At 46.7% G+C, this 72,089-nt stretch overlaps 1 pseudogene; it reads left to right on the forward strand.

The window, feature by feature from the left end:
• Positions 1-9,197: 9,197 nt before the first annotated feature.
• Positions 9,198-16,999, forward strand: LOC123083843 (uncharacterized; annotated as a pseudogene).
• The last annotated feature ends 55,090 nt before the right edge of the window (positions 17,000-72,089 follow it).

Here is a 72,089-nt window from a genome sequence, read left to right on the forward strand (position 1 = left end):
AAGGACCTACCATATATTTGTTACAAAATTGGACCAAATCAATTTTCTAAAATACTAGGCCATATTTAATGCACAATTGACAAAATGGTTGGGTGTCAAAAGTTTTGATCCACCTCTGGTGAGCAAAACAAATTTCCGCCGATTCAGCAGGAAGTGGGTCAAATTTGAACTGCAGCTGCCTTATAGTTTACTCTTTATTTTTTCCAAAAATCATTTCTATATACATAAGTATATATTTAATCAGAAATACATGGTTTTGTGGCAATACGTCGAGTTTTGGATGGTGGCCGAGGGCCCCAACTCCAGAGCGCGTAAACTCCCATGACCGCCGCGTGGTCATCGCGTGACCGTGGCATTGCCCTGCGTTCTGGACGGATAGGCATGTCTAGTGGGTTGGGAACTCCCCGGGTAGGTGCTAGGAATAAAATGACAACAGAAGAATCTAATGAGGAGACCGAACTATGCTCAAACATGAATTAGCAGCCAAGTGTTTGATTAGCCAATGGGCGTGAGTTTTGGCTGAGGATGATCATCTACTAAGAAGACTGTCTTCACAAATTTTCAGCTCAAATGGAGGAGCCTAGGTGGCATTTTCTTTGCAACGTACCACACTGGACAAAAATATGAATGTTGAAGCTAGATTCAAATGAATGAATGGATTGATCTGAAATTTGGAGGAGGAGGATAATTTGGGCATGTGAAGCCACTTTAAAAACTTCATACCATTTGGATACATAAAAATGGTACTTCCTTCACAGTGCTCTCCATTGAACAGAAAATTAGGAAAAATGCTGAGGGAAATTGGCTAGAATAAATGAGCAAAAAATTGGTGGATGGAAGTTCTATGGGTAGGGTCATCTCGTGGTACATTTGCAGCAATTATAAATTAACATAAAATATAGTTGCTTCACAAACTTAAAATATCACTAGAAATAAAGATTGGATGCTGAACTCACATGTATTGTTAGATGGGGCTCAAATTTTGTGGAGAGCTATGATTTGGGAATATAGAAGATGTGGCAAAAATTCAGGTCATTAGGAAAGGAAGAGTTGGATTGGTGCGGTAAATCGTCGCTCCATAAAGCGACTCGCTTCCCTGTAAAGGCACGGTTACCAAGGTCATGGACTAGAGCCACGTGCGGTAAGTCCGGGTCCACATGGCAGGACTGTTGGTATTTAAAGACTCCATAGAGGGGAACTCGCCTGTCGAGCCGAAGACTCCGGATTCGAAGTCCCACGAAGATGTCTTCGACGTCGAAGACCTGTTCAGGGGCTACTGACGGTGTCCTGGATTGGGGGGTGCTAACCTGGTTGGCCCACGATCCTCAGTTTGGGCTGACGGGCCCTCATTCATAATCAAGATGGACTCCAGGAGCTGTACGCTCGAGGCCTAATCAGGACTACCTCCACCGAAGGCTTGACATGTACTCCAATATCTCTCCTGCTGCCTTGCTCCTAGATACCGACCTTGTAACCCTAGATACCCCCCTGGCGTGTGTATAAGCCAGAGGGTTTAGCCCGTAGAGGGAATATCAATGCAAAATCATTCACCTAGCCCTAGAGTTAGACTACACATTACAATCTCGAGGTAAATCAACTTTGTACTTGATACATCTCCATCAATATAAACAAGAGTAGGACATAGGGTTTTACCTCCATCAAGAGGGCCCGAACCTGGGTAATTATCGTCCCCTTCGTTCCTGTTACCCTCGATCCGAGATCCACAGCTCAGGACCCCCTACTCCGAGGTCTGCCGGTTTTGACACCGACAGTAGGGTTACACGCCATACCGCCCAGAAAAAGTGCACGAGGCAACAAAAGGGTTTGGGCTAAAATCCTATCGCTGAGGCCACTGACGGTAGGGTACTTATCCACGTCAGCAGGCCAGACGGCGCCGTCTACATTGAGCAGATCTCTACCATCGAAGACCATGGTGATAGGCTGTGTTACTCTACCGCCAAGGACCGTGGCGGTAGGGAAAAGGGTCAAATCTCAAAAAATTTACAAAACAGGGCCAGATCGTCATGAACTTAGCCAAAAGGGTCAAAATAGTGATTTCGGTCGCGTGTCGTCAAAGAGCGTAGCCAGCTTCTGGATGCGAACCACCTTGATGTCATTGACTGGCGGCATCCGCACACCTTGATGTTCAGTTTTTTCTTGTAAGGTTTGGCTATGGCCTACTGCATATGTTGTGTGGTGCAGCGCTCACACAACCATCCATGTAATTGACCTTTGGTCATCCAGGCTTTTCTAGCTTGTTATATGAGGTAGAAAATGCTCTATTACCTTTATTTCAAGGGAAAAAGGAGATCAAGACCTGGTGGCGAATGTTCCTGATGACCTGCGTGGAATCCTTCATGCTGATTGTTTTTTTTACCTCAAAAAAGACCTCTTTATTTAATAGATAATAATGTTACATTGTTCACCATGAGAGGTACAATAGAGGGGGAAGGACCATCCAACCAGACCCTACTGGTCTGGAACTTAGCTAACTGGGCTAGTTCATGAGCTACAGAATTCGTTTCCCTATTCGCATGCTCATACTTGACCCTAACAAATTCTGGCTCCATAGAAAAACAATCATGAAGAATCGCTGCAGCAATACCTGTAAGAGGCCTCTCATTCATCATAATTTCTATTAATTCACTATTATCAGAACTCATAACAACTCTATTACAATCCATGGATTCAGCTAAAGAACAAACTATGCTTGAGAGCGAGAGCCTTGGCCGAAAGAACATCTTGAACCATATCCAAACGTGCATTACACGCGGCGATGAACTTCCCTTTTTTATCACGAATGACTGCACCTGTAGTTCCCCTTAACATATCTGGATCGAAAGAAGCATCAACGTTTATCTTAACACAATCACCTGTTGGTGGAGCCCATCTATCCTTTCTCAACCTTGCATGAGAGACTTCAGCAGACCTGAAATTTGAGGATAACACTTTGATTGCCATCGCATATCTTTCTGGGGACTGCACCTGAATATCACGCTAATTTGCCTCCTCTCCCACCATAGATACCAACGGGCCACCGCAGCAAGCTCTGGCAATGGGGCCTGTCCCAAAATCAGTGACTGATGAGGGCACGAGTACAACAATTCCTCTAAAACAGACTGTCCTGGACGATGAACAAGACAAGATCTCTCAATTAATTCATGAATGCCCGGTGCTTCCCATACGTGCTTTGCTCAGCTACACTTGAACAGAAGATCCTTCATGCTGATTGTAATGAGCCACCTGAGTGATTTTTGTTATCACTGTGTTCCTGAAAAAACAAAGGTATGGCGCTGCTCTACATTCTACTCCGCCGATGGGCTAGTGGGCAAACACCCTAGCCTGTGACAGTAGCCTTTGGCAACGTCACGTCGTCACCACGGCCTGGTCAAGCGCACAGCGACTGACCGAGCATGGACTAGGGGATAACGCCAATATCTCTTGTGGTAGGCCTTGTACACGTCTTGGTGGGTGGTGGGTGGTGGTAGCAAAAAGAGTTAGACCGTGAAAAGAGTTTCCAACTTGGATCATTTCATGCTAAACTTGTCATTAAAGGTTAGTTTTGTGTTTTTTGCCTCCATTGCCAGCCACTTTGTGCTATGAATTGAAGTCGCCGTTGTGTCCGACTAGCTCACTGCTGCATGGTCCCGGTGCTGGCCTGCTGGGTTATCCCGCGTTGCCTCCTAGGTGAGAGCATCTCCAACAATTGCGCAATACGCGGCGCGCTAAATAATTTCTATAGTGTTGAAATATACTTTTTTTACGCGCAGCAGGACCTGGCTCCAGCGGCCGTTCTAAAATATGGTCAGCACGCGCCATAAAAATACGGCGCGCGCGAGTAACCGGTACTACGATGAAACACATACAAACAATAAAACAACATATAGATAAAATTCAAATAGCATAGTTCAAGCCGAATATCACAAACTAGTTAATACGATACAAATAAAATAGATAAAAACGATAGTACGATGCAAATAGACTAGAATTTACTCCTCATTGTCGTCGTCCTCCTCGGTCCTCGGTGGTGTAGTCCGACGACATGAACAAGTCATTCCATCAAGGATCATTGTCGTCAAAGGTCGACACCTCTTCTGCGCCTAGAAGTCATTTTCGGCGGTGACATCCTCCTGGAAGCGCCGGCGCTACTCTGCCATGACGTGCTCGTCCGCCTCGGCGAGGAGAAGTCGGCGCTCCCACCTACGATGGATGCGGCGTTCCTCGTCGGTGATCAGCTGCAGCGGAGGCGCGAGGTCCTGCGCCTGCTGGAACGTCCGCACATCCGAGAAGTTCATCCATGAACGTGGCCTCGAGAGGCGCCACGCCGCCGCGTCGTACGCGCGGCCGGCCTTATGGGCGGTCTCGAACGTCCCCAGACTGAGACGCGTATCACGGGAGCGGATCTCCGCATAATACATGCCAGAGGGATGGGCGCGGACGCCGCGGTAGCTAGAGCTGTTCCGGGCGTGCGGTGGCATGCCGGCGGCGGGGGAGAAGGCGCGGCCGCATGGGGAGAAGGGCGTGGTGGCGCCGACGTGGAGCTGGAGGCGGGGAAGAAGGGCGCGGCGGGAAAGAAGGAGACGATGGAGTGGCAGTTGGCGGGCTCGCGCGTGGGTTTTTACAGCATGGATAATTCTTTCTCCCGCGCCGTATTTTTCCGCGCCTGCTGGAGCGCGCCAAACGGACCAGCACGCGCTAAAATCCGCTTTTTCCCCGATCTCGCGGGCCTGTTGTGTTGGAGATGCCCTTAGCTTGATTGGTTTGTCCCGGGGTCCTTGGTGCAAAAGATTCTGGCGGTCATTTTGATTATTGTTTCCAGTTTCCAAACAAAGCTTGGTCATTGTTGTTATACTACTACGCTGCGCGTTCGCTCGCTCGCTCGCTCTCTCTCTCTCTCTCTTCCCACCATCACCGCTTAGGCATCATCAGTAGCTCTCTCTGTGAAAGAATATGCGGTCTCTCTCTCTCCGTTGAGGTACGGGTAACGGGGTATGCAAGCAAGCTGCAAGTGGGGCGTCTGGTCATGTCAAGAGGAGCCAGAGGTGAGAAGCCCGTTGGCTTGGCCGTTGCAGATGGCAAAAGCCTCTGCCCGTCTAGGGAGTCTTGTCGAGAGGTAGCCGGTGGCTTGGCAGGCGAGCATGCCCTCTCTAATCCGGCTGTGGGGAAGGAGATGGGTGCTTGCAGGTTCCAGCTTTGTTTGTTCGACCCTCCGGCCGGGGCCTCGCCTCGGCTCGACCCCAACGGTTTACGGCCCCGACCAGTTCCAGGCGCATTGATGCATGAAATTTGAATGGATCACTGCATGCACGTATTGGTACAAGGGAGACCAGACGAAATTCAACTTGGCGAATTGAATTCAAACTGTTTCGTGAGTCAACGAGTGTAGTCTTTTGCCAAACCGAGGGTACGCGCACGTACTAGTAGAGTACACTCTGCGCCTTATGCCAACTCCACCGCACAACTTCAAACGGACGTCTGGTTTGGCTGGATTTCGTCCGTTTGGGGCGGCAATGGGTTCGCCCATGTCCGCTTGGCGCCGTTGGGTTGTCGATGCGTCCAACACGCGGCCGCACCTCAAATCATGTCCGAGTAGACGTGATTAAAGAAAACAGAAAACTAAATGAAATGCCGAAAAAATTAAATAAACACAAACATAAAAACATAAGACATAAATTAACCATCACGGCCGCAAAACGGCTCAGTTCCAAGGTTCACATAGACATGATTAACATAAAAAACCGCCGCAAAGTGGCTGAAGCATTGTGCATGTGATATTTTTTATAGAAACACCCTCAAGTTTTTTTAAACTTCGTACAAAAGCCCTCCAACACAGGTAATGTTAAATAGTATCCCGCTGGGTCCTGCCCGTCAGTGTGCGTTGTGAATAATTTGGACTAGAAAATAGGTTTGAGGGAGTTCGAACCATCGACTAGCTGTAATAGCGCTAGAGTACTAACCACACCACCGTTGTTGTTTACACGGACTACCAATGTGTAGATCCTTTAGGCTAAATAAAGGTACACATTTAGAATTATATTTTCTTTTCTCAACTTTTTTAAATTTAAATTATTAAAATTTGAACATATTTTCCGCTGATTTGTCTGAAAGGAAATTACGGACATTCATTCTGCACTATAATTTGCTTTTTAGATTTTGTAACTTAAAATTATTAGAATTCAAGCAAATTTTTATTTGACTTGTTTGGAAAATTTACGTACATTCATTCTGGCCTATATTTTTCAATCTAGTTTTCCAATTTAAAATTATTCGAATTCAAACAAAATTCTGTTGATTTGTTCGAAAGAAATTTATATACATGCATTATGGACTATATTATCTTTTGTTTGGGTTTTATTTAAAAGGTTGATGTCAAAAAAATGCACATTCTACCTAATTTTTAAGATTTTAAATTTAAAGTATTCAATTCAACCGCAAAGAATTATTTCTCATTAGACAATTTATTTTAAGTTTTTCTTAAAAGTATTCATTCAAACAAAATTAGTTGATTTGCCCGCAAACATACATTCATTATGCACTATATTTTGTTTTATCTAGATTTTCTAATATATTTTTTTGAATTCTAAGCGCATCTCTAGCAAATCCCTCATATCGCGCCGACCCATAAAATAATCGCCAGTTTACGGTTTTGCGCCAAAAAGTTGTCTGAACAGACACTGTAAACACACTATAAGGGTCCGCATATAAGGGGTCTGCTATAGATACTCTAACGGAAATTGGTTGATTTGTCCGTAAAAAATACATGCATTCATTCCGAAAAATACTCAAATTCAAAAAATTTATCTAGAATATAAGTTGTTTTCTTACATAGAAAAAACAATAGCAAAATACATAAGATAAATTGTGTTTTCTTTTTATGCGTCATTGTGGCCGGATGGTTCGAACGGGGCTTCCACCTTTTCACGAACCCTTTTCTTTGATTTATATTTTAATTAGAACAGTCCTCGTATATAAAGCTAATTGTGCACCTTAGACGTCAAACATCAGTTAGCCGATTGGCGGGCAATATGCATGCGAATTGCAGGTGTGGTCGAATCCCATCCATAGTGATCCATCTTTTTTTCCGTTTTATTTCAGATTTTTCTGTGTAAAAAAATGAAATGCAAGGGTACTTTTTGAAAAAAAAACGCATGCGCATTACCCACTTCCTCGGCCACTGACAGCGGGCCCATGTAATGTTGGCACGCCGCGCATGCATGTAATACGCCCAGCTACGGTAGAAAGCACCGTATTTGCATGCCCACACAAGTTTGATGACTAGAAACATGTATTTTACAAGTTTATGCACCAAACTGACCGTCACGTGCAAGTTCTATGACTGTCCGTGTATTTACCTCAAAAAGAAAATACCACCCTCTCGGTGTGGTACAAAAGAAATGCGCCCCCTGCACTGTTTCAATCTATTATTACTACTACTTGATTAGCAAAATAAATAAATCAAATAATACTACTACTAACAACTTACATACTGCTTCCACTAAAAAGGAAAAAAATGATACTACTATATGGAACTATATATATGAGTTTTTTAGAGCGGAGGTAGATGCCCCGACTTAAACTGAAGCCCTCACAGACAAGTCCATCAAGTACTAAAGATAAACGAAAGCAGAACATAACGAAACAAAGAGCGATGCAAGGTCCATCAGGACCAGTTGACACGACACAGTGTGCAAAGCCATCCTCCTAGATGTGGGCGGCAAGGCGGGTGGTTCCCCAACCGGTGGTGTCCCTCCTTCCTGCGTGTCGTAGCTCATAGCACCTTGTGCGAAGGCTGCCTGCGAGTTGCTCCACCCTTGCTCGCCAGAAGCTTTCATAGCTGCAAAAGGATCACCAATTTGTACATCACATTAGCCGGATGTCGGAAAAAGATATATCCTCGATAAGTGCTTTGTTACGGGTTCTCCAAAGAGACCACGCAAGGGCCGCAAACCCCACCCAAGCAAGCTTACGATCCTGGCCACTCGAGGCTTTGATCAAACGGAACTCATCCAAGAAAGATCTCGGATTCCACGTACAACCCGTAGTCGCCCGAAGCACACTCCACGCGAATCTAGCGACGACGCATCGCAAAATGGTATGATCGCATGTCTCATCCTCGCCACACCATACGCACTTGCCATCACCCGGCACGTTGCGTTTTCTCACTTGATCCCCAATTGAGATCCTATTCCTCGCCACTTGCTAAAGAAATATATTTTTTTAGTTTTTGATGGAATTCTAGCCTTCCATAGCCCACTTAAGTCGCAAGGAGGCGCCGAACGGAAGATCTCTCGGTACAAGGACCCGGTCCAAAAATCCCCGGGTGGCTCAAGCATCCAAGTGACCTCATCTCTGCCAAGGGAGAGGCTAACACCCGCCAGTTGTTGTCGCATCTGGTCCCACTCAAGGGCTTCCCCGGTTTCATGAGGCCCGCGGAATCTGGGTAACCACCGATTATCGAACCATGCCTCGACCACCTTGGCTTCTGGTTTCTCCGCTGTGGTGAACAGAGATGACAAACTATATATGAGTATATCGATCTTATATTATATATCGTTATAAAGTATATTAGGGTCACACCGTCTGATGGGTGGACAATTTTCTTTCTTATAAGTGGGATTTTTTTCTTTTCTTTACGAGATCATTCGCATATTTAATTGATAAAGATCCAAAATATGTTGTTTAAGTTGATATAATAGTTAATTCATCATGCGTATTTATACGATGTTCTTAGGTCCAAAGTCATAAGCTAGATACTACTAATTTTGGTCCAAAATCACCATACTATATAGCAGTTCTTAGGTCGATTGGGTCAATATGATGACATTGCTATAGTCGTTCTAAACCATAACCATAAGCAAAGCACTAGTAGTAGTAGTAGTAGGATTTGTGCATGAGTAGGGAGGGTCATGAGCTACCAAGCCGTGCTATTTATTGCTAGTGCAACCAAGCAAGCTAGTCTAAACTCCAAACTCTCCTCTCTCTCTCTCCTGGGTCCTGGCACTGGCAGCAATGGTAGACGCTGGAAAACTGCACTTTATTTGCAAACTGGCCATAGAGCGAGCGAGGCTGCTCTGCTTACGTACGTATTTTGGGCACCACTCCTACCGCCGGGGCGGCCTCTCCGGTGAGCTACCGGTCCTATCATCCCACAAGGCTACTAGCTAGTACTAGTGCTAACCCTAGCTCGGGACGTACGTATGGGCACGCTGCTGCTGTTGCTGTATGGGCACAAGTCCAAATCACCTGTCATAGACTCCCAGGAATATCTTCAACATTACATTACATTCAAGAAAAGATATAAAGGACTCCTAGTAATTTCTGGATTGGAGTACAAGGCCATGGGCATTGACGGCTTGACGCATCGTCCTACGAGTCCAAATGACAAGTACGCTTCTACCCCTACGCGCGATGCACCCTGTTGAACGTATGCACCCGGCCCACTGCGCACCGCCGCGAAACGTGCCATTGCATCGAGCGCTCCGCTGCGCACCGGCGCATGGACCGGGCGTAGCTCCGTTGCACGACCCCTGTGTCCCTGATTTGCCGCTGCCGGCGCATGTGAAGTTTCCAGCCGCAGCGTCTCCTTCCCCTCTCTCTCTCACTCCCTCCCTCCCTCCCCTTCGTTTCGCATTCACAGGAAGCTGCGTCCGCGTGCCGCCGGCCGTACCCGCCCCCTCCGGCGTCGCCGTGCCGAATCCACTCGTCCGGCTTCGGCGGCGCCATGGGGCCCAAGCCCAAGGCCCGTCGGCTCGCCAGAAATCGCTGGCCACACCGAGGTAACTTTCCCCCAACCTTTCCTTTTTGGATGCGATGCGGCGCCATTAGTGACCGATCCAGACCAAGCTCACCGTGTATCCTCTATGTTCCTAGTGACCCAATGCAGGAGTTTAAGTGCATTCAGCACTACGATCGTGAGCATATGTCTAAGTTGAATGAAAAGCGGCTGCGGACCAAACATTGCGATGTTTGTTTGACGTGTGAGCTTAAGGCTTTGACTGCCCACCGCTCGGGTGGTGAGGAGAAGACGGAGAGGAAGAAGAACAGGTCAGCAAGACGCACTGCTGCCAAGGAGCCTGCAAAACCAAACAGCAGCGCTTCCTGGGTTTGCTTGGAGTGCGGTAGCTTTTTTTGTGGTGGTGCAGGATTCGAGGCAGAGGGCCATGTTAGAGCACATCACAAGGAGCAACCTGAGCATCGGTGGTTTGCCAACACCTATGATAAAGATATACTGTACTGTTGTGAGTGTAACCAGAAGGTTCCACTCAAGGTTTTTAAGTATCGTCCATCACAATCAGCAGAAGCTTCAACTGAGTTAGAGGCAAACACCAACCCACTTGATCCGAAGGATGATGAACGTTTGGACAAGAAGGAGGTGGTGACACCGCAGATGAAACCGGTGGAGGCGGAGGGCAAGGGATCCAGCAGTTCGTCATCTCCTCGCTCGGAGGATGATGATGGTTTGGGCAAGAAGGAGGTGGTGACACCGCAGATGAAACCGGTGGAGACGGAGGACAAGGGATCCAGCAGTCCATCATCTCCTCACTCTGAGGACATAACCAAGGAGCCTGTTTCCATATGCCAGTCAGAGGAGATAGCCAAGGAGGACGTTGCCAAATATAATGTCATCAGGGGGCTGCGGAATCCCGGCAACACCTGTTTTTTCAATGTCATGCTGCAGTGCTTATTGGCCCTTGACCCACTACGCAGCGTAATGATGGGACAAAACGTTTGCAAAGGGCCAATTGCTGCGCTTTTCAAAGAGCTCTTTGTCAACACAAGTCCTTCAACCAATGCAAAAGGCTGCCTTGACCCAACAAAACTGCTTGCATCTATCTGCTCAAAGTGGCCCCAATTCAGTACCGGCAGAATGGAGGATGCCGAAGAACTCATCCAATGTTTTCTTCATGGTTTGGATGAAGAGGAAGATGAAGCACGTCAACCTTCAATGGATGCTTCAAAGAAGGTCACAATTGTTAATTCCATCTTTGCAGGCGAGGAGTGTAGTGCTCTAACCAGCACAGAATGTGTACACAGTTCCAAGGAGAAACATGAAGAGACCCTTATATTCCGACTGGCAATTCCAGATAGGAAGCTCCCTGCTGTAGCTTCGAGGAGCAATAAAGCTGATGCTGAGGCACATGATGGCGATGATCTTGTATCAGTTGAGGATTTCTTCTCCTTATACACCAAGGAAGAGTTGATATTTGATTGGCTCTGTGAGTCTTGTACTGATGCAGCTAACACAAAACTTGTTGTGGAGTCAGGTGGTGACGATAACCAAAATGACCAGAAACAGAAACAGGAAACAACAAAAATTTCAGAGCTGCAAGGAAAAGAATGATTATAACCAAAGCTCCAGATGTAATGGTGATTAGTTTGATCAGGCAAAAAAGGCTCCTAATCCTGCTGGATATGATAAATTGGAAGGACATGTGTGTTTCAAGGAGATTCTTAATATGCAGCCATACATGGGCGAAAGGTAGGTATTGTTTCTTTGACTGACTGAATATGAAATCATTTTTAATAGTCTTGTTCGAATGGATAAGAAATACCTGAATCTGAAAACTTGTTTGACCGACTATTATAGGAAAAAACATTCCTTGACTGACTGAATATAGATCCATGCATCAACCAGAGTAGTAGCGCAGTGTTAGTAACTACTCCAGCTATCTTCAAGCATGAAGCAGTAACTAATTAATAAATACAACTCAAATTTAGAAATAATTGATCAATAAAAAAACCAACCGTCCGTCCAAATTAAACAAAACAGAAACTAGTATAACTGAAGTTAGCTCAGCTTAATTAGGTCCATGAATGAAAAAGCTGGAGCAGCTAGATTAGCTAGGACCCATGACATGAAAATGAACTATAATTGCTGACTTAGTATTCTTTTGTCCCTCATTAGCGACAAACAAAGGCATGCATACTTACTGTTCCTAGCTTTGAAAATTAACCTTTTATTAACTAACTCTACACTCTCAGCTCCCTTCCTAACCAAAGAAGATCTCCAACCACTACCTAGCTATTAATCATCCTTATGTAGTTTCAGACAATTATTCAGACTGAACTGGGTCTGAATATTTTTGAATTTGGCATCTCAGTATTTGTGATTTATGAGCGAGCGACAGTACTGTACAGCTCTACGACTGCTCTGGTCATCACTATTTCCTGTAATTTTCAGGTTTGACGAGAATGACAATAACACCTACCGTCTAGTTGGTGTTGCTCAACACATTGGAGATCGGAAAGGAGGTCATTATATTGTGTATGTAAGAGCTAGCAAGATGAATGGTCAGGAACATCAAAGCAATGACAAGTCTTGGTTTTATGCAAGCGATGAGATGATCAGAGAAGCCAGCTTGCAGGACGTTCTTGATTGCGAGGCCTACATTCTTTTTTATGAAAGGGTGGGGAACTAAGACTTTATAAGTTATTCTGTGTTTGTTGGCATGTTTATTTAAATGTCAATGTTCTGTTTGCAGTGTTCAAATCATGCTGCCCAATCTTCTGCCAATGTCACGAGTGAGGAATCTGGACTTGCCAACCTTCTGCCAATATTGCCCAATCTTGTCGGTGATTTGATTCCTCCACCCATGGATGACTTGGTCCCATGGGATGAGCAGAGGAGCCCCAGCCGGGATAAAAGGAGAGAACAGGGAGCGGACAAGAAAAATGCCACATTGCTACCTATGTTTTGGGAGTTTCTTGATGAGTATGTTTATCTCGCTTTTCTATGTTTTTTTGTCTCATGCTGCTCAATGGGTTTCACCTCTAGCCTACCCCGACTTGTTTGGGACTAAAGTCTTTGTTGTTGTTGTTATTGTTCTGCTCAACGGGTTCTAATCCAGACAACTTCGTTTTGATAGGTTTACTCTATCCGGAGAAACGATGTCATATTACCGTTTTCAATTGTGGGGCATGCTTGTGAGAGGTTCTGGATCAAGGGAACTGCACATCCTCTACTCGCATCTCTTGAGTCGGTCAAAGGACCTTGCAATGGGAGTCTGCAATGGCGGCGAAAGGTATAATTTTGACAAATTTATCTCTTCAATCTTGGAAAAATTGGTTATGTAGCACCCAAATAGGTCACCTTTAGAAAGCTAGCACCAAAATGTCTTGGTACACTTAAATAACACTACAAAGGTTACACATTTTAGTTGTTTAGCACGGTGTCATATTCTCCATCCAAGGCAGTTATTTAGGACCAATGTATCCTTGTTTCAATCATACAGCTAGTACAGAGGCACCACTCTTTCAAGCTTTGGATGTTTCTTGGCTAACTGTGATCCACATTGAGTAATTGTTCTTGTATCCTATCCTGTAGTTTTTTTGCACCAACAGTTGGATCTTTCCTGAAGATATCCTCCCCCCTTCGAAGCTTCCTTTCCTGTTACTTTACCAGTACTAGCACAAGTATGCTCCAATTCTGAAATCACAATTACCTTTTTTTCAAAAGGGGACAAATCACAATCACCTGCATGAAAACCAAGCTATAAGATTGTGTGCTGATATGTGCTGAAAATTTTCCCTTTAAATTAGTAGCCATCACTTTCCCTTCAAATTAGTAGCCACCTTATTTTCCTTATGATTCCTTGATTTTAATATCATAGTACTAATTACTAAATACTGTAAACAGGCTGAGGGTGAAGTTAACAGAAATTGCCCGGAAGTATATGCTGGAACTTGTAACAAGTTTGAAAATAAAGCTGACAGAATGCAACAGGAATTTAATCCAGCAGCTCGAGTTAAAATTTCTTGAAATGCCCAAAAAGTAATGTTCTCAATCCCTTCCCTTTTATATCATTATTTATTTATGCAACTCAGTTCTATTTTAGTGCTTAATTAGAGACTGCTGTATATATTTTTTCAGGCATGAAAAGCTAGAGGATTGTTTTGGCGCTGCTTTGCTTAGAGAAATGAGTGTACATGGTCATGTTGAGAAGCAAATCATGACACCTTTGCCTGATAAATGCGCCTTGGTTCAGGCACTTGTCGAACATGTGATTAGCAAACATAAAGCTGGGTACTCGTGGGAAGGTGATTTTGGCTTAAATGATATGGATGCCTACGATGGCAAGGTGGTCATCACAAAAAGTCCGAAGTTATTTGATATACAGCCTGAAATATCGCCCGAGATGGTCACTGCGATGGAGAAGGATTTTAAAAGTATTGCAACAAAAGTGGTGCAAAAATTCATGCAGTCTCAGATTTACGTTCCTTATTTGTCACCTTTTCATGCTTTCTTGAGTGGCATGGGACTATATGCTACCTGGTGGTCGGACCGACTCAAGACAAAGGATTTGCGAGAACTGATACTCCATTATCCCTTTTTCAAGCCTTCAAGGGCTCGTTTGAATTTGCTGGTAGGCATCTTTGATGCATGGAGATCGTTCGATCAGAATGATACAAGTCCTTTATTTAAGAAGATCTTGAAGGAGTCGAAGGATCTTTATGGTTAGGGAAGATGACTGCGGTTGTTAATCAAATCATTATTGATGTTTTCGAGTACAAAGGCGCTGCATATTATGAAGACGAGCTACAGTACATGATTGAATTATTGAGGCATCTTGCAGTACATGGCACTGAGAAATCCTTTGACTGCCATGTTGATGGCCCCCGCAAGCAACTGGTACAAAATCTCGATGAACTGGAGGTCGGAGGTGCTTATTATCTCGAAGAGTTTGTGATGCTTGCCTTAACTTCTTTGTTAAAGAAATCGGGAATGAAAGACATGTATGTCGTTGCAGCCCACTACTCAATTTTATTTTATTTTCTGTTTAGTTTTATTAACTGCTAGGTATTATATGATCTATAGGTTGGAGTCTGTTTGGGAGTGCTACAAGAATTGCAATTACTCCTATCAGAAGTAAATTAGCAATGATTCGTGGAGGGGAAAGATGTGGCCGAGCTCCTTATGTAGGTACATCCACTTTGAACGTCTATTAATATCCCATTCACATTTTCTCCCATCAGATGCAATGTTTTTAAATAAGATAATGTTTTAATTATTGAGTATACCTTTTCCTCTTCACTTTGATTTGTTTCTTTTTTTTCTCTTGATGCATTGCACCGTTGAAGTGCTTCTCCACACAACAAAAAAAATGCAGACAAAAGGAGAGGATCCCATAAAAAATAGTTACGAGAGAAAATATAGTGTGTGAGAAATTTTTATTTGTGCTGAACTGTAGCCATCACAGCACTGCATAGTGTCAGAATCAACACTCGGCGCCAAGCCTCATTACGACTGTACAACACTGTAGTGAACTTTCTTAGACTAGCATCAATTTGGACGCTCCTGGTCCAGAAAGAACAACTAGGATAGTGAGTGCACCTTCATGGAGTTGGGAGTTAGGGAAACCGAGAATGAAGTGTCGTGTGTGGGATCATCATAGACTCATAGAAACCGAGAACAGCTAGGTGGCTTGTTGCTTGGTGTTCCTGTAATTGAGATTTGAAGCAATCTTGTGTGGTAACAGGGACTTGCACTAACGTTCATAAATGATTTTATTTGAGATTTTTTACGGTACCCTGGTACTCCAATCACCCATATCGGAGTACCAAGCAAATGAAGCTGTCCATGATAAAGGGCAACTAGTCATTTTACCAATACTACTTTGGACTTTCCCATCATCCCGTAGGGGTCGATAGCTGCCCATTGTTCGGTAAAATAAAAAAGAAACTCCCGATCGTTCAGCGGAGCTTTTTCTATCGAGTGGTGGTGGCGCTGCCAGCCCAATCCTTTCCTCAGTTCGCAGTCCCGGTGAGGAAACAAAACACATAGATCCATAGAGGAAACCAGGGGCAGTAGGTTAGCTGCCATTTTTGTGCGAACTGATCACTTGATCTGAGGATTTATGAAGTTGTTGTTTTGATCACACATATACAGATATACAGATGAATTAGAATAATCTGTAGAACGAGTATGGCCGTGGTTAAATGTACAATGGCGACCTTAAGGTAGAAAACTATCATGCTCAAGTAGAATTATTTTTTATTTCCAATATTCACTGATACCTCTTACTTTAAGTTGTACTGATGTTATTACGGAGGGCTTAGATGGTATTTGGTATGCCTGTTTCCATTTATCCTCTTAGTTCTGTTGTTGCGTCCTACAATCTCTAGGAATGTAATTTGCTTAGTTTCCTTCATTCAGTTTTACTAGTTTAGTTTCCCGGAAAGAAAGAGCTTGTCAATTTTGTTGCATAATCAAGAACAAAGGAATTTCTTCTCAAGTCTGGTATTTGTACTGTACAGCTTAATTGTTCCACCAAATGATAGCAAAGCCTTCTTTATGTTCACTGCAAGAAGTAGGCACATCACCATATTATTCAAATGGTGTCTTATCAGAGTTATAACAGTTTTGTGATCTTAAAATCATCTCTTCTTTGTTCCCTTATTCTTATGCAAAATGTATTTGCTCTTTTTTATTCAAAGGCTTTTACTGAAGCTTGTTGATATTTTAGTCAGCCATGGTATTAATTGTCTGCGATATGCTTTATGGATCATTATATCATTCTTCGCAGTTAGGTGATGGACATGTCTCCCCGTCTATTTTGTGAGCAATTCAATGGTGCTACATATCCCTTGCAAATGGCCTCTACATGGAAGAGAGCGGTCAGTGGCTTGCCGACTGCACGAAGACGACGAACCACACCTGATTACAATGGCCTCTACATGGATTAGCTAGTGAAGCTATATATGAACCTGGATTCTGTTTTGCTCTGTTTGGGTCATCAGGGTAGTCAGTGTAATGTTGCTCTTTCATTTGTACGAGTAGGTAACTGCTGTTGTATCTGGGAACCTGATGTACACTGACTTTGCAATGGAGCCATGGAGTTGCAGACTTACTATTTGTCAAAAAGGTTAATTACTGGATTCTGATTTGCAAGTTTATGTTAGTACTGAATTTTGATTTGTAGAGTTAAGTGCCCTTAGCCCTCAGGCACTGCCGGGTGCCTTCCCCTTGCAACCGCGGCAATTTCCCATGTTGAGGTCTTGAAGATAAATATAACATGACAGAACTTTGATGTACATTTTGGTTTGTCTTCCATAGTGGAGCCATGCACAGTTTTTTCTAAAATGTTCATTACTAAATATTGATTTGCAAGGTTGTGATGGTACTAAATTTTGATTTGCAAGGTTATGGTATTACTGATTTTTTATTTGCAAAGTTAAAATCATTTCCAGGTACTTGAAACATGCTGCAACCAAAGCATAACAAGTTTGCATGATTAAAGAGACATGATAGTTTAGTAGATTGAAAGTGCAGTGCACTCAACAACATGAAATAGAATGAAAATACGATAGCACTAGATTCTCAAATCATTCTCCAGAGCTAACATCATCTGATCACACTTGTAATTGCTAGTGGGTACAAACTCTCACTGATCAACAAAATAAGTAAGAACGGCGCATGTCTTCGGACTGAACAAATATCATCATTGCACAACAATAATTTTTATGAATTACACACACACACACAGAACAACAACAGGCTCGGTTTGGTGAAGAAGAACAGCAGGGGAGGAAGACAGAAGGAGCAGCAGGGGCGCTCAGGAAGAAGAAGAGGGAAGCAGCAGGGGGTGGTGAGAGAAGAGAAGCATCAGAGAGCAGATCAGCCGCCCTGGCCTCTTGCACGGGTGGAGCGTGCCACCTCTCTCCCGTTTGGTGTTCAGCCGCGCGTGGGATCAGACGGCCGTCCGGTGGGTCGCACGCTTCGACCCCCTTCCTCTCCTCTGGTTCGCGGGTTCAGCCGCTCGTGGGATCAGACAGCGGTCTGGTGGGTCGCACGCTTGGACCCCCTCCTCTGGTTCGTGGGTTCAGCCGCGCGTGGGATCAGACGCCCACCGCTTGCCGTCTGGTGGGTCACGATAATACTACACACGCGCAAAAGTCACGGGCTCTCACGGACCCTGCTACGTGGCCTTCACTAATTGTCCCTCCCTGATTTTAAGTGGCGGGTCCGCCTCACTTTATCAAATCTAAGCCAATCAGATCCTAAGCATCTCATAAAAGCATGTAAAACCCCCGTGTGTAGCATCTCTCGGTGGGTCGCACCTCTCGATTCTTCGATTGGTCACCAGATGCTAGCGCTCTTGGAAAATATCCTGTGATACGAGTCATTCACGAGGACAAGGAGAGAATCCTGGCAAACCTCCAGTGCCCGCTGACCAACTTTTCGTGCCGATATCTCGGGCTCCAGCTCGCGATCAAGCAGCTCACCAAGGCTGATTGGCAACCCTTGCTCGATCTCGTGAGAAAATTCCTCCCTGCATGCCAGCGTGGCCTAATGCAGCATTCTGGGCGCTTGATTCTTGTGAACTCTGTCATTGCGGCCAGGCCGATCCACCACCTGCTCATCCTCGAAGCCTCGGCTTGGGTACTGGAAGACATTAATAGTTGGATGCGGGTCTTCTTTTGGTCTGGCAAAGATAAAGTCAATGGTGGCCAATGCTTGGTGGCATGGAACTCTATCTGCCGTCCCTTGAAGTTTGGTGGGTTGGGAGTCAAGGATTTGCATCGGCAAGGGCTGGCCCTTAGGGTTCAGTGGGAGTAGCTCCGACGCACAGATCCGAACATGCCATGGCAAGGGCTCTCTCTCCTTGTGGATGATGATGCTAGAGCAATTTTCGACAGCCTGGTGCATATCTCTGTTGGGAGAGGAGATAAAGTACTTTTCTGGAGAGACCGATGGATCCATGGCTTTGCGGTCAAGGACATTGCACCCATGGCTCATGCCCTAATCGACACTCGGACGATCAATCAGAGAACTATGCAGCAGGCCGCTGTGGATGAGAGATGGGTTTTGGACATCCCGGACAACAACTCCTTCCAAGTGCTTCCACAAGTCATGCATCTACGGCTGGCCATCTCCACGGTGCAGCGAGACCTCGATGCGGAGGACGTGTTTTCTTGGCCTTGCACTGCCTCGCAAGCTTATTCGGCGCAGTCCACCTATGCCACTCTTTGCCACGGCTTGGTCTCTTTCCCCCATGCCAAAGCCATTTGGAGGAGTTGGGCTCCACTCAGGTGCAAAATTTTCTCTTGGTTGGCCACGCAAAAGAGAATCTGGACTTCGGATCATCGTACCAGGCATGGCCTTCAGGACGAACCTTCCGCATGCTACACATGTCTCCAGGAGGTGGATAATGTTAATCATATCCTTGCACAACGCGTCTATGCCCGTGAGACCTGGCATCGCTGCTTTGATGTTCTGAACCTGCCTACCGCGGTTACGACACCTCAGGATTGCTTCCTGGAATGGTGGATGATGCAGAGACAAGCCTTCCAAAAGGAGGAGAGGCGTGGGTTTGACACTTTGGTTATTTGTGCCACGTGGTCCATGTGGAAGCAGCAGAACGCCCGTGTCTCCAATCGGAGAGAGCAACAGTTAGATGCGCAGGCCCTGACGAGTAGCATTCTTGATAAATTAAGAAATGGAAACTTGCTAGAGGCGGAGTAGGTGGTTTACAAAGATTGGTGAGAGTGTAGCTTATTCTCCTGTAATGGTGTGGGTGGGCTAATGGTGGTGTCCGCACTACTATCGGCCTCTTGTAATCAAATTTTCTCCCTTCTATAAAAATATGGTACGCAATTTGCGTACTCTCGAAAAAAAACATGATACCGTGCTCAGCATGGTGCGTCAGATCTGCATCGAAGGCATAGGATCAACTCATTTGTTTATATACAGGATATTTTGCGTCTAGCCCCCCAAAAGTTGTGCCTACATGCAAAATCATAGCAGCTGTTCAAAATATTAATCCAGATGAACAACTACCGATTGTTTCCAAATGAACTAGTACGTCATAATTTTCTAAAACACTAATACTCGATGATCACAAGCACAAGCAGTCCCTATTTTTGCGTTACTCACTTTTCTTGAAAGCTGCATACAAGTTCTTTTTCACTCAGATGTGTGTCAGTAGCGTCTTTCTAGGGTGATAGGTAGATTTTTAGTTCATCATTGTGCCCGTGAGACAGAAATGCCCCAAGCTGAAAACAAGATGCGAGTTTGACATGGTGTAATGCAAAGCTGCAACCGGCAATATAGAAAAGTTTAAGGTCTGTTTTTTATATTTGGTAATGGATGTCTGACTATTTAAACCTCTACCTTGGGCACAGATCACAACTTCTTGTATCACGGTATCATATCAATGCCCGTATCAGTGGATATATGCACTCGTGCATGATTTCTTCTGGCACTTTTCAGTTAGCCCCCTCCAGAACTGAACTCTTCTCCAAGTTGATCCATGCTTCAGTGTTGAAAGCACTTTCGACCAAGTTTGGGTGCCTAAACGCACTCTGCAAAATATGAAGAAGTGTTGTAATAATATCATAATAAGAATATTTCTGCAGAAATGAATACTCTACAAGTAAATGTTGTGGTCTCGTGTTTAATTTATGATGCAAAAAGGCTCAAAACACTGATAGCACATTTATCCTGATGTTTTTCTTGTCAGCAACTTTGTTAACAAATGTAATTTGGTTCCCTGTATCGCGTTAATACTCCTTTCTATTAATTTTTGAGAGGCATTGGTGTAGGAGATTAGGATTGCACGATGTATTGCTCTCGTGCATAGGCACGTATATATATGATGTACGGTGGGCCACGGATCTCAACTATACAAGGAACTAGAAGACGGGCCCAATACACAATATGCACATAACACATATACTCAACACCCCCCCTCGCAGTCGAAGCGGCACCCCGGCTGACGCAAAGACTGGACCGGAACTCCTCAAATGACGCCGTAGGCAAGCCCTTGGTCATGATATCGGCAAATTGTTGGGAAGTAGGGACGTGTAAAACACGAATATGGCCAAGGGCCACCTGTTCCCGAACAAAATGAATATCCAACTCAATATGCTTGGTCCGTCGATGATGTACCGGGTTAGCGGAGAGGTAGACCATCGAGACGTTGTCGCAGCAGACCACCGTGGCACGGTCAACAGGACAAGAGAGCTCCTGAAGCAGCTGACGAAGCCACGAACACACGGCGACTGCGTTGACCACCGCACGATACTCAGCCTCAACACTGGAACGAGAGACCGTAGGCTGCCGCTTGGACGACCACGAGATAAGTGAGGGTTCAAGGTAGACGCAATTGCCCGAAGTGGAGCGACGAGTGTCAGGGCAGCTCGCCCAGTCTGCATCGGAGTAGGCGGTGAGGGCGGTGTCGGCAGAGGCGTGAAGCGTGACGCCAAGATCCATAGTGCCACAGATATAGCGGAGAATCCGCTTGACGGCAGCCCAGTGAACATCTCGAGGAGCATGCATATGAAGACACACCTGCTGCACGGCATACTGGATCTCCGGTCGAGTCAGGGTGAGGTACTGGAGAGCACCAACGATAGACCGATAGAAAGCAGCATCCGAAGCAGGAGAACCATCCGTGGAAGAAAGCTTGGCCTTTGTATCAACAGGCGTAGCGGCGGGCTTGCAGTTAAGCATGCCGGCGTGCGCCAGGAGCTCGTGGGCGTACTTCCGCTGATGAAGGAAGAAGCCATCCGGACGGCGCACCACCTCGACACCGAGGGAGTAGTGCAAAGGACCCAAGTCCTTGATGGCGAACTCAGCGCAAAGACGACCGTGAGCTGACTGAGGAGACCAGCCGTACATGCCGCCAGGATGATGTCGTCGACATAGAGCAGCAAGTAGGCCGTATCAGTGCCCTGATGATAGACGAAGAGCGAGGTGTCCGAGCGGGTAGAGCGGAACCCAAGCTGGTGGAGAAACGCCGCGATGCGCTGGTACCAAGCGCGCGGAGCCTGCTTGAGTCCGTACAAGGACTGCGAAAGCAAGCACACGTGGTCGGGAAGCGCCGGGTCAACAAACCCGATGGGCTGCTGGCAGAAGACCTGCTCCTCGAGGTGACCATGGAGGAAGGCATTGGAGACGTCCATCTGGATGCACCGGCCAAGCACGGGAGACCGCGAGGTGGAGAACCGTGCATATCGTGCCGGGCTTGACGACCGGAGTGAAGGTGTCGGTGAAGTCGATGCCAACACGCTGTCGGAAGCCACGAACGACCCAACGCCCTTTGTAGCGATCAAGGGTACCATCAGGACGGAGCTTGTGTTTGAAGACCCACTTCCCGGTAATCACGTTGGCGTGCCGGGGACGGGGAACAAGCTACCACGTCCGGTTGCGTAACAGGGCGTCAAATTCCTCTTGCATCGCAGCCATCCAGAGCGGGTCATGAAGAGCGGCAACGGCGATGGCTCAGAGGTGGACGCCGCATGGACGTAGTCATCTGAGGCATAGCGCGAGCTTGGGCGAAAGACGCCCATACGGGCGCGGGTGACCGGACCGGCCACAGGCGGCGGGGGCGCCGAGGGGCCGCGGGTGCCGAGGGGGCCACAGGCGCCGGGGGGACCGCAGGCGCCGAGGGGACCGCGGGTGCCGGGGGAGGGCGCCAACGTCGGGAGCACCGGGGGTGCCAGCGCCGCGGCTGGAGGAGGCGCCGCATACGGGGGCGCGCCTCAAAGCCAGGGGCGGGCCAACAGAGGCGCGCGAGCGCCCTGGAAGAGGCGTCGAGGAGCCCGCATTACCGGTGGCGGGAGGAACAGCCGGGGGTACCTGGTGAAACGTAAACACATGCTCATCAAAGTAAACGTGCCAGGAAGTGAACACACGGTGGGAGATGAGATCGTAGCACCGATATCCCTTGGAGTTGGAGGGGTAGCCGATGAAGATGCAAGCGACATAACGAGGTGCGAGTTTGTGAGGAGCGGAGTCGGCAATGCTAGGATAGCAAAGGCACCCAAAAATACGCGAGCCATCATAATATGGGGGCGTACCGAAGAGAAGATGGTGAGGTGCGTAGTTCCATCATGGGCGGCAAGGGCGAAGTTTAAGGAGAAGAGAAGCAGTAGAGAGTGCGTCCGGCCAGAAATGAGGCGGCACGTTAGCATGGAACAGGAGCGTGCGAACGGAGTCGTTCAGAGTGCGAAGGACGCGTTCCGCTCGACTGTTCTGCTGGGAAGTATACGGGCATGTGAGACGAAAAACTGTGTCGTGATGCGACAGAAAAGTGCGGAAAGCAAAGTTGTCGAACTCTTTTCCATCGTCAGTCTGAAGAGCAAGGATGGGACGCCCAAATTGCGTGCTGACATAGGAGTAAAAAGCCGTCAAGGTAGAGAGTCCATCCGACTTTCTGCGCAAAGGAAAAGTCCACACATAATGAGTATAGTCATCAAGGATAACCAGATAATATAAATAGGCCGAATTACTTGGAACCGGAGAGGTCCACACATCGCTATGAATCAACTAAAAAGGAAAAGAAGCAACGGTGATGGAGTTATTAAACGGGAGGCGAACATGTTTGCCGAGACGACAAGCATGATAGGTGTGATCCTCTATCTTATGGCAACTGAAACTGAAACTCCTAAGAATATGATGAAGGGTGACGGGGTTGGGATGGCCCAAATGAGTGTGCCAAAGATCGATGCCGGGGAAGAGAGCAACCGGTGCGGTGGTGGAGGTGGACGGCGAATGCACCGGATAGAGCTCGTTGAGGCTGTCACATCAGTGAAGTACCATCCTGGTTCGAGCGTCCTTGACACAAAACCCAAGCTCATCAAATTCAACAGTAACAGGATTTTCACGAGTTAAACGACGAACGGAAACAAGATTCTTAATAATATGAGGTGACACAAGTATGTTAGACAAAGTAGTAGGCATGGAATTGGAAGGGAAAGAAGTGTGCCCGACATGTGTGATAGGGAGTGTGGAACCGTCGCCGACAATGATGCGGCGGTCGGTGGTGACGGGAGTGAAGGAGGCAAGATTACCAGGATGAGCAAACATGTGAGCCGTAGCACCGGTGTCCATGTATCAATCATCACCTCTGGTGTAGTTGTTCGGCGTAGGAGCGACATGTAGTGCGGGAAGGAGCATCGGGTCCCAAGGTGCCGGCGGCAGGGCCGACGAGGTGGACGGAGACGCCATGGGGAGGCCGTAGCCACCGCTCGGCAGCGGTGGTGGGTACTCTCCTGACGGTATGGGAAGCAACCCTGACTGCGACTGCGGTGCCGGATAGGCCGGATGGCCCGCCAGAAAAACTTGTTGATCCGCTGACAGATGCTGCAGATGCTGGGCGCCGTCTAGATGCTGCCCAACAGGTGAGTGTTGGCCTGCTGACGACCTCCACCAGTACTTGGGAGCCCCGGACACGGGCGCGTCGAACGCCCTGCGCAACAGCAAGGGGTCGACCGGCAGAGACGGCGCCAGCGGCAGGGCCACGACGGACTGGCTGGAGAGCGCCAGCGGTGGGGCGACGACGTACGCCAGCGGGGGCAGCGGAGCCGAGCCGTGCGACAAGTCAGGACGGGATGGCGGGGCCGCGCCGTAGGGCACCGGCAGCGGGATGGCAGTTCCTGAAGCAGGGCTATATGCCGTAGGTGTGGCCGGTGGAGTACTGGATCCGGTGCTTGTGGGCTTAGAAGATCCAAAGCTCCCTGATGCATGCACATGCATGTGACGCGATGTCATATTGCCTAAAGCGGCTGATTATGTTGACGATGGAGAAAAGAAGCAGCGACTTGGCGGCAGGATGGGGCGCGCGATGCGGCTAGATGTGTCGCGCGCGCGGACGGCCAACAGCGGCTAGGAGCGAGCGCGTGCGTGACGGCCGGCGCGGGGGCACGCACGCGGGAGGCGAGTGACGCCGGCGGGAAGCAGCTGGCAGGGCCGAGACGATCGGGCGGGAGGCTAGCGGGCGGGCGGCTGGAGGAGCACACGCGCACAGGGAGTCGGACGAGCGGCGGCCAGCGCGTGAGGCGCGCGAACGGTGGCGGCTAGGCGGCGGCGACGGTGGTGGAAGGCTATGGTTAGGGCATCTCCAGCCGTTGGCCTTTCAGGGGGCGTCTAAAAGCGTCACCTGGGGTGAGCCGGCGCAAAAAATGACCCTGGGGCGAGTCGGTCCCCAGCCGTCGACCCTCAGGGCCGGCCCCAGGCGCGTATTTTAAAAAAAAGAACCGTTCAGTGAAGTTATGATAAAAACTAGTTAAATTTCGGCCAAACAAGGCAAATTACGGCGAAATTCGTCCAAACATTACATTAACCTAATCTAAAAAAAAGGGGCTGAAGTCGTCGCCGTCGTCGGCCTTCTCCTCCTTGACGCGGGTGCCCCTGCTGGACCCCTGCCCGGCGTGGCCATGGCGAACAGGCGGCGGCGCGTCGTCGTCGTCGTCGTCGTCGTTGCTGTCGCATAAGACGACGACCCGCCTTCCTCGCGGCCGCGTCGGCGCTCCTCGAAGCGGCGTAGGGCGGCGCGCTGGCGCTCCTTTTCCTTCTTCCGGCGCGCCTTCTCCATCGCAATGGAGTCCTGGCGCGCCCATTCGAGGGTCGCATTGTCGTCGTCGAACTCCGCCTTCACCGGCGCCAGCCCCGGCTCCGCCTTCACCGGCGCCAGCCTCGGCTCCGTCTTTGGCTTGACGAAGCGCGGAGGAGCCGACGAGGAGGAGGGGCGCCGGCCGCCCTCGTTGATGACGATGCCGGCGCTGCGAGTGCGCCGGCCGAGCGGCGTCTCCGCCGCGGGCTCGGCCTTGACGCCGAGCAGCGCCGGAGAGCCGGAGGAGTGTGAAGAAGAGCGTGATGAGGAGGAAGAAGAGGAAGCGCCGAACCTCCATGGCGCCCATGGCCCGACGCGTCGGTGCTGCGCCGGGGCGGCCACCCTCGCCGGGGGTACGCCAATGGCGGGTCGTTGCTGCCCTCGAGGTACGTGAGCACGCCCTCGAGTGTGCGGCCGGGGACGCCCCACCAGAGGTGGCGCCCCTCGCTGTTCTGCCGGCCGCCGGCCACCGGCGCGCCGTTGGTGGACGCCAATCGCTGCTGCTGGCGGCGCTCGAAATACGCCGCCCAAGCCACGTGGTTGTCAGCGGCGTACTGGGGGAGGGAGAGTTGGGCGTCGGTGAGGGACGCGCGCACGATCTCGACCTCCTCGGCGAAGTACTTCGGCTTCGCCACGGCGTCGGGCAACGGGGGAATGGGCACTCCCCCGGCGCTGAGTCTCCAGCCCGTTGGCCCGGCGCGCATGTCCGGCGGCGCCGGGATGTTCGCCTGGAACAGGAGCCAGGACTTCTGTTCGCGGAGCGAACGGCGGCCGAAGCCGTTGGCCGCTGCCTCGTCTCCGGGGAAGCGTTCTGCCATGGCGACGGCGGGGCTGGGCGGGCTCGGGAGAGGTAGAGGGAGGGGCTGGACGGCGGCGCTCGGGAGAGGCAGGGAGAGGGAGGGGGTGGACGGCGGCGAGGGGCGGGGCTGGTGTGGGCACAGGCGAGTGGAGGCCGCCGGCTTTTATAGCCGGGCCGCGCCCGTGTGTACGCGTGCGAGGGAGGGGATGCGTCGGCGCGCCGTCCCGTGACGCGCTGCCCGTGAGGAATCAATGGCAAGGCTGACTGGCGGCAGCCTTGCCATTGATTCCACGCGGGAACCGAGGCCGTTGGGGGAAGACGAGGCGCCGAGTCGCTGACGCGGCTGGCCCGCATCTTTTTCGCGCCAAAACAGCTCGCCCCGGCGCCCCCGGGCGCCCCCCAACGCGCCGGGTTCGGCCTGGGTCCGCCGGCGCTGTTTTCGGCCCAAGCCGGTGAAAATCGGGCTCCTGGGGGCGCGACTGGGCCGTTTTTTCGGCGCCGGCACGAAAAAATCGCCCGGGGAGGCCTTCCTGGGGGCGCGGCTAGAGATGCCCTTAGAACCCGGAAATTGATACAATGTAGGAGATTAGGATTGCACGATGTATTGCTCTCGTGCATAGGCACGTATATATATATGATGTATAAAGATGGTCCACGAATCTTAACTATACAAGGAACTAGAAGACGGACTCAATACACAATATGCACGTAACACATATACTCAACAATTGGTGTGACACGCATGGTCGCATATTATGTGCAGGCACGAACAGTGACGTACTAGAGGCCCGAGCGTGAAGCAAAGGGAGGCACAGACGTGAAGGCTCGTGACGCACAGACGTGAAGTCATGCCCGTGTTTTGCAGATGTTTTCAGTGACACATTTTCACTGCAGGAGGCACGATGTTAGTAGAACTTGAGGCAAGTTCGTGCCTATATGCTCCATGTGTTTTCACTGCCACGACTGACTGTGAGTGGCACGGAAGTGTATCCCCTGGAGTCACTGTTAGAGTTGTTGTCGAATATTATTATACAAGGTAGGTTATAGTTGAACTTCGAGTCGTTCGATGTGTAGACAGGATATAGAGTTGTGTCCAAGCAGAACACTTGTATCGTAGGCCTCTCATATATAGTGGGATTAGACACATGATGTAATCTATGCCAACATAATAGCACAGGCACGCAGGGGAAGCCGGCGGCGTGTCCCGGCGCCCATGTGGCCAATATGCGGTATTGTGGCGGTGTCATGGGGAGGAGCGCACGTAGTTCGGCTCCGGGGATTTAGCCATATCGGTGAACCCCGTTAACAAATCTCGGTGTCGTGCTTGTGTGATTGCTTGGTTCTCAGTCACGTTGTTAGCCCCACGAGAATGCGAGGCGTCCCCTCCTGTGGGTGTGTGAACGCCACATGGCGCCGCTCCGAAAACCCAACGGTTTGAAGGGCGTGTCCTCTGGTTGGGATACGAACGACATGTGGCGTCGCTCCAGAAACCCAACGGTCCGACGAGCGTCTTCTCTGGTGGGGATGTGAACGCCGCGTGACGCAGCTCTGACTCATCGCTCGAGGCCAAGGTCTGGCTATTTAAGCGGGACCGTGTCCCCCAGCCCTACCTTTGCCCGCCGCCAACCCATCCATTTCTCTTGCTCTTTTCTCTCCTGACCCCCTCCGCCATGGCTAGGAAGAAGAAGATTACTCCAGAGCGTCGCTTCGAGATGCAGGAGTGAGATCCGGGCTGGCGAGGGTTCCTCCTTTGTAAGTTGACTCTGCTTCTACCTCTTGTGTTTTCTCTCTCTTCCTGATACTTGATTTAGTTGTGAATTATTGTTTTCAGGTTCCTTCTAATATGATGGGGATGTGTCTTGCTGATACTGGATCAAAGTCAATTGGAGCTAGGCTTAGGTTGCTTCGCGAACTTCAACAGAAACCCCATACAGCAGGATACCAACAACATGAGGATGTATCTTCTAGCGGATTAGGGGGCAGTTCTAGAGGCGATCAGACCGAGCGTCCCTTGTTAATAAACCTTGATAAGCTGCGGGATCAGACCCGTGCCTCGGATTCGAAGGAGTTCAACCTCATTAACGAACTTATCAATGACAAGGTGAAGCTCCGCATTGATCTCGAGAAGGCGTTGGAGGTCATCCAAGACTGGAAGAAGCTCTTCGAGGATAGTGATGCCGAGGTGAAGAAGACGGATGCCATGATCGTAGAACTTATGGATGAGAAGGCGAAGCTCCTCCTCGAGTGCGATCGGCTCGTGGAGGAATCCGTTGCTCCTGTCAAGCAACGTGAGGAGGACATGAAGGTCGTGGAGGTGATGAAGAAGGAGATTGAGGATTTCCGCCCCCAGCAACCCAGGGAGAAGGTCGTTGGGGAGTAAGCATAGAGCATCGCCCCTGATCATTGTCTACGTTGAAGTTATTTAGCAGTGGACTAAAGTTTCTTATTTTTTCTTGTGTAAGTTGTCAGGAACTTTGTTAAGAATTGTAATCTGGTTTCTTTTGTCGCATTAATTTTCCTTAATATTTATCATTATGTTCCTCGGAATTGGAGGTATATGGGGGCAAGTATTGCAACACTATCAAATGTCAATTTTAACCTTTTACCTTGTGAGGCAGGGAAGGGAAGCATCGAGAGGCACGCTTTTTCAACCATAAGAAGCACGTTTTCAGTAGCATGTTTAACTATGACAGGAACGGGCATGGAGTCTCTACAGCCATGTTTCTGTATTAAGTAGCTTGACAGTCGTGCCTCTCTCTTTCAAATATTGAGCGTCGCAAGATCGAACCCATCACAAGCACCTCTCCCATTGCAAGATTAATCAATCTAGTTGGCAGAACCAAACAGATAGATCAGAGAGAAATACAAAGTTGCAATAATCATGCATAAAAGAGTGCAGCAAAGACTCAAATAATATTCATGAATAATCTGATCATAAACTCACAATGCATCGGATCCCAATAAACACACCAGAAAAAGAATTACATCGAATAGAACTCCAAGAACATCGAGGAGAGCATTGTATTTAAGATCAAAGAGAGAGGATAAGCCATCTAGCTACTAACTATGGACCCGTAGGTCTGTGGTAAACCATTCACACATCATCGGAAGGGCAGCAAGGTTGATGTAGAGCCACTCCGTGCTTAATTTCTCCTCTGACAGAGTGCCGGAAAAGGCCCCCAGATGAGATCTCTTGAGAACAAAAGTTTGCGGCGGAAGAAAAAGTGTTTTGGGTGGCTTGCTGTTGGTTCCCCGAGTTTAGAGAATTTACAGAGCTGGAATTAGGTCAAACGGAGCCATGAGGGGCCCACGGGGAACCAAGGAGCGCCTACCCCCAGGGCGCGCCTTGGTGGCTTGTGGGCCACTCCTTCGTCATCTGTCCTCTGTTGGGGAATGTAGTAATTTCAAAAAAAATCCTACTAACACGCAAGATCATGGTGATGTATATCAACGAGAGGGGAGAGTGTGTCCACATACCCTCGTAGACCGAAAGTGGAAGCGTTATGACAACGCGGTTGATGTAGTCGTACGTCTTCACGATCGACTGATCCTCAGTACTGAACGTACGGCACCTCCGTATTCAGCACACGTTCAGCTCGGTGACGTCCCGCGAACTCACGATCCAGTAGAGCTCGAAGGAGAGTTTCGTCAGCATGACGGCGTGATGACGATATTGATGAAGTTACCGACACACGGCTTCGCCTAAGCACCGCTACGATATGACCGAGGTGGATTATGGTGGAGGGGGGCACCGCACATGGCTGGGAGAGATCAATGATCAACTTGTGTATTCTAGGGTGCCCCCCTGCCCCCGTATATAAAGGAGCAAGGGGGAGACCGGCCGGCCCTGTAGGGCGCGCCAGGAGGAGGAGTCCTCCTCCTAGTAGGAGTAGGACTCCCCCTTTCCTACTCCTACTAGGAAGGGGAAAGGAAGGGGGAGAGGGAGAAGGAAAGGAGGGCGCCCCCCTTCCTAGTCCAATTCGAACCAGAGGGGGAGGGAGTGCGCGACCTGCCCTGGCCGGCCCCTCTCTCTCTCCACTAGGCCCAACAAGGCCCATCAACCCCCGGGGGGTTCCGGTAACCCCTCCGGCACTCCAGTAAAATCCCGATTTCACCCGGAACTCTTCCGATGTCCAAATATATCAATATATCAATAACCAATATATCAATATTTATGTCTCGACCATTTCGAGACTGCTCGTCATGTCCGTGATCACATCCGGGACTCCGAACTACCTTCGGTACATCAAAACATATAAACTCATAATACCGATCGTCATAGAACTTTAAGCGTGCGGGCCCTACGTGAAGGAAATATGCCCTAGAGGCAATAATAAAGTTATTATTTATTTCCTTATTTCATGATAAATGTTTATTATTCATGCTAGAATTGTATTAACCGGAAACATGATACATGTGTGAATACATAGACAAACAGAGTGTCACTAGTATGCCTCTACTTGACTAGCTCGTTAATCAAAGATGGTTATGTTTCCTAACCATAGACAAAGGAGTTGTCATTTGATTAACGGGATCACATCATTAGTTGAATGATCTGATTGACATGACCCATTCCATTAGCTTAGCACCCGATCGTTTAGTATGTTGCTATTGCTTTCTTCATGACTTATACATGTTCCTATGACTATGAGATTATGCAACTCCGGTTTGCCGGAGGAACACTTTGGGTGCTACCAAACGTCACAACGTAACTGGGTGATTATAAAGGAGCATTACAGGTGTCTCCAAAGGTACATGTTGGGTTGGCGTATTTCGAGATTAGGATTTGTCACTCCAATTGTCAGAGAGGTATCTCTGGGCCCTCTCGGTAATGCACATCACATAAGCCTTGCAAGCATTACAACTAATATGTTAGTTGTGAGATGATGTATTACGGAACGAGTAAAGAGACTTGCCGGTAATGAGATTGAACTAGGTATTGGATACCGACGATCGAATCTCGGGCAAGTAACATACCGATGATAAAGGGAACAACGTATGTTGTTATGCGGTCTGACCGATAAAGATCTTCGTAGAATATGTAGGAGCCAATATGGGCATCCAGGTCCCGCTATTGGTTATTGACCGGAGATTTGTCTCAGTCATGTCTGCATTGTTCTCGAACCGTAGGGTCCGCACGCTTAACGTTACGATGACAGTTATTATGAGTTTATGCATTTTGATGTACCGAAGTTAGTTTGGAGTCCCGGATGTGATCATGGACATGACGAGGAGTCTCGGAATGGTCGAGACAGAAAGATTGATATATTGGATGACTATATTCGGACACCGGAAGGGTTCCGGAGAAGTTTCGGATAAAATCGGAGCACCGGGGGGTTACCGGAACCCCCCGGGGGCTTAATGGGCCTCATGGGCCTAATGTGGAGAAGAGGAAGGGGCTGCCAGGGCAGGCCGCGCGCCCCCTCTCCCCCTAGTCCGAATTGGACAAGGAGGGAGGGGCGCCGCCCCCCCTTTCCTATTCTCCCTCCACCTCTCCTAGTTGGACAAGGAACGGGGAGGGGAGTCCTACTCCCAGTAGGAGTAGGACTCCTCCTGCGCGCCTCCTATGGCCGGTCGCACCCCCCTTGGATCCTTTATATACGGAGGCAGGGGGGCACCCTAGAACACACAAGTTGATCCTCGTGATCGTTCCTTAGCCGTGTGCGGTGCCCCCTGCCACCATATTCTACCTCGGTCATATCGTTGTAGTGCTTAGGCGAAGCCCTGCGTCGGTAGAACATCATCATCGTCACCACGCCTTTGTGCTGACGGAACTCATCCCTGAAGCTTTGCTGGATCGGAGCCCGGGGAGCGTCATCGAGCTGTACGTGTGCTAAGAACTCGGAGGTGCCGGAGTAACGGTGCTTGGATTGGTCGGATCGGGAAGAAGACGTACGACTACTTCCTCTACGTTGTGTCAATGCTTCCGTTGCGATCTACAAGGGTACGTAGATCATACTCTCCCCTCTCGTTGCTATGCATCACCATGATCTTGCATGTGTGTAGGAAAATTTTGAAATTACTATGTTCCCCAACAGTGGCATCCGAGCCTAGGTTTTATGGTTTGATGTTATATGCACGAGTAGAACACAAGTGAGTTGTGGGCGATATAAGTCATACTGCCTACCAGCATGTCATACTTTGGTTCGGCGGTATTGTTGGACGAGACGACCCAGACCAACATTACGCGTACGCTTACGCGAGACCGGTTCTCCCAACTTGCTTTGCACATAGGTGGCTTGCGGGCGACAGTCTCTCCAACTTTAGTTGAACCAAGTGTGGCTACGCCCGGTCCTTGCGAAGGTTAAAACAGCATCAACTTGACAAACTATCGTTGTGGTTTTGATGCGTAGGTGAGATTGGTTCTTGCTTAAGCCCGTAGCAGCCACGTAAAACTTGCAACAACAAAGTAGAGGACGTCTAACTTGTTTTTGCAGGGCATGTTGTGATGTGATATGGTCAAGACATGATGCTAAATTTTATTGTATGAGATGATCATGTTTTGTAACCGAGTTATCGACAACTGGTAGGAGCCATATGGTTGTCGCTTTATTGTATGAAATGCAATCGCGATGTAATGCTTTACTTTATCACTAAGCGGTAGCGATAGTCGTGGAAGCATAAGATTGGCGAGACGACAACGATGCTACGATGGAGATCAAGGTGTCGCGCCGTTGACGATGGTGATCATGACGGTGCTTCGGAGATGGAGATCACAGGCACAAGATGATGATGGCCATATCATATCACTTATATTGATTGCATGTGATGTTTATCTTTTATGCATCTTATCTTGCTTTGATTGACGGTAGCATTATAAGATGATCTCTCACTGAATTATCAAGAAGTGTTCTCCCTGAGTATGCACCGTTGCCAAAGTTCGTCGTGCCCAGACACCACGTGATGATCGGGTCTGATAAGCTCTACGTCCATCTACAACGGGTGCAAGCCAGTTTTGCACACACAGAATACTCGGGTTATACTTGACGAGCCTAGCATATGCAGATATGGCCTCGGAACACGGAGACCGAAAGGTCGAGCGTGAATCATATAGTAGATATGATCAACATAATGATGTTCACCATTGAAGACTAATCCATTTCACGTGATGATCGGTTATGGTTTAGTTGATTTGGATCACGTGATCACTTAGAAGATTAGATGGATGTCTATCTAAGTGGGAGTTCTTAAGTAATATGATTAATTGAACTTAAATTTATCATGAACTTAGTCCCTGATAGTATCTTGCTTGTTTATGTTGATTGTAGATAGATGGCTCGTGCCGTTGTTCCATTGAATTTTAATGTGTTCCTTGAGAAAGCAAAGTTGAAAGATGATGGTAGCAATTACACGGACTGGGTCCGTAACTTGAGGATTATCCTCATTGCTGCACATAAGAATTACGTCCTGGAAGCACCGCTGGGTGCCAGGCCTGCTGCTGGAGCAACACCAGATGTTATGAACGTCTGGCAGAGCAAAGCTGATGACTACTCGATAGTTCAGTGTGCCATGCTTTACGGCTTAGAATCGGGACTTCAACGACGTTTTGAACGTCATGGAGCATATGAGATGTTTCAGGAGTTGAAGTTAATATTTCAAGCAAATGCCCGGATTGAGAGATATGAAGTCTCCAATAAGTTCTATAGCTGCAAGATGGAGGAGAACAGTTCTGTCAGTGAGCATATACTCAAAATGTCTGGGTATAATAATCACTTGATTCAATTGGGAGTTAATCTTCCAGATGATTGCGTCATTGACAGAATTCTCCAATCACTGCCACCAAGCTACAAGAGCTTCGTGATGAACTATAATATGCAAGGGATGAATAAGACTATTCCCGAGCTCTTCGCAATGATGAAAGCTGCGAAGGTAGAAATCAAGAAGGAGCATCAAGTGTTGATGGTCAACAAGACCACTAGTTTCAAGAAAAAGGGCAAAGGGAAGAAGAAGGGGAACTTCAAGAAGAACGGCAAACAAGTTGCTGCTCAAGAGAAGAAACCCAAGTCTGGACCTAAGCCTGAAACTGAGTGCTTCTACTGCAAGCAGACTGGTCACTGGAAGCGGAACTGCCCCAAGTATTTGGCGGATAAGAAGGATGGCAAGGTGAACAAAGGTATATGTGATATACATGTTATTGATGTGTACCTTACTAGAGCTCGCAGTAGCACCTGGGTATTTGATACTGGTTCTGTTGCTAATATTTGCAACTCAAAACAGGGACTACGGATTAAGCGAACACTGGCAAAGGACGAGGTGACGATGCGCGTGGGAAATGGTTCCAAAGTCGATGTGATCGCGGTCGGCACGCTACCTCTACATCTACCTTCGGGATTAGTATTAGACCTAAATAATTGTTATTTGGTGCCAGCGTTGAGCATGAACATTATATCTGGATCTTGTTTGATGCGAGACGGTTATTCATTTAAATCAGAGAATAATGGTTGTTCTATTTATATGAGTAATATCTTTTATGGTCATGCACCTTTGAGGAGTGGTCTATTTTTGATGAATCTCGATAGTAGTGATACACATATTCATAATGTTGAAGCCAAAAGATGCAGAGTTGATAATGATAGTGCAACTTATTTGTGGCACTGCCGTTTAGGTCATATCGGTGTAAAGCGCATGAAGAAACTCCATACTGATGAACTTTTGGAACCACTTGATTATGAATCACTTGGTACTTGCGAACCGTGCCTCATGGGCAAGATGACTAAAACACCGTTCTCCGGTACTATGGAGAGAGCAACATATTTGTTGGAAATCATACATACAGATGTATGTGGTCCGATGAATGTTGAGGCTCGTGGCGGATATCGTTATTTTCTCACCTTCACAGATGATTTAAGCAGATATGGTTATATCTACTTAATGAAACATAAGTCTGAAACATTTTCAAAGTTCAAAGAATTTCAGAGTGAAGTTGAAAATCATCGTAACAAGAAAATAAAGTTTCTACGATCTGATCATGGAGGAGAATATTTGAGTTACGAGTTTGGTGTACATTTGAAAAATTGTGGAATAGTTTCGCAACTCACGCCACCCGGAACACCACAGCGTAATGGTGTGTCCGAACGTCGTAATCGTACTTTATTAGATATGGTGCGATCTATGATGTCTCTTACAGATTTACCGCTATCGTTTTGGGGTTATGCTTTAGAGACGGCCGCATTCACGTTAAATAGGGCACCATCAAAATCCGTTGAGACGACGCCTTATGAACTATGGTTTGGTAAGAAACCAAAGTTGTCGTTTCTTAAAGTTTGGGGCTGCGATGCTTATGTGAAAAAGCTTCAACCTGATAAGCTCGAACCCAAATCGGAGAAATGTGTCTTCATAGGATACCCAAAGGAGACTGTTGGGTACACCTTCTATCACAGATCCGAAGGCAAGACATTCGTTGCTAAGAATGGATCCTTTCTAGAGAAGGAGTTTCTCTCGAAAGAAGTGAGTGGGAGGAAAGTAGAACTTGACGAGGTAACTGTACCTGCTCCCTTATTGGAAAGTAGTACATCACAGAAAACTGTTTCAGTGACACCTACACCAGTTAGTGAGGAAGCTAATGATGATGATCATGAAACTTTAGATCAAGATACTACTGAACCTCGTAGATCAACCAGAGTGAGATCCGCGCCAGAGTGGTACGGTAATCCTGTTCTGGAAGTCATGCTACTAGATCATGATGAACCTACGAACTATGAAGAAGCGATGGTGAGCCCAGATTCCGCAAAATGGCTTGAAGCCATGAAATCTGAGATGGGATCCATGTATGAGAACAAAGTATGGACTTTGGTTGACTTGCCCGATGATCGGCAAGCAATTGAGAATAAATGGATCTTCAAGAAGAAGACTGACGCTGACGGTAATATTACTGTCTACAAAGCTCGACTTGTCGCAAAAGGTTTTCGGCAAGTTCAAGGGATTGACTACGATGAGACCTTCTCACCCGTAGCGATGCTTAAGTCTGTCCGAATGTTAGCAATTGCCGCATTTTATGATTATGAAATTTGGCAGATGGATGTCAAAACTGCATTCCTGAATGGATTTCTGGAAGAAGAGTTGTATATGATGCAACCAGAAGGTTTTGTCGATCCAAAGGGAGCTAACAAAGTGTGCAAGCTCCAGCGATCCATTTATGGACTGGTGCAAGCCTCTCGGAGTTGGAATAAACGCTTTGATAGTGTGATCAAAGCATTTGGTTTTATACAGACTTTTGGAGAAGCCTGTATTTACAAGAAAGTGAGTGGGAGCTCTGTAGCATTTCTGATATTATATGTGGATGACATATTACTGATTGGAAATGATATAGAATTTCTGGATAGCATAAAGGGATACTTGAATAAGAGTTTTTCAATGAAAGACCTCGGTGAAGCTGCTTACATATTAGGCATTAAGATCTATAGAGATAGATCAAGACGCCTAATTGGACTTTCACAAAGCACATACCTTGACAAGATTTTGAAGAAGTTCAAAATGGATCAAGCAAAGAAAGGATTCTTGCCTGTATTGCAAGGTGTGAAGTTGAGTAAGACTCAATGCCCGACCACTGCAGAAGATAGAGAGAAAATGAAAGATGTTCCCTATGCTTCAGCCATACGCTCTATCATGTATGCAATGTTGTGTACCAGACCTGATGTGTGCCTTGCTATAAGTTTAGCAGGGAGGTACCAAAGTAATCCATGAGTGGATCACTGGACATCGGTCAACAACATCCTGAAGTACCTAAAAAGGACTAAGGATATGTTTCTCGTATATGGAGGTGACAAAGAGCTCATCATAAACGGTTACGTTGATGCAAGCTTTGACACTGATTCGGACGATTCTAAATCGCAAACTGGATACGTGTTTACATTAAACGGTGGAGCTATCAGTTGGTGCAGTTCTAAACAAAGCGTCTTAGCGGGATCTACATGTGAAGTGGAGTACATAGCTGCTTCGGAAGTAGCAAATGAAGGAGTCTGGATGAAGGAGTTCATATCTGATCTAGGTGTCATACCTAGTGCATCGGGTCCAATGAAAATCTTTTGTGACAATACTGGTGCAATTGCCTTGGCAAAGGAATCCAGATTTCACAAGAGAACCAAGCACATCAAGAGACGCTTCAATTCCATCCGGGATCTAGTCCAGGTGGGACACATAGAGATTTGCAAGATACATACAGATCTGAATGTTGCAGACCCGTTGACTAAGCCTCTTCCACGAGCAAAACATGATCAGCACCAAGGCTCCATGGGTGTTAGAATCATTACTGTGTAATCTAGATTATTGACTCTAGTGCAAGTGGGAGACTGAAGGAAATATGCCCTAGAGGCAATAATAAAGTTATTATTTATTTCCTTATTTCATGATAAATGTTTATTATTCATGCTAGAACTGTATTAACCGGAAACATGATACATGTGTGAATACATAGACAAACAGAGTGTCACTAGTATGCCTCTACTTGACTAGCTCGTTAATCAAAGATGGTTATGTTTCCTAACCATAGACAAAGGAGTTGTCATTTGATTAACGGGATCACATCATTAGTTGAATGATCTGATTGACATGACCCATTCCATTAGCTTAGCACCCGATCGTTTAGTATGTTTCTATTGCTTTCTTCATGACTTATACATGTTCCTATGACTATGAGATTATGCAACTCCCGTTTGCCGGAGGAACACTTTGGGTGCTACCAAACGTCACAACGTAACTGGGTGATTATAAAGGAGCATTACAGGTGTCTCCAAAGGTAGATGTTGGGTTGGCGTATTTCGAGATTAGGATTTGTCACTCCAATTGTCGGAGAGGTATCTCTGGGCCCTCTCGGTAATGCACATCACATAAGCCTTGAAAGAATTACAACTAATATGTTAGTTGTGAGATGATGTATTACGGAACGAGTAAAGAGACTTGCCGGTAACGAGCTTGAACTAGGTATTGGATACCGACGATCGAATCTCGGGCAAGTAACATACTGATGACAAAGGGAACAACGTATGTTGTTATGCGGTCTGACCGATAAAGATCTTCGTAGAATATGTAGGAGCCAATATGGGCATCCAGGTCCCACTATTGGTTATTGACCGGAGATTTGTCTCAGTCATGTCTGCAATGTTCTCGAACCGTAGGGTCCGCATGCTTAACGTTACGATGACAGTTATTATGATTTTATGCATTTTGATGTACCGAAGTTAGTTCGGAGTCCCGAATGTGATCATGGACATGACGAGGAGTCTCAGAATGGTCGAGACGTAAAGATTGATATATTGGATGACTATATTCGGACACCGGAAGGGTTCCGGAGAAGTTTCGAATAAAACCGGAGCACCGGGGGTTACCGGAACCCCCCGGGGGGTTAATGGGCCTCATGGGCCTAATGTGGAGAAGAGGAAGGGGCTGCCAGGGCAGGCCGCGCGCCCCCTCTTCCCCTAGTCCGAATTGGACAAGGAGGGAGGGGCGGCGCCCCCCCTTTCCTATTCTCCCTCCACCTCTCCTGGTTGGACAAGGAACGGGGAGGAGAGTCCTACTCCCAGTAGGAGTAGGACTCCTCCTGCGCGCCTCCTATGGCCGGCCGCACCCCCCCTTGGATCCTTTATATACGGAGGCAGGGGGCACCCTAGAACACACAAGTTGATCCTCGTGATCGTTCCTTAGCCGTGTGCGGTGCCCCCTGCCACCATATTCTACCTCGGTCATATCGTTGTAGTGCTTAGGCGAAGCCCTGCGTCGGTAGAACATCATCATCGTCACCACGCCGTTGTGCTGATGGAACTCATCCCCGAAGCTTTGCTGGATCGGAGCCCGGGGAGCGTCATCGAGCTGTACGTGTGCTAAGAACTCGGAGGTGCCGGAGTAACGGTGCTTGGATCGGTCGGATCGGGAAGAAGATGTACAACTACTTCCTCTATGTTGTGTCAACGCTTCCGTTGCGATCTACAAGGGTACGTAGATCATAATCTCCCCTCTCGTTGCTATGCATCACCATGATCTTGCGTGTGCGTAGGAAAATTTTTGAAATTACTACGTTCCCCAACACTACGGGTTCGAGAACTATGTAGACATGACCGAGACATGTCTCCGGTCAATAACCAATAGCGTAACCTAGATGCTCATATTGGTTCCTACATATTCTACGAAGATCTTTATCGGTCAAACCGCATAACAACGTACGTTGTTCTCTTTGTTATGGGTATGTTATTTGCCCGAGATTCGATCGTCGGTATCTCAATACCTAGCTCAATCTCGTTACCGGCAAGTCTCTTTACTCGTTCTGTAATGCATCATCCCGCAACTAACTCATTAGTCACATTGCTTTCAAGGCTTATAGTGATGTGTATTACCGAGAGGGCCCAGAGATACATCTCCGACAATTGGAGTGACAAATCCTAATCTCGATATATGCCAACTCAACAAGTACCATTGGAGACACCTGTAGAGGACCTTTATAATCACCCATTTACGTTGTGACGTTTGGTAGCACACAAAGTGTTCCTCTGGTAATCGGGAGTTGCATAATCTCATAGTCATAGGAACACGTATAAGTCATGAAGAAAGCAATAACAGTAAACTAAAACGATCAAGTGCCAAGCTAACGGAATGGGTCAAGTAAATCACATCATTCTCCTAATGATGTGATCTCATTTATCAAATGACAACTCATGTCTATGGTTAGGAAACATAACCATCTTTGATCAACGAGCTAGTCAAGTAGAGGCATACTAGTGACACTCAGTTTGTCTATGTATTCACACATGTATTATTTTTCCGGTTGATACAATTCTAGCATGAATAATAAACATTTATCATGAAATAAGGAAATAAATAATAACTTTATTATTGCCTCTAGGGCATATTTCCTTCAGTCTCCCACTTGCACTAGAGTCAATAATCTAGATTACACAGTAATGATTCTAACACCCATGGAGCCTTGGTGCTGATCATGTTTTTCTCGTGAGAGAGGCTTAGTCAACGGGTCTGCAACATTCAGATCCGTATGTATCTTGCAAATCTCTATGTCTCCCACCTGGACTTGATCACAGATGGAATTGAAGCATCTCTTGATGTGTTTGGTTCTCTTGTGAAATCTGGATTCCTTTGCCAAGGCAATTGCACCAGTATTGTCACAAAAGATTTTCATTGGACCCGATGCACTAGGTATGACACCTAGATCGGATATGAACTCCTTCATGCAGACTACTTCATTTGCTACTTCCGAAGCAGCTATGTACTCCGCTTCACACGTAGATCCCGCCACGACGCTTTGTTTAGAACTGCTCCAACTAACAGCTCCACCGTTCAATATAAACACGTATCCGGTTTGCGATTTAGAATCATCCGGATCAGTGTGAAAGCTTGCATCGACGTAACCATTTACGACGAGCTCTTTGTCACCTCCATAAACGAGAAACATATCCTTAGTCCTTTTCAGGTATTTCAGGATGTTGTTGACCGCTGTCCAGTGATCCACTCCTGGATTACTTTGGTACCTCCCTGCTAAACTAATAGCAAGGCACACATCAGGTCTGGTACACAGCATTGCATACATGATAGAGCCTATGGCTAAAGCATAGGGAACACTTTTCATTTTCTTCTCTATCTTCTGTAGTGGTCAGGCATTGAGTCTTACTCAACTTCACACCTTGTAACACAGGTAAGAACCCTTTCTTTGCCTGATCCATTTTGAACTTCTTCAAAACTTTGTCAAGGTATGTGCTTTGTGAAAGTCCAATTAAGCGTCTTGATCTATCTCTATAGATCTTGATGCCCAATATGTAAGCAGCTTCACTGAGGTCTTTCATTGAAAAACTCTTATTCAAGTATCCTTTTATGCTGTCCAGAAATTCTATATCATTTCCAATCAACAATATGTCATCCACATATAATATTAGAAACGCTACAGAGCTCCAACTCACTTTCTTGTAAATACAGGCTTCTCCAAAAATCTGTATAAAACCATATGCTTTGATCAACTATCAAAACATTTATTCCAACTCCGAGAGGCTTGCACCAGTCCATAAATGGATCGCTGGAGCTTGCACACTTTGTTAGCACCCTTTGGATCGATAAAATCTTCAGGTTGCATCATATACAACTCTTCTTTCAGAAATCCATTCAGGAGTTCAGTCTTCACATCCATTTGCCAAATTTCATAATCATAAAATGCGGCAATTGCTAACATGATTCGGACGGACTTAAGCATCGCTACGGGTGAGAAGGTCTCATTGTAGTCAACTCCTTGAACTTGTTGAAAACCTTTCGCGACAAGTCGAGCTTTGTAGACAGTAACGTTACCGTCAGCGTCAGTCTTCTTCTTGAAGATCCATTTATTCTCAATGGCTTGCCAATCATCGGGCAAGTCAACCAAAGTCCACACTTTGTTCTCATACATGGATCCCATCTCAGATTTCATGGCCTCAAGCCATTTCGTGGAATCTGGGCTCATCATCGCTTCATCATAGTTCATAGGTTCATCATGGTGAAGTAACATGACTTCCAGAACAAGATTACCGTACCACTATAGTGCGGATCTTACTCTAGTTGACCTACGAGGTTCGGTAGTAACTTGATCTGAAGTTTCATGATCATCATCATTAGCTTCCTCACTAATTGGTGTAGGCATCATAGGAACCGTTTTCTGTGATGAACTACTCTCCAACAAGGGAGCAGGTATAGTTACCTCATCAAGTTCTACTTTCCTCCCACTCACTTCTTTCGAGAGAAACTCCTTCTCTATAAAGGATCCATTCTTAGCAACGAATGTCTTGCCTTCGGATCTGTGATAGAAGGTGTACCCAACAGTCTCTTTTGGGTATCCTATGAAGACACATTTCTCCTATTTGGGTTCGAGCTTATCAGGTTGAAGCTTTTTCACATAAGCATCGCAGCCCCAAACTTTAAGAAACGACAACTTTGGTTTCTTGCCAAACCATAGTTCATAAGGCGTCGTCTCAACGGATTTCGATGGTGCCCTATTTAACGTGAATGCAGCCGTCTCTAAAGCATAACCCCAAAATGATAGCAGTAAATCAGTAAGAGACATCATAGATCACACCATATCTAGTAAAGTATGATTACGACGTTCGGACACACCATTACGCTGTGGTGTTCCGGGTGGCGTGAGTTGCGAAACTATTCCGCATTGTTTCAAATGCAGACCAAACTCGTAACTCAAATATTCTCCTCCACGATTAGATCGTAGAAACTTTATTTTCTTGTTATGATGATTTTCAACTTCACTCTGAAATTCTTTGAACTTTTCAAATGTTTCAGACTTATGTTTCATTAAGTAGATATACTCATATCTGCTCAAATCATCTGTGAAGGTGAGGAAATAACGATACCCCTGTGAGCCTCAATATTCATTGGACCACATACATCAGTATGCATGATTTCCAATAAATCTCTTGCTCGCTCCATTGTTCCGGAGAACGGCGTTTTAGTCATCTTGCCCATGAGGCTTGGTTCGCAAGTACCAAGTGATTCATAATCAAGTGATCCCAGAAGTCCATCGGTATGGAGTTTCTTCATGCGCTTTACACCAATATGACCCAAACGGTAGTGCCACAAATAAGTTGCACTATCATTAAAAACTCTGCATCTTTTGGCTTCAACATTATGAATATGTGTATAACTACTATCGAGATTCAACACAAATAGGCCACTCTTCAAGGGTGCATGACCATAAAAGATATTACTCATATAAATAGAACAACCATTATTCTCAGATTTAAATGAATAACCATCTTGCATCAAACAAGATCCAGATATAATGTTCATGCTTAACGCTGGCACCAAATAACAATTATTTAGGTCTAAAATTAATCCTGAAGGTAGATGTAGAGGTAGCGTGCCAACGGCGATTACATCGACTTTGGAACCATTTCCCACACGCATCGTCACCTTGTCCTTAGCCAATCTTCACTCAATCCGTAGTCCCTGTTTCGAGTTGCAAATATTAGCAATAGAACCAGTATCAAATACCCAGGTGCTACTGCGAGCTCTAGTAAGGTACACATCAATAACATGTATATCACATATACCTTTGTTCACCTTGCCATCCTTCTTATCCGCCAAATACTTGGGGCATTTCCGCTTCCAGTGACCAGTTTGTTTGAAGTAGAAGCACTCAGTCTCAGGCTTAGGTCTAGATTTGGGTTTCTTCTCTTGAGCAGCAACTTGTTTGCTGTTCTTCTTGAAGTTCCCTTCTTCTTCCCTTTACCCTTTTTCTTGAAATTGGTGGTCTTGTTGACCATCAACACTTGATGCTCCTTCTTGATTTCTACTTCCGCAGCCTTTAGCATTGTGAAGAGCTCGGGAATTGTCTTATCCATCCCTTGCATATTATAATCCATCACGAAGCTCTTGTAGCTTGGTGGCAGTGATTGAAGAATTCTGTCAATGACACTATCATCCGGAAGATTAACTCCCAGTTGAATCAAGTGATTATTATACCCAGACATTTTGAGTATATGTTCACTGACAGAACTATTCTCCTTCATCTTGCAGCTATAGAACTTATTGGAGACTTCATATCTCTCAATCCGGGCATTTGCTTGAAATATTAACTTCAACTCCTGGAACATCTCATATGCTTCATGACGTCCAAAACGTCGTTGAAGTCCCAGTTCTAAGCCGTAAAGCATGGCACACTGAACTATTGATTAGTCATCAGCTTTGCTCTGCCAGACGTTCTTAACGTCGTCAGTTGCATCTGCAGCAGGCCTGGCACCCAGCGGTGCTTCCAGGACGTAATTCTTCTGTGCAGCAATGAGGATAATCTAAAGGAAATATGCCCTAGAGGCAATAATAAAGTTATTATTTATTTCCTTATATCATGATAAATGTTTATTATTCATGCTAGAATTGTATTAACCGGAAACATAATACTTGTGTGAATACATAGACAAACAGAGTGTCACTAGTATGCCTCTACTTGACTAGCTCGTTGATCAAAGATGGTTATGTTTCCTAGCCATTGACATCAGTTGTCATTTGATTAACAAGATCACATCATTAGGAGAATGATGTGATTGACTTGACCCATTCCATTAGCTTAGCACACGATCGTTTAGTATTCTGCTATTGCTTTCTTCATGACTTATACATGTTCCTATGACTATGAGATTATGCAACTCCCGTTTACCGGAGGAACACTTTGTGTGCTACCAAATGTCACAACGTAACTGGGTGATTATAAAGGTGCTCTACAGGTGTCTTCGAAGGTACTTGTTGGGTTGGCGTATTTCGAGATTAGGATTTGTCACTTCGATTGTCGGAGAGGTATCTCTGGGCCCACTCGGTAATGCACGTCACTATAAGCCTTGCAAGCATTGCAACTAATGAGTTAGTTGCAGGATGATGTATTATGAAACGAGTAAAGAGACTTGCCGGTAACGATATTGAACTAGGTATTGAGATACCGACAATCAAATCTTGGGCAAGTAACATACCGATGACAAAGGGAACAACGTATGTTGTTATGCGGTCTGACCGATAAAGACCTTCGTAGAATATGTGGGAGCCAATATGAGCATCTAGGTTCCGATATTGGTTATTGACCGGAGACGTGTCTCGGTCATGTCTACATAGTTCTCGAACCCGTAGGGTCCGCACGCTTAATGTTTCGATGACAGTTTTATTATGAGTTTATATGTTTTGATCGAAGTGATGTTATCACGGACATGATGAGGAGTCTCGAAATGTTCGAGACATGAAGATTGATATATTGGAAGCATATGTTTGGATATCGGAAGTGTTCCGGGTGAAATCGGGATTTTACCAGAGTACCGGGAGGTTACCGGAACCCCCCGGGAACTTAATGGGCCTTAGTGGGCCTTGGTGCAAGAGAGGAGAGGCGGCTAGGGCAGGGCCGTGCGCCCCTCCCCTAGTCCAAATAGGACAAGGAGAGGGGGGCGGCGCCCCCTCTTCCTTCTTCTCCTCCTCCTCTTTCCCCCTCCCAAGTCCTAATCCAACTAGGAAAGGAGGGGAGTCCTACTCCCGGTGGGAGTAGGACTCTTCCTGGCGCGACCTCCTCCCTGGCCGGCCGCACCCCCTTGCTCCTTTATATACGGGGGCAGGGGGGCACCCCAAAGAGACAACAATTGATCTGTTTGATCTTTTAGCCGTGTGATGTGCCCCCCCTCCACCATAGTCCACCTCGATAATACTGTAGCGGTGCTTAGGCGAAGCCCTGCGTCGGTAGAACATCAACATCGTCACCACACCGTCGTGCTGATGAAACTCTCCCTCAACACTCGACTGGATCGGAGTTCGAGGGACGTCATCGGGCTGAACGTGTGCTGAACTCGGAGGTGCCGTGCGTTCGGTACTTGATCGGTCGGATCGTGAAGACGTACGACTACATCAACCGCGTTGTGCTAACGCTTCCGCTTTCGGTCTACGAGGGTACATGGACAACACTCTCCCCTCTCGTTGCTATGCATCACCATGATCTTGCGTGTGCGTAGGAAAATTTTGAAATTACTACGTTCCCCAATAGTGGCACCCGAGCCTGGTTTTATGCGTAGATGTTATATGCACGAGTAGAACACAAGTGAGTTATGGGCGATATAAGTCATACTTCTTACCAGCATGTCATACTTTTGTTCGGCGGTATTGTTGGATGAAGCGTCCCGAACCGACATTACGCGTACGCTTACACAAGACTGGTTCTACCAACGTGCTTTGCACACAGGTGGCTGGCGGGTGTCAGTTTCTCCAACTTTAGTTGAACCAAGTGTGGCTACGCCCGGTCCTTGCGAAGGTTAAAACAACACCAACTTGACAAACTATCGTTGTGGTTTTGATGCGTAGGTAAGAACAGTTCTTGCTCAGCCCGTAGCAGCCACGTAAAACTTCCAACAACAAAGTAGAGGACGTCTAACTTGTTTTTGCAGGGCATGTTGTTATGTGATATGGTCAACACGTGATGAGATATAAGTTGTTGTATGAGATGATCATGTTTTGTTGAAGTTATCGGCAACTGGCAGAAGTCTTATGGTTGTCTCTTTATTGCATAAGATGCAAGCGCCAAATAATTGCTTTACTTTATCGCTAAGCAGTAGCAATAGTTGCAAGAGCAATAGTTGGCGAGACGACCATGTGACGACACATTGATATAGATCAAGATGATGGAGATCATGGTGTCATGCCGGTGACGATATAGATCATGATGGTACTTTGGAGATGGAGATCAAAGGCGCAAGATGATCATGGCCATATCATGTCACATATTTTGATTGCATGTGATGTTTATCTTTTATGCATCTTATTTTGCTTTGATTGACGGTAGCATTATAAGATGATCTCTCACTAAATTTCAAGATAAAAGTGTTCTCCTTGAGTATGCACCATTGCCAAAGTTCGTCGTGCCCAGACACCATGTGATGATCGGGTGTGGTAAGCTCTACGTCCATCTACAACGGGTGCAAGTCAGTTTTGCACACGCAGAATACTCAGGTTAAACTTGATGAGCCTAGCATATGCAGATATGGCCTCGGAACACTCATACCGAAAGGTCGAGCATGAATCATATAGTAGATATGATCAACATAATGATGTTCACCATTGAAAGCTACTCCATTTCACGTGATCATCGGTTATGGTTTAGTTGATTTGGATCACGTGATCACTTAGATGATTAGAAGGATGTCTATCTAAGTGGGAGTTATTAAGTAATATGGTTAATTGAACTTTAATTTATCATGAACTTAGTCCTGGTAGTATTAGCATATCTATGTTGTAGATCAATAGCTCGCAATGTTGCTCCCCATTTATTTTGATATGTTCCTAGAGAAAAACTATGTTGAAAAATGTTAGTAGCAATGATGTGGATTGGATCCATGATCTAAGGATTATCCTCATTGCTGCACAGAAGAATTATGTCCTTGATGCACCGCTAGGTGACAGAACTGTTGTAGGAGCAGATGCAGACGTTATGAACGTTTTGACAAAAGCTCGGTATGATGACTACTTGATAGTTTAGTGCGCCATGCTTAAAGGCTTAGAATCAGGACTTCAAAGACGTTTTGAACGTCATGGACCATATGAGATGTTCCAGGAGTTGAAGTTAATATTTCAAGCAAATACCCGAGTTGAGAGATATGAAGTCTCCAACAAGTTCTATAGCTAAAAGATGGAGGAGAATAGCTCAAGCAGTGAGCACTACAATCGCTTGAATCAAGTGGGAGTTAATCTTCCAAATAAGATAGTGATTGACATAATTCTCTAGTTACCATCACCAAGTTAGAAGAACTTCGTGATGAACTATAGTATGCAAGGGATGACGAATACGATTCCCGAGCTTTTCATGATGATGAAATCGATGAAGGTAGAAATCAATAAAGAGCATCAAGTGTTGATGGTTGACAAGACCACTAGTTTCAAGGAAAAGGGAAAAGGGAAGAAGGGGAACTTCAAGAAGAACGGCAAGCAAGTTGCTACTCAAGTGAAGAAGCCCATGTCTGGACCTAAGCCTGAGACTAAGTGCTTCTACTGCAAAGGGACTGGTCACTGGAAGCGGTACTGCCCCAAGTATTTGGCGGATAAGAAGGATGGCAAAGTGAACAAAGGTATATTGGATATACATGTTATTGATGTGTACTTTACTAGTGTTTATAGCAACCCCTCGGCATTTGATACTGGTTCAGTTGCTAAGAGTAGTAACTCAAAACGGGAGTTGCAGAATGAACACAGACTAGTTAAGGGTGAAGTGACGATGTGTATTGGAAGTGGTTCCAAGATTGATATGATCATCATCGCACACTCCCTATACTTTTGGGATTAGTGTTGAACCTAAAATAAATGTTATTTAGTGTTTGCGTTGAGCATGAGTATGATTGGATCATGTTTATTGCAATATGGTTATTCATGTAAGTTAGAGAATAATTGTTGTTCTGTTTACATGAATAAAAAACCTTCTATGGTCATACACCCAATGAAAATGGTTTGTTGGATCTCGATCGTGGTGATACACATTTTTATAACATTGAAACCACAAGATGCAAAGTTAATAATGATAGTGCAACTTATTTGTGGCACTGCCGTTTAGGTCATATTGGTGTAAAGCGCATGAAGAAACTCCATGCTGATGGACTTTTGGAATCACTTGATTATGAATCACTTGATGCTTGCGAACCATGCCTCATGGGCAAGATGACTAAGACTCCATTTTCCAGAACAATGGAGCGAGCAACTAACTTATTGGAAATAATACATACTAATGTATGCGGTCCGATGAGTGTTAAGGCTCACGGCAAGTATCGTTATTTTCTGACCTTCACAGATGATTTGAGCAAATATGAGTATATCTACATGATGAAACACAAGTCTGAAACATTTGAAAAGTTCAAAGAATTTCAGAATGAAGTGGAGAATCATCGTAACAAGAAAATAAAAGTTTCTATGATATGATCGCAGAAGTAAAATATTTGAGTTACAAGTTTGGCCTTCAGTTAAAACAATGTGAAATAGTTTCACTACTCACGCCACCTGGAACACCACAGTGTAATGGTGTGTCAGAACTTCCTAACATACTTTATTAGATATGGTGCGATCTATGATGTCTCTTCCCGATCTACCACTATCGTTTGGGGTTATGCATTAGAGACAGCTGCATTCACGTTAAATAGGGCACCATCTAAATCCATTGAGATGACACCGTATGAACCATGGTTTGGCAAGAAACCTAAGCTGTCGTTTCTTAAAGTTTGAGGTTGCAATGCTTACGTGAAAATGTTTCAACCTGATAAGCTCAAAACCCAAATCGGAGAAGTGTGTCTTCATAGGATACCCAAAAGAAAATGTTGGGTATACCTTCTATCAAAAATCCGAAGGCAAGATATTCGTTGCTGAGAATGGATCCTTTCTAGAGAAGGAGTTTCTCTCGAAAGAAGTGAGTGGGAGGAAAGTAGAACTTGATGAGGTAACTGTACCTGCTCCCTTATTGGAAAGTAGTTCATCACAGAAATCTGTTCCTGTGACTACTACACCAATTAGTGAGGAAGCTAATGATGATGATCATGTAACTTCAGATCAAGTTACTACCAAACCTCGTAGGTAAACCGGAGTGAGATCCACACCAGAGTGGTACGGTAATTCTATTCTGGAGGTCATCTTACTTGACCATGACGAACCTATGAACTATGAGGAAGCGATGATGAGCCCAGATTCCGCGAAATGGCTTGAGGCCATGAAATCTGAGATGAGATCCATGTATGAGAACAAAGTATGGACTTTGATTGACTTGCCCAATGATCGGCGAGCCATTGAGATTAAATGGATCTTCAAGAGGAAGACGGATGCTAATAGTAGTGTTACTATCTACAAAGCTAGAATTATCGCAAAAGGTTTTCGACAAGTTCAAGGTATTGACTATGGTGAGAGTTTCTCACTCATATCTATGCTTAAGTCTGTCCGAATCATGTTAGCAATTGCCGCATGTTATGAAATCTGGCAAATGGATAAACAAAACTGCATTCCTTAATGGATTTATTAAAGAAGAGTTGTATATGATGCAACCAGAAGGTTTTGTCAATCCTAAAGGTGCTAACAAAATATGCAAGCTCTAGCGATCCATCTATGGACTGGTGCAAGCATCTTGGAGTTGGAATATATGCTTTGATAAGTTGATCAAAGGATATCATTTTATACAGACTTGCAGTGAAGCCTGTATTTACAAGAAAGTGAGTGGGAGCACTACAACATTTCTGATAAGTATATGTGAATGACATATTGTTGATCGGAAATAATGTAGAATTATTCTGCAAAGCATAAAGGAGTGTTTGAAAGGAGTTTTTCAAAGAAAGACCTCGGTGAAGCTGCTTACATATTGAGCATCAAGATCTATAGAGATAGATCAAGACGCTTGATAAGTTTTTTCAATGAATACACACCTTGACAAGATTTTGAAGTAGTTCAAAATGGAACAGTCAAAGAAAGAGTTCTTAACTGTGTTACAAGGTGTGAAATTGTGTAAGACTCAAAGCCCAACCACGGCAGAAGATAGAAAGAGAATGAAAGTCATTCCCAATGCCTCAGCCATAGGTTCTATAAAGTATGACATGCTGTGTATTAGATCTATTGTATACCCTATACTAATTTTGGCAAGGGAGTACAATAGTGATCTAGGAGTAGATCACTGGACAACGGTCAAAATTATCCTTAGTGGAATAAGGATATGTTTCTCAATTATGGAGGTGACAAAAAGGTTCGTCGTAAAGGGTTACGTCGATGCAAGTTTTGACACTCATCTAGATGACTCTAAGTCTCATTCTGGATACATATTGAAAGTGGGAGCAATTAGCTAGAGTAGCTTCGTGCAGAGCATTGTTGACATAGAAAACTGCAAAATACATATGGATCTGAATGTGGCAGACCCGTTGACTAAAACTTCTCTCACAAGCAAAACATGATCACACCTTAGTACTCTTTGGGTGTTAATCACATAGCGATGTGAACTAGATTATTGACTCTAGTAAACCCTTTGGGTGTTGGTCACATGACGATGTGAACTATGGGTGTTATCACATGGTGATGTGAACTATTGGTGTTAAATCACATGGTGATGTGAACTAGATTATTAACTCTAGTGCAAGTGGGAAACTAAAGGAAATATGCCCTAGAGGCAATAATAAAGTTATTATTTATTTCCTTATATCATGATAAATGTTTATTATTCATGCTAGAATTGTATTAACCCGAAACATAGTACTTGTGTGAATACATAGACAAACAGAGTGTCACTAGTATGCCTCTACTTGGCTAGCTCGTTGATCAAAGATGGTTATGTTTCCTAGCCATTGACATGAGTTGTCATTTGATTAACGGGATCACATCATTAGGAGAATGATGTGATTGACTTGACCCATTCTCTTAGCTTAGCACACGATCGTTTAGTATTCTGCTATTGCTTTCTTCATGACTTATACATGTTCCTATGACTATGGGATTATGCAACTCCCGTTTATCGGAGGAACACTTTGTGTGCTACCAAACGTCACAACGTAACTGGGTGATTATAAAGGTGCTCTACAGGTGTCTCCGAAGGTACTTGTTGGGTTGGCGTATTTCGAGATTAGGATTTGTCACTTCGATTGTCGTAGAGGTATCTCTGGGCCCACTCGGTAATGCACATCACTATAAGCCTTGCAAGCATTGCAACTAATGAGTTAGTTGCAGGATGATGTATTACGGAACGAGTAAAGAGACTTGCCGATAACGAGATTGAACTAGGTATTGAGATACCGATGATCAAATCTCGGGCAAGTAACATACCGATGACAAAGGGAACAACGTATGTTGTTATGCGGTCTGACCGATAAAGATCTTCGTAGAATATGTGGGAGCCAATATGAGCATCTAGGTTCCACCATTGGTTATTGACCGGAGACGTGTCTCGGTCATGTCTACATAGTTCTTGAACCCGTAGGGTCCGCATGCTTAACGTTTTGATGACAGTTTTATTATGAGTTTATATGTTTTGATGTACCGAAGGTTGTTCGGAGTCCCGTATGTGATCATGGACATTACGAGGAGTCTCGAAATGGTTGAGACATGAAGATTGATATATTGGAAGCCTATGTTTGGATATCGGAAGTGTTCCGGGTGAAATCGGGATTTTACCGGAGTACCGGGAGGTTACCGGAACCCCCCGTGAACTTAATGGGCCTTAGTGGGCCTTGGTGGAAGAGAGGAGAGGCGGCTAGGGCAGGGCCGCGCGCCCCTCCCCCCTAGTCCTAATAGGACAAGGAGAGGGGGGCGGCGCCCCCCTTCCTTCTTCTCCTCCTCCTCTTTCCCCCTCCCAACACTACAAAAAAATACACTTCCGTGATGATACATGTTTGTCACAGTAGATCGCTTTTTTTGTCATGCATGTACATCCATGACAAATTTATGACAGAATCAAGATAGTCATACCTATTGTCGGTGTCAAAACCGGCGGATCTCGGGTAGGCGGTCCCAAACTATGCGTCTAGGCGGATGGTAACAGGAGACAAGGGACACGAAGTTTTACCCAGGTTCGGGCCCTCTTGATGGAGGTAAAACCCTACGTCTTGCTTCATTAATATTGATGATATGGGTAGTACAAGAGTAGATCTACCACGAGATCAAGGAGGCTAAACCCTAGAAGCTAGCCTATGGTATGATTGTTGTATGTTATGTTGTCCTACGGACTAAAACCCTTCGGTTTATATAGACACCGGAGAGGGTTAGGGTTACACAAAGTCAGTTACAATGGTAGGAGATCTGAATATCCGTATCGCCAAGCTTGCCTTCCACGCCAAGGAAAGTCCCATCCGGACACGGGACGAAGTCTTCAATCTTGTATCTTCATAGTCCAGGAGTCCGGCTGATGGTATAGTCCGGCCATCCGGACACTGTTGTGGAACGTTGCAGAAAACAAAAAATAATTCATGCGGTTTCACCAAGATCCATCTATGAGTTCATCTAGCAACGAGTATTCATATTGCATCTACATACCTTTGTAGATCGCGAGCGGAAGCGTTCACTAGAACGTGGATGATGGAGTCGTACTCGCCGTGATCCAAATCACCGATGACCAAGCGCCGAACGGACGACACCTCCGCGTTCAACACACTTACGGAGCGATGACGTCTCCTCCTTCTTGATCCAGCAAGGGGGAAGGAGAGGTTGAGGAAGATGGCTCCAGCAGCAGCACAACGGCGTGGTGTTGGTGGAGAAGCAGTACTCTGGCAGGGCTTCGCCAAACATGTTATGGAGGAGGAGAGGTGTTGCAGGGGAGAGGGAGGCGCCAAGATGCAAGGGTGCGGCTGCCCCCTCCCCCCTTTATATAGGCCCCCTGGGGGGGCGCCGGCCCTTGGAGATCTGATCTCCCAAGGGGGGCGGCGGCCAGGGGGTGGAGTACCCCCCAAGGCAAGTGGGGCGCCCCCCACCCTAGGATTTCAACCCTAGGCGCAGGGGGTGGGCCTAGGGGGGCGCACCAGCCCACTATGGGCTGGTTCCTCCTCCCACTTCAGCCCATGGGGCCCTCCGGGATGGGTGGCCCCACCCGGTGGACCCCCGGGACCCATCCGGTGGTCCCGGTACAATACCGGTGACCCCCGAATCTTTCTCGATGGCCGAAACTGCACTTCCTATATATAATTCTTTACCTCCGGACAATTCCGGAACTCCTCGTGACATCCGAGATCTCATCCGGGACTCCGAACAACTTTCGTATTACTGCATATTCATATCTTTACAACCCTAGCGTCACCGAACCTTAAGTGTGCAGACCCTACGGGTTCGGGAGACATGTAGACATGACCGAGACGCCTCTCCGGCCAATAACCAACAGCGGGATCTAGATACCCATGTTGGCTCCCACATACTCCTCGATGATCTCATTAGATGAACCACGATGTCGAGGATTCAATTAATCCCGTATTCAATTCCCTTTGTCAATCGGTATTTTACTTGCCCGAGATTCGATCGTCGGTATCCCAATACCTCGTTCAATCTCGTCACCGGCAAGTCACTTTACTCGTACCGTAATGCATGATCCCGTGATCAAACACTTTGATCACACCGAGCTCATTATGATGATGCATTACCGAGTGGGCCCGGTGATACCTCTCCGTCATACGGAGTGACAAATCCCAGTCTCGATCCGTGTCAACCCAACAGACACTTTCGGAGATACCCGTAGTATACCTTTATAGTCACCCAGTTACATTGTGACGTTTGGCTCACCCAAAGCACTCCTACGGTATCCGGGAGTTAGACGATCTCATGGTCTAAGGAAAAGATACTTGACATTGGAAAAGCTCTAGCAAACGAATTATACGATCTTGTGCTTATGCTTAGGATTGGGTCTTGTCCATCACATCATTCTCCTAATGATGTGATCTCGTTATCAATGACATCCAATGTCCATAGTCAGGAAACCATGACTATCAGTTGATCAACGAGCTAGTCAACTAGAGGCTTACTAGGGACATATTGGTGTCTATGTATTCACACATGTATTACGATTTCCGGATAACACAATTATAGCATGAATAAAAGACAATTATCATGAACAAGGAAATATAATAATAATGCTTTTATTATTGCCTCTAGGGCATATTTCCAACAGACACCCCCTAATCCAGGACTCCCTCAGTAGCCCCTGAACCAGGCTTCAATGACGACGAGTCCGGCGCGCAGATTGTCTTCGGCATTGCAAGGCGGGTTCCTCCTCCAAGTACTTCATAAAAGATTGTAAACACTAAGGATAGTGTCCGGCTCTGCAAAATAAGTTTCCACATATTGCCATAGAGAGAATAATATTAACACAAGTCTAATCTGCTGACGTATCCCATAGCATGACATCACACCACGGCCAAGCCTTTATTCGAATCGTTTTTACTTCCCCACCTCAGCGCATTTTGCGAGGCGGTTTCCTTGGCACGTCTTGTCGAAGCAGAGATCGTGTCCCCTTTATTTACGGGATTCTCATCAATACGGACGTGGGTAACCCAATCATGCCCGTTAGCATGTTTTCTCGATTAAAGGCGAGTCCCAAACGGTTACGGGGAGGGCCCTTGGTATTCAACCTCTTATAAAGAGACCAAGGCCTTACTCCTTTCTTTCAATATCAAACGAGTTCGCCCGTCGCCTCGAGTTCCAACACCCTAGGCTCTAGATTTCAGGCGCTTCGGACCTTCGATAATGTCTGGTTCCGACCTTCAAGGCCGATGGATGCCCTCCTCCGTCACGGAGGAGGACGTGCTAAAGTTGAGAGAGGCCAAGTTCTTGACCGGCGAAATTTCGCATAGGCTGCCTGTTCAAGGGCAGGCTATTCCCAGTCCCCAGCCTGGTGAGAGCGTGGTGTTCGTGTCTCACTTCCTTCTGGGGTTAGGCTTCCCAATGGATCCCTTTGTGAGGGGGCTGATGTTCTATTATGGGCTGGAATTTCACGACTTAGCTCTGGAGTCCATCCTCCATGTTTCCTCATTCATCATTGTCTGTGAAGCATTCCTCCGTGTTACTCCTCACTTCGGATTATGGCTCAAGACCTTTAAGGTCGAGCCGAAGATGATTGAGGGATGGCACGCAGAGTGCGGAGGTGCTGTTATAAGCAAGAATGCGGATGCTCCATGGCCCGAGGGCCCTTTTCAAGAGGAGCTCGGCTTATGGCAATGAGAGTGGTTCTATATCACCGCTCCCAGGGGCACCAAGTGGGTGGCGCCGCCTGCCTTTCGCTCGGGTCCCCCAAAGCAGCTAGGGTCGTGGGTCAATAAAGGCCTAGATTGGGGGCCATCCCAGGATGTGCCTTTGTTGCAGGGCCGCATCAGGGATCTCTTAGAAAGAGGTCTTAGCCTGGTCAAAGTGACACAAGTCATGCTGATCCGCCAAACACTACCCGGCAAACGTCGCTCCCTTCGTCTGTGGGAATTTAATCCGGAGGGACCATGAGCTCTCCAGCATTTTATGGGCGCAACGCCCGCGGAGATGTATAAACTGTTCTTCGGATCACAAGCAATGTGTCCGGATTTGACCGAGGACGCATGTCTGAGCTGCAATCGCCCGGATACTCAAGTAAGTAGCCTTGTGCCCGGACTCGCTATCTGTATACTTGTCATAAACTTGCCCCTAAAAAGAGTTGTCCTTTTAAACAGGAGTGGATAGCGAAAGCAAAGCTGATCAGGTGTCCGACTCCCCTCCCCGAGACCAGGCCGGATCCCGTGCTAGTCAGGATGTTGAAGATTGCGCCTTTGGAGGAAAGTGAGGGAGGGGACAAGGAAACTACGGCCTCTTCGAAGGAGGCTGTTCGGAAGGGAGGAACCAAAAATTCCTCTCCTCAGGGGAAGAAGAGGACCGCCTCTGAAAACCCGGAGACCATGGCCTCAAAGCGGGGGGAAAAATCCTCGTCAGAGGGTCCTACGCCGGGGGATACCTCGGCCGAACTATGCCCTCAAGGGGATCAGCCCTCCAGCGAGCCGTAAGTAGAGAAAGATTTTCTTTTTGAGAGATGAGAGAAATCCTTGCTTTATATCTAAGAAGATTTAACCGAAATGTTACCTTGTAGTTCGGACCTCAGCCCTTCTCAGCAGAGCTCGTCTTCAGGGGACCTTCTTCCGGAGATGATGGAGAGCAGAACGCCTCCCCCTGCCGTACCACCTAGCAAGGCGGGCGACCCTGAGGTGTCGTCGCGGAGGGTTTCTCCGAATCCGGCAGGGGCGGAAGGTAGCCATATGGCCCCCCAAGGTTCTCCGCGTCCGGCCTTCGAAAGATGGCACAGGACGAGTCCGGCACTGTCCGGTGCTCGGTCGGAGGAGCTGAAGAATCTGCTGGGGTGAGCTTCTATCTCAGAGGAGCACCATGCATTGATGGGCACGGTGATTGAAAGGATTTCGTCCGCGGAAAGCGGATTGCACAAGGCCGTCAGAAGTTTACTGATAGGTTTTGAGGTGCGTGAAATAATGTACACTTTTTGACAGTTGTGCATAAATAAGATGTGCCCTGTGTAGGTAGTAGCCCCTGAGACTCTGTGCGTTGTCAATAAGTGACGGCGCGCAGAGGATCATAATCCCAGGTCTAAAATGTCGCCTTTGTATGTAGGTGGCGAAGTGTCCGGAATCCAGCCGGACTAATGAATTTGCCGAGCTAAAGCGGCAATTTGACGTGGCAGATGCCGACATCGCACTCGTCAATAAGCGGCTTGATAAGGCACAAGGTATGTAATTCCTCGGGCAGCACCTGGTAAGAGGAGCTTTATGCCAGTATCTTACAATGTGTGTGCTTGACGCAGATGGTGCGGCCGCCATGGAGAGTCTTCGGGCGGAACTTGCCCGAGCCAAGGAACAAGCCAGAAAAAGTGATGCAGCTGCCGAGAAGGCCCTTGAAGAGCCGAGAGCCGAACAGGCTGCTCACTGCCGAAGCAGGAAAGAGATGGCCGAGATGGCCGTGAAGCTAAAGAGCGCTGCTGACCGTTACAAGCTTCTTGAAAAAGAAGACCGGGCAGGACAGACGGACTTAGAGAAGGCCGTTGCCGATGCCAAGGATGCTCGCTCTGCGATGAGAGCTACGAAGGAGGAGCTGCGTCAGGCTGGAGAGATCGCAGCTGGAAAGCCCTTTATGCTGCGGAGGACATTTTGTGATCCTAAGCATGCTCCGTTAGACCGGTTGTGGAGTAAGGCGGACGCCTATCTGGATTTGGCAGCAAGTGCTGCTGATGTGACCGAACACTTTCGAGATCAAGAAGATCACGAAGTGGAAAAGCTTTTCTGGTCGCAGTTCCACAATCCAGAGCGTCCACTGTCAGTGGCCGATCGTTTGGCCGAATGGGCCGAACTGAATAGGTTGTCCGGACTCGCCATGAAGTGCGTCATGAGTCACCTGTGGCCGGGGAGATCGGAGCCGAAGAGTTATTTCATCTTGGTGCAGCAGTTCCTTGGTGCGGTGCCGCGTATTAATGCAATTAAGAGGTCAGCATGCATAGAGGGTGCGCGGATGGCTCTTGCCCGTGCCAAGACATACTGGGCGGAAATGGAGACCACGGCTATTGCATCCCAAGATTCGGATAGAAGCCGAGTACCTGCCGAGCACTATTTTCAGGAAGTTCTACAAGGCGCTCGTGTAATAGAGACGCAGTGCTTGAAGGATGCTATGTTCGAATAGCATATGCGATTGTAAAACGGTATTTTGATAAATTGTAGGAACTTTTTATACTTGTGCCTGCAAGTATTGTAACACCTCCTGTGCGGCCGTTTAAAATATATAAAATCTGAAAGATGGCAGTCGTCGGCTTCAGCCCCCACGCAAATAATGCAAGGGTGTTCGCAAAAGGCACATTTTCACACTTGATCCAACGTTTTGGTCCTACAAAGGAGGTGATAGCGCAGCGAACTAGGCAATCGGACTATAATGCTTTATCACTTTCACTTAGCCATAGGAGCTTGACAGTGGGACTACTTAGATAGCCCCTGGTGGCGACTGCGCTCGCCCGAATTCGGGGCGCGTATGTGCTTGGCCGGGAAATGGCCCTTCGTTAATGCGGAGGAATCCTATAGATTCCGGAGAGTCATCGAGTGGTTGAACAGTCTCACGCTATATCATGACAGTCAATTTTCGGCTTTCTCTACTGAGGTGCTCGCCTGGCCGAACCGGGCACAATCGCAGTAGTTCTCCTGGTGCCACCTTAGCCAATAGAGCGGAACGTAAGGCAGCCGAACACAGGAGCCGAGCAACCCAACATTTGACCAAAGACATGATTCGGAGCTGATGCATATAAGGCCAAACTCGTGACGCCGAACACTCCCTAAGGTATTCGGTCTTTTATGAGGGCGGGCGAGACAACGCCCTTAGGTATAAGCCCCTAGTGTCTAGGTACGCGTAGAAATTCTGACGTGGCCACATGCCAAGATGCCAGCCTCCTCCTTGGTTATACTAGAGAAAACCAGGGGATGTGTATCAACAAGAGACAGTAAAAAAGGTTTACGCAGGGTCTTAATCTAAAAAGAATCCTTGGAACGGGTCCCTGCTGCACGTCTGCGCCTGTGTCTCCGTTGTGCCGTATCCTGGACGGGCACAGCATGATATTCATCTGTAAAAGAGAGGAACTAAGTTGAAAAAAGGTCGTGCCGAACAGAAGTTATATTAAATAAACAAAGTATAAATTGAAATGGGTAAAATTGAGCTTGATTGTCTCTTATTTTATATGTGCGGAGCCCCTAGAGCAGGGGTATATGGCTATTAAGCCTTTATCAATGATATTTTTGTGCCGGACTCGTCTAGCCGTGTCCGTGGTCTTAATGACCTGTTTAGATGTTTTTGGCTGGTGAGGCCGTTTTATTGTGGGGCTGTTAAGGCGGCCGCACAATCTTCCGCGCGGGGGGGGGGGGGCACTCAATGCTTCCCCTTTAATGAGATGATGCCTCGTGGACCGGGCATCTTAAGCATAAGAGATGCGTAATGCGGTATTGCGTTAAAGCGAGCGAAAGCTTCGCGTCCCAGCAGTGCTTGATAGCGACTTGAGAATGGGACAATGTGGAAAGTTAGCTTTTTGCGGCGGAAGTTATTGGTGGAGCCGAATATAACTTCAAGCCGGAGAAAACCCATGCAATGGGTATCCGGACCTGGCGTTACCCCTTGAAAGGAGGTTTTGCTGTGGCGAATTCTTGTTGGGTCTATCCCCATGTGGAGGATTGTGTCTTGATATATCAGGTTTAGACCGCTGCCGCCGTCCATCAGGACATTTGTAAACTGGAGCCTGCCAATTATTGGATCGAGTACCAAGGCAGTCCAGCCTGCGTTCCTGATACTTCTAGAATAATCCAGATGATCGAAGATTATTGGTTTTGACAACCAGTGGCGAGACTCCTTTGGGATAGGTCGTATGGCACGTACCTTTATGGGCGCCGCACGTTTTGTTATGTGAAGTAAGTTTACTATTTTTACTTCTTGTGGAAAATTCTTTTGTTTCCTGGTGCTCTGCTTTTGGGGTTCATCATCGTCTTCGCTTGGTGTGTTGAGCCCCTTGTGTTTGGCGTTGAGTCTGCCGGATTGTTTGAAGACCCAACAATCTCTGTGGGTATGGTTAGCAGGCTTCCTGGGAGTACTGTGTATTTGACATATCCTGTCCAAGATTTTGTTTAGGTTGGATAGCTCGTCCCTGTTATCCTGGAGGGGCGGCTTTTTCTGATTCTGCCGTGAGCTTTTGAATCCGGCGTTGACTGCCGTGCTCTTCGGACTGTTTTCCTTAGCCCGGCGACGATCCTTGTTGCGTCGCGGTTTTCCGTTTCCATCCCTAGTTTCGGATGTACTTGGGTCGCTGGTGCTACATCTTGCCAACCAGCTGTCCTCTCTTGCGCAAAAGCGGGTCATGAGGCTTGTTAATGCGGCAATTGTTCTTGGCTTTTCTTGGTCGAGGTGTCTGGCGATCCATTCGTCTCGAACATTATGCCTAAAAGCTGCTAAGGCTTTGGCGTCCGGACAGTCGACTATCTGATTCTTTTTAGTAAGAAATCTGTTCCAGAATTGCCGAGCCGACTCTCCGGGCTGTTGAGTTATGTGACTGAGATCGTCTGCATCCGGAGGGCGGACATAGGTCCCTTGAAAATTTTCTCGAAAAGCATCCTCGAGCCCTTCCCAACTTCCAATTGTGTTTTCAGGAAGGCTTTTAAGCCAATGCCGGGCTGTCCCTTTAAGCTTGAGGGGTAAGTATTTTATGGCGTGGAGGTCATCTCCTCTAGCCATGTGTATGTGGAGGATATAATCCTCGATCCAGACTGTAGGGTCTGTTGTTCCGTCGTATGCCTCTATGTTTACGGGTTTGAATCCCGCTGGAAATTCATAATCCAGGACCTCATCGGTGAAACATAGGGGGTGTGCGGCACCCCTGTATTTGGGTGTGCCGTGATGTTCGGATACTGGTTTTGTTGCATTGCTTACGAGAGCTTGCTTTCTTGGCCCATAAATAGACCTGGCTGGGCCATCTTTTTGATGCGAATCCTTGAGTGGGTCGCATGCCGGCTTGAGTGCAGCGCCGCTTGCCGCTTTATGCTGGCCATGGGGTCGTCTATCCGACCGGGTGGCTTTCTTACTTTTTGAATGCGAGGGCTCTAAGGCCTCTTCATCGAATTCAGGCAGTAGCTTTCGCTTCGGATAGCTTTTAGTGTGGCGACTGCCGCCGTATTTGTCTGCGGTGTTGATTACTTTGCTCCATCTAATTCTGAGTGCATCTTCCGTAGTTTTTAGCTTTCGCTTCTGCTTTTTCAGGCTGCGTGCGGTTGCAACGAGCCTTTTGTGGAGGTTCTTCTGCTCCGTGGGCTTATCCGGCGTAAGGTCGTCCGGAATGCCGTTTTCGCCGGGGATGGGTTGTTCGGTTACTTTGTCCGAGTTGCCCTGTTCGGACAGTTGCTCTAAGGCATGCTCGTCGTCTGCCGGCTCATCCTGCTCTATGGCTGGGTCTGTATCGAGGCGGGGCTTGGAGCGGCGTTTACGCTGCTGCTTTGATTGCTTTTTGAGAGGTCGATCCCTCGTTGCATCCCCGTGTTCCTCGTTGTCGCTTCCTTTAGGTGTATCCACCATGTACACATCATGAGATGAGGTGGCTGTCCAACGCCCTATAGGCGTTGGTTCATATGCGTCTCCTGCATCGTCGTCCATACCGCCGATGTCTTCGGAGTCGAAATTGATCACGTCGTTTAAATTATAGACGGTGGCTACCAAATGGGTGGTGGGTGGGTTTTGAATTTCTTCATCGTCCGTATCCCAACCTTGCTGACTGTAGTCAGGCCAGGGCTCTTCTGATAAAGAGAGATACTTTAGTGACTTCAGAATATCGCCAAAGGGCGAGTGCTGAAAGATGTCTGCGGCAGTGAACTCCATGATCGGCGCCCAATCAGATTCGATCGGCAGGCGCGCGGAGGGCTCGGAGTCTGGCCCCTCAGAGTCACGGGCCTTGCGGAGTGCGGGGCTGGTGTTCGGCTCGATCGCCTTTGAGATCGCAGCCCCCGAGGCGGCGTCCAACCACTCATCCTCGATCGGCGTAGTAGGCTCCGAATTAAGGGTCAGAACTGATGCGTGTGCGGCCTCCAGGGCACTGTTCGGCGGCAGAGCTAGATCATGCCCATCGAGACAGTGCGGCACGGTCGGCTGTGGCTTGAATCCGTCGGAGATCAAGTCCCCGCGGATGTCAGTCGTGTAGTTTAAACTTCCAAATTTGACCTGATGGCCAGCGGCGTAGCTTTCGATCTGCTCCAGGTGGCCAAGCGAATTAACCCGCAGTGCGAAGCCGCCGAAGACGAAGATCTGTCCGGGGAGAAAATCTCACCCTGGACTGCATCGTTGTTGATGATCAAAGGAGCCATCGGGCCTAAAAGCAACGACACAGAGGAACTCTCAATGAAAGCACCAATGTCAGTGTCAAAACCGGCGGATCTCGGGTAGGGGGTCCCGAACTGTGCGTCTAGGCGGATGGTAACATGAGACAAGGGACACGAAGTTTTACCCAGGTTCGGGCCCTCTTGATGGAGGTAAAACCCTACGCCCTGCTTGATTAATATTGATGATATGGGTAGTACAAGAGTAGATCTACCACGAGATCAAGGAGGCTAAACCCTAGAAGCTAGCCTATGGTATGATTGTTGTATGTTATGTTGTCCTACGGACTAAAACCCTTCGGTTTATATAGACACCGAAGAGGGTTAGGGTTACACAAAGTCGGTTACAATGGTAGGAGATCTGAATATCCGTATCGCCAAGCTTGCCTTCCACGCTAAGGAAAGTCCCATCCGGACACGGGACGAAGTCTTCAATCTTGTATCTTCCTAGTCCAGGAGTCCGGCTAATGGTATAGTCCGGCCATCCGGACAACCCCTAATCCAGGACTCACTCACCTGTGCTGTCGTAGAAGTGTTCCATGACATTACCAAAATTATCATCACAGAAGTGTCCACTTCCATGACAATAAATCGCGCGTCACAGAAGTGCTTTCGTCAAGGGTGACCGACACGTGGCATCCACCGTAACGGAACGCCGTTAAGCTATCGGGTCGGGTTTTGGATCCGATAACCCGTTAACAGCCCCAACCAATGGGGATTTTCCACGTGTAAAATCATCATTGGCTGGAGGAGACACATGTCAACTCATCCAATGGGCGAGACGCGCCTATGATATGTTGACACGTGGACCGGCCCATCAAGTTTAAATGGGCCGGCCCAACTGAAGGCCCACAAGATTTTGCGGACCATAATGGGCCGGCCCAACTGAAGGCCCACAAGATTTTGCGGACCATAATGGGCCGGCCCAGCTAAAGGCCCACGAGATTTTGCGGACCATAATGGGCTGGCCCAGCTAAAGGCCCACAAAATTTTGCGGGCCATAATGGGCCGGACCAGGTAAAGGCCCACAAGATTTTTTTGTGCCATAATGGGCCGGCCCAGGTAAAGCCTACAAGATTCTTGCGGGTCATAATGGTCCGGCCCAGCTAAAGGCCCACGAGATTTCACCGACATTAATGGGCCGGCCCAGCTGTAGGCCCACAAGATTTTGTGGACCCTAGTAGGCCGACCCATTAACTGCCTGCCATGTTTTGGGCCAAATGCCGACCCATATTTGATCCGGTCCATTAATGGCCTGCCACGCTCCAGGCCTAATAGTGGCCCATATGAAATCCGACCCGTTAAAGGCCTACCACGTTCTGGGCCAAATTACGGCCCAGATCAGCTCCGGCCCTTTAAGAGGCTTTGGGCTCAATTATGGCCCATATCAGATTCGGCCCGTCAACTGGACACTATACTTTTGGGCCGACTTGCTAAAGGCCCACTTAGTAATTCGGCTTGATATTAGTTTTGCCCTGTTAAGGGCCCGTTTAATATTTCGGCCCTATATTAATTTCAGCCTGTTAAAAGCCCGTCATACAGTTGGGCCTAACTACGGCCCGGTTTGCATCCGGCCTGCTCGCAGCCGATATCTGATTGGGCCAAACCAGGACCGAGACAATTTTTCGGCCTGTTAAAAGCCCGTGATTTGATTCGCACAATCATGGGTCGGGGTTCATTTCGGGATGCTGCCGGCCCGTGAGCTGATCTGCACGTTTTCAGGCCCAACCTACATCGTGATTGCACGACGGCCTGATTATGTACCATAATTTTACGGTTTGGCCAGTTTACTGCGAAGACAGGATATATATACAGTAAAATAACTGCAGCATCGTGAATATGAAAAAACCTAGACTATACAATAAAGAAATTACGACATATTACATCCACTGGGCATCAAAGTTCGCCACTATGATAATAAAGCACAAGCAGATAGCAGATTACATGCACTGGGCATCAAAGATCGCCACCAGTGCAAATAAACACGCCGACAAAATAATATACAAAACCGACATCACTTCAATAGAGTTCAAGAAAGGTTAGCCCTGCTGGGGAGCTGCAGCGCAATCAGTTGAGCAAGATGATGAGACCGCGCTTGTTCAACACTTATATCTTCCTCACTCTGAAAGATAAACAAGCAGACAGATGACAGGTTTTGCACATAAAAGTATCAGTGTTGACAATTCATCACATTTCTTACTAACGAATAAAGTGACACAGTTTAAATTTGCATTAACACAATATGGAATTGTTCAGGTCAAGACCTGGCAGGAAATGACATTGTGAAGGAGTTGGCAGCTTCACGACACCACTGGATTACAGATCAAGAACTCATAAGTATCAATGGTTAGTGTGTTGTCAATTTATACCATTTCAGATTGGCAAATAAAGAGACGGTTTAAATAATAGTAGAATGATATGACATTGTTCATAGTTAAGACATTGCAGAATATGACATTGTGCTGTAGTGGGTAGGTTCACCACACCACTGGATTACAGATGAAGAACAGAAGCATACATGCAGTGCAAAAGAAGATCACTTGCTCTGTATAGTTTAATTTACATGGTATGAAGAAGGAACTTGGTTGTACAACTGAAAACTTAAATTGAGAAAGGACAAACTTTTGTTTATGAACTACATATAATAAACTTTAAACAAGCAATTTGATGCAAACACCAAAAATAAACAGCTGTTGCAGTCATGCCTAACCAAATATATACAACAAAGTTTGAAGGCTTGAGATGGACAAACTTACATTATTGGTGAAGACAGGCTCTATAAAGGCCTTGTCCATGCTGATGGGGGGGACAATTCAAGAAGTTTACCACAGAATCTTCTTCAAAAGCATTGCCTTTAGTCTATATTTTGTTAAGAGTAAATATAGATGTGATAATATATGAAAAAATGGAGAATATTTAAGATAAGATGAAGAGTGATGCTACATAACCAATTAGCTATAAATGTAAGTGCAGCGATACAAGCAAAAGGTACAACCAAGAGCAATGCACAACTAAACTTCTTCAGTACCAACCTTATGGTAAGAGTAAATATAGATCTGATGTGTAGAAAATGGAGGGCAAAGGAAAATAAGCTGCAGAGTGATGGTACATGAACACCTACCTGTCATTATAAGTACACTGATAAAGGACAACATGTACTTACAAGAACAATGCAGAGCTAAAAAAACATTGGCATTGGATATATTCTACACTAATGTAACCATTTATACAGATCAGATAATTTGGAGCAAAAAATTGATAAGCAAGCTATCATGCATACTGCTGTCACAGATGGAATATGTATTGATAATGGATGGGCATGGCATCTCGACATGTATGATGAGTAAACTAAGCAGATGGCGGTGCAACAAAGTAGAAGAAATGCAAGACAACATATGCAAGATACGCGCAATCAATAAAACCTTGCCAAATTAGAACAGGCACCTTGATGGGTGAACAGGACAGGCCATCTGCCTTTGACTCCTCGAGGTTAGAATAGTCATTAGGATGATAGTCTGAACAAGAATCAACAGGTGGGGAGCGTACGAGTTTCATTGCTTCCAGAATGACACTCAATGCCTTGGTGCCAATTTTGTAAGTCATTGTAGTGTTCCACAATATTCTTCTGATGCGCGGATTCCGATATTCACTACAATTGCGTATGATATCTGAGAACCATGAAAACATAAATAGTTGTGAGATTATCTTTGTAATGCATATGATATTCTAATATAGGGGCGCCCCTGTAAACACTTGTGTGCTATCACTGGATTCTGATGAGAGAGCTCATGTGTGCTGTAATATGGTGCGTGCATTTATATAATCTGGCACAAGTACACAAAAAAATAGGCTCCAGAAGTAAGGATAGCTGGCAGATGATAGGTTCATAATATACTGTATAGAGAGTTTATTGCCAAACCATGATAACAAGAGCACACAACAACTAGGCAGATCATAGTGTACATAACAGGGGTACACCATAACCAGGATATATAAATCGGGAAAGTGGAACTGGCTGGAAATTACGGTGTTGTATTGCCGCTAGTAATTGAAAGCCTATCGATCACGTACAGGCCAACTCTATCAGCTGTTGACTGCAGATGTCCCTGCTCCCCTTCCTGACAAGGAACATACTGTGCTTCCCATATAGAACACCGCACGGGCCACCGGCCGAACCACCGGCCCCACCGCCTGTGTTCCTCCGCCACCCCCACCCCCACCCCCGCCCCCACCCGCATCAAGTTTTCTTCGTTCGATGAGGCCCCACCACCGCCCCCCAAAACCACCGTTCCCACCCGAGCCCCTTCGATCGCACCGGCGAACTCCGGCGAGCTCAATCGACTGACCCAATTTTGAAATTTAGTCTACTGTGATTTAACTAGTGTGGAATATAAAAGGGGAAAACCATGAGCATTGCGAGTATGGTGTTGAGCGTGCCATGGAGGATCTGAAGGTGCAAAACCAAGACAAGAAATCAGAGTAAAGCAGTGGCAATCTATTTTCTTGCTGCGATAAATAAGTTGAGCAGATACGAAAGAGTACCGCCTCTGGTGCCGCGCCGTGTACGCATCTGCTGAGAATTTGACGGTGTTGTGGTAGCGATGGATGTCGGCGGCGTGGAAGCAGATCTAGGAGGGTAGACGGTGGCGGCGGGGCGCGGTGGACGAGACGGTCGTAGGAGCGGCGCCGGCAAGGTGGACGACGGCGGGGATGAAGCGAGAGGACGGGATGCAAGGATCCCAGTCCGAAGCCGTGGATGAGAGAGGTCGATCTCTTGTAATGGACGGCGGCGTCGGGGTATCAGCTCCGGCATGGTGGAGGAGGACGGCGGTGGATGGGGTGGTGGACGGCGGCGGCTGACGGAGGAGGGAGGGGTGGAGAGGGTGTTTTGGCGCCCACGGAGTATGAATAGGGGAAAAGGGAGGTAGAGAGGAAGGGGGGAACCATGTATTCAGGGCGCGCTTGTCTCAAATGCAAGGAAATTTACAAACTTAGTCCCCGTTGCAAATTTCTACTACACCACAACAACACTAGTCGGTTGGGGATAGAACGGTAATCTCGCATACATCGAATATTTGCCGACGAGAGTTTGTTTTTGGCCCCCACCGTGTATGAATATGAATCGGGGAGGGAGTCAATTTCGCCGAGGACACACTATGTTTTCGCGCCCACTGTGTATGAATCCGGGTGAGAGGCGGTTACGTCACGTTTAGGTGAAATTACAAACCTACCCCTATCGAAACCTATAGAAATCCAGCATATAGGCTTTGCGTGGCAGGGATAGGCAGTAGTGATTTCCATCTCACAGATTTTGGTTTCGGGTGGTTACTGCGACTTTCCCTGCTTCGTTCAAATTTTGCAGAGTGCACGTTTACCGTGCCAACTCAATTCGAATCCCGTTTGTATTCTGTTTATTTTTTTGGGCGGGATCCATTTTCAATTGGAATTACATTCTATATACATCATTTTTTATATATACTTTCAAAAGCACAACACCATTTATACATAAATATGGTTTACAAATGGCATGATCTCAGATTCATAAGGTTGTATCCATCAATTTGGATTTTCAAATATTTGAAACCACTTTATGTTGAAATCCAATGAATGCATTCCTCACTAACTGTCTCCAATTAATGTGTGTTTCATGCGGGTTTTTTTTTTACTTCTCAAACATGTATTATGTGTTTCACACACGCAACATATAGTGTAATCCTATTTAGACATTAATTGCATATAAACCATGCATTGTTTGTAATTGAAGAATCTATGGATCACCAATATTGATAAACTATATAACATTACACGTGTGCCCAAATTCAAATGAATATGCATGTTTGATACACCAATTTGCGTTATGATATTATTGATGTCGTGATCTCTAGTTTAAATATTTGAATCCCCTTTAATCCAGATATTCGTCTCATATAGCTATCACTCAAGCTTATATAGGATTATCTCTCTGGACCTATACGCGTTCATCGTCTCTCAGGTATCTCTCGTGCTACTTGTATGTCGACAATGATCTTTTATCTTTGTAACACACTGACGGTACTCTCTCCCTCGACCTTCATCACTCTATCTCTCTCTAAGAATATCTCGCTCCCTGCTATGTGTCTCTAACTATGATTCTCCATGTGGAACCTCTTTCTCTCACACAAACACAAAACTTTGTCTCCCGGGGTCTCATTTCTCTGTACTATTCCCATGTGTGCCACTCGCACACCCCTCATACAGAGATGTCTTTCGCTCCTTAGATATGAGAACCTACGACTCTTCCTCTTCAATATCTCTTTCTCACACACAAACACAAACTCTGTCTCCCAGGGTCTCATATTTCTCCATTGTTCTCTTGTATGTCGCTCACACACACCCTCTCTCCCTAGAGATATCTTGCGTTCCCTCATATGTCTCTCTAGCTATCACTCTCGTTGTGAAATATCTTTCTCTCTCGCAGACACAAAACTCCGTCTCTCTGGATCTCATTTCTCTTTGATATCTATTTGTATGTGACTCACACGCACCCTCTCTCTATCTCTCTCTCACACACACACATAACCCATCCTTCTGATCCACTATACTCCTATCTCTAACGCACACTAGCTAGCATCTTTATCTTTCTATTTATCTGTTTCTCCATCAATCTTCTTTCTTGCCCTCACTCTTGATTCCTATCACGCACACTACATATGTTTCTCTCTACATGCAGTCAAGTGCCCTGTCACACACATATATAACTTCACCCTTTGAACCACCGGACGGTCATCTCCAACACCCAAACTAGCGGATGTCCCTCTAGCTAGCATCTCCATCTCTGTATCTATCTGTAGTTTCTCCGTCAATGTTTCTTTCTCGCATGGAGTCTTGCTTCCTATCACCCACACTATATATGTCTCTCCATACATATGCATTTATAGGTTGGTCTCTTTTGCACAATCGTTGCGCCTCACTCCCTCTGCTCGCCATAGATGCATGCTCCAGCCCACGCCACTACCTCTTAAAGACAAAAACACATGCTCAATTGTCGGGACTTCTTCCATGCATTCTCACATGCATGCATATTGTCATACCAATCCGTCTCTTCCATGTCATTGATCTTATGACTTATGTCTTCTTTATTTTATCTTGATCATGCGCACGCGCACACACACATCCCACGTATACATGTATACCTCTCACACATGCACGTTCAAGGTCTCTATGTCTCCATACGTAGTTAATTACCCTCAATCCTAACGCCACATCGAATCGTTCTCCTCTTTTGTGCACATAACTTCCGCCTGGACGGGTAAGACACACACTCACACTTAAAAATCTCCTTCTAGCTACCCCCCTCTCACTCTTCCCCTATATCCCTAAAACCAATAAGACCATCCCTTAGTTTAATTCCCGCCTACATGCACCATCGATATATAGTAGTCTTCCTCGGTGTCTCTCGAACAAACACGTTCTCTCGAAGTCGACTCCTCTCACGCGCACACACCTTCTCTTCCCTCTCTACGGACATTTTCTCTCTCGCACCCCATCGTTGGTGGCCTCTGCCATACACATCACCTCTCTATGATGAAAGCCATGGACACTTAAATTACATCCGCCACAGAGGACCCCGCGACACACACACACGCGCGCACCCCCCCAACACACACACACACACACACTAAGACTCCATCTCTCTCTCTCTCTCTCACAAACACACACACACACAAACACACACAAACGCAAGCACGCACGCCCCCCCCACACACATACTAAGACTCCATCTCTCTCCCTCTCTCTCACACACACAAACTAAGACTCCATCTCTCTCTCTCTCTCTCACACACACACACACCCCACACACACACTAAGACTCCATCTCACACACACATGCTCTAGGCGGAGCATTTGTTCCTACCCCTTCATCCAACCTTACCCGTATGATGAACAATCACCTTTATTTACTTGCATAACATGGACAAATTCCACTTTACTTTAGTAGTCAGCAAACTTATCATCTGTACCCTTATAAAAATGAGTTGGTGGTGATGGTGTGCCTGCCATCTTGTAATACAGACCGTATGATCTATATCTGAGGATAGAAAGCAAACTATGATAATTTTACAAAAGATACCCGCACCTCTCTCCACATCATTATCTTCCGCAACCTCATTGCTCAGCAATTAAAAAAGGAATAAATCTCTGGAACAATCTAGCATGCATGGTGGCCGCTGCCGCCTGCCGGCGCCGTCCATCCCCATGCCTTCGCCCATTCCGACTACCAGTCACCACCACGCTCCACTCCTCCTCGCCTTATCTCTCATCTTTCATTTTTTCGATGACATTATCGAGATACCAGTTTTCCGATAAAATTATCGAGATATCATTAGTTTTTACACATGAGATTACTCCTGCATGGGTCAATCACAATAGGTGTTCTGTAAAAAAATGCATATTGATGTTCCGTGCAATGCACGAGAATCTTGCTTGTAATTATATAACGCAAATCACGAGCAGGAAGTGATATTTTTTGACACAACCACGTTAACATGCCCACGTAAATCACTAGCTAAAGTAAATACCATTATACTTATATCCCGATGCAAAAGGTTGAGTACATGTTCGAAGAGTAGAGTCGCACACACGCACTCTGTCTCTCAGAATCTCTCTCACACACACACCAGTTACGTGACGCCTACTTAAGCAGACATGTATGTTACAATTTGTGCACCCGTGGGTACACGTGATGCTGCGCATTTATTTAAGCCGGAAGGCGAACCCAAACAGTAGCTGCAATCATTCCCCTCCCACCGCCTCTTCTCTGGTCGCCGTCGCCCGGTAGCCATGGGCCAGCCGAAGGTAACAACATACGCCATACTCCCGCCGGAGCGGCGCTTTAATATGGAAATTTTAGTGGTCATGCATGCATCTTTTTGTGCTAGCACTCCTATATAAGGGTTGACCGGTCGCTTCCTGCGGACGTGCGCGGGTGGTGGAAGAGGAAGGAGAAGGGAAGCGAGCTGTGGAGTAACGTTTTTTACCCACAATTTCCTAGGAAACCGAGTGCAATAATTGAGTAGTTTTGCAAACAACCAGTACTACACCTGAAACGGTTCAAAACCTATACTCCCTTGCCAGCGCGCGCTTCCCACGTGAAACGGTTAGCGTCGCCCTAGAGCGTCAGTGCCGCATTAATGCTCGGCCAGAGCGGAGGCGACCTCTCACTGGTGCCGGCTTTGAAGTGGCGCGACGACCGAGAGAGCGCCGCTTCCCGGTGCACGCGACTGCTCCGCGTCGAGACTGGCCATAGGCCCTGTTTGGATCCAGGGGTTAGAGTTAGTTTGAGCTAGTTGGGGCTCAAATAGCCCTAAACTATCCAAGCATGAGGGTTTAAATTGGAGCAAGTTGCACCGAACCCACCAACCCAAGAGGTGCTAACTGGAGATAGTTCTCATTGGGACCACTGAAAAATCACTTTTCTCTCTCCATGAAGTGCATTTATTGTTAATCTAACCCTGTCACCCAAACACCTCTTTGGCTACAGTTAGTTCAGGGTTAGTCATGAGTTAGTCTAACCTCTAGCTAAGTTAGAGAATCAAACAGGAGCAGTATAGGACATGCAAGTTGCTCAAAGCATACAGGCAAATTCGTACGTGAAAGGAATTTTTTTCTTTTTGAAAACGGAACGTGAAAGGAATTTTTTTAGAATGCTCTTGGCATGTTGCTAACATGTGATAGTTAACAGACCTTAATAGACGGCAGAAACGCCAGCCCGCCGCACTTTGATAGAGACGAGGAGGGAGAAGCGATACAGGCTGCTGGATTACTAGAGATAGGTGTCACACGGAAGCCAAGAAATATGGTGATAGCGTGGGTTAGCCATGTACTAGTATGATGTAACTACACTAGGCTCCCGTGTTTCGTACTCTTCCAGTCCACTGTGGAGATGATTGGTTAATTTTATATCGCTGAATAATATTAAATATTATGAGTGCAGACGCTCCACCACGAGGTTCCTTGCTCCTTCTCGTTCGTCTGGAATCTATGTTCTTCCACTCTATTTTTTACGTGATCTTTGTTCATCCTTTTGCCAACACGCGAGACATCTAGCATCAAGGTGCACGTGTTATGCAAGGATCGTTCCAACTATATGAAGAACACGTGGGA

This window comes from Triticum aestivum, chromosome 4A, assembly GCF_018294505.1.
Source record: "Triticum aestivum cultivar Chinese Spring chromosome 4A, IWGSC CS RefSeq v2.1, whole genome shotgun sequence".
In the NCBI taxonomy this organism is placed as follows: Eukaryota; Viridiplantae; Streptophyta; class Magnoliopsida; order Poales; family Poaceae; genus Triticum; species Triticum aestivum.